Source organism: Zootoca vivipara, chromosome 4 (genome assembly GCF_963506605.1).
Source record: "Zootoca vivipara chromosome 4, rZooViv1.1, whole genome shotgun sequence".
Lineage (NCBI taxonomy): Eukaryota > Metazoa > Chordata > Lepidosauria > Squamata > Lacertidae > Zootoca > Zootoca vivipara.
In genome coordinates, this window is record NC_083279.1 from 62030920 (window position 1) to 62103008 (window position 72089).

Consider the following 72089-nt stretch of genomic DNA (forward strand, 5'->3'; position numbering starts at 1 on the left):
CAGCAACAACTTGTGGGCCACAGGTACCTCCCCCTTGGCCTAGAATTGGTTGCAATACCCTAGGCCTTTATGAGACTTGTACAGCTATTCCTTTTCAAAAATGGAAATGATGCAGAGGATATACATATCTCCACTCTGGGATGTGACTTGGAGATGACCTGGTACACAGAGGTGGAGCCAATCCAGTACACCCAATAGGGCGACCACACCACTCTGAACTCGCCACTGCCTTTCCCTCCACTCGTTAAGCAGCACTGATGCACAACACTGGGAAGCAAGGTGAGCCCCGACACCTCAACTGCTGTGCTGACCATTCTGCTTCACATGAAGAATTCAAGGACAGACACTGACATTTGGGAGCTGGTACTCCCAGCACTGTAACTCCTTCCAGAGAGGCTCTGCCCAGTGTCCAGTCCAACTTCAGATTATTCCAGACGGTTGGCTAGGGATGGAAGGCTCTGTAAATGTTGGTTCTCTCAGTTTCTCACATTTCTCATTATTTCTGCACCAGTTTGTGGGTTTCCGTTTTTAAAATCCTCTTCAAAATTCTTCAAATCCTTAGTGCACATATTTTTCCCCCCCTAATAATCACATTTTTGTATGCAGTTTTGACCGGTGCACTCCTTTTTGCAAGCATTTTCTCATGATGGAATGCATTTTTGTATGTTATTTTTACAAAGATGTTCATTTTAGGCACAATTTGACCCAATATAAAGCATATTTTAAAACATTAGTTGGTTGGAGAACTGCATTGCAAAATTCAGATAAGTGTGACTTTTGAAGAATGGCTCTGTTTCAGTTCTCATATTATTTCAAAAAGCAAAGCAAAATTCAAACCCAATCCATTGCTACCGGGCTGCATTCTCTTCATTTAAGGTGGCAGCAGAGAGATCTATGAGATCTGAGGGAAGGGGGGAATCCAGGGTTCGTGTTCACTCTCGCAGAGCGAAAGAAAGAACTGGACCTTCTTTCTGCTTCCCTACTTCCAGCCACTTACTGAAGCCTGGATAAGGAACCTACATAATAATATTACTGGGGAAAGCGCATAGCATGGCTTTGTTTTTGATGGAGAATGAAGATTTGTTTGTGGGGCCACCTTAAACCTTCTTAAATCTTTTATTAGAAGCAACTTGGAATTGGCTGTTTGATTTGTGGGCTGAACTGGGGGTCCTGCCCATGTGTTGACCTACTTTGCCATGGATTTTCCTATGCTCCTTCTAATGTGGAATGCCACCCCACTCTGAACTATTTTGTAGCACTGATTCTAAAGCTGTCTGATGATCAGCTGTTGAGACCCAAATGCCATTGCTGAGCCTGAGCTACGCAAGTACGGAATTCAGAATTGAAGCCAAGAGCTTCAAAGAGAAACAGAAACGATTCGAGAAGAGGAGGGGGGGATGCACACTCATCACAAACCCATGAAATCAATGGTAACTACACAGGTACAAAGGTTCTCTGTAATTCCTTCAAATAGCCTAGCATTTCTCTGCATCAAATGAAATACTATGTGGGAGAGAAATAATTTGAACTCCCCATGTATTTTTCTTTCTACAAAAGTAGCTACAGAAATGTGTTAGTGAATTTGGATCTGGGGGAGCCATGACAGTTCTATAATAATAATAATAATAATAATAATAATAATAATAATAATAATACCTTTATTGTCAATGTACAACCTGTGTACAATGAAATTAACCGAGCCTCTCCCCCCCAAAACACTCAATCTCATTGCACTCTGTGTGCTTGTCGCACAACATACCAACCCCTATAGTTGCACTATATTATTTTTCCATTCAGCAGCCTAACAGCCCACGGATAGAAACTGTTTTTTAGCCTGTTGGTAAGACTGATTGATAACCTAAATCCACACTCTCCCCTGCAGAAAACAACCACCACTGCACTTGGCACTGCACTTTGTTACAGTGGTACCTCTACTTACAAATAACTCTACTTATGAATTTTTCCACTTACAAATGGAGCTCCGTCCGCCATCTTGGATGCGGTTTAGATAGGATTTTTTCTACTTACGAATTTTTAGATAGGGTTGCTTTGACTTACGAATTTTTTCTCCCAATGCATTCCTATGGGATTCGACTTACAATTTTTTTCGACTTACACATGTGTGTTCGGAACGCATTAAATTCGTAAGTAGAGGTACCACTGTACTTGAAAACAGTTTCCCTGGTTCTGTGGTTTATTCAAAATGTGGTTGCTCCTCACCTGGTTAGCGAACAAGGTGTTGTAGAGGTGAATTCTTACCACACATCTATTCAAAGTCCCCGTTAGCTGACACTCATCTCCTTCCAGACCCTCAAAGCCATTGTTTACATTCAAAATTTCCTACATCTCTGTGGAAAGATCTATGAAACAGACGAGTACTTTGCGGTAGAAGAACCTCCAGGGCTGTGCAAACTGGCCATGCTAAATTAGTACATACATTTGAATGATACCATACCAGATATCAGCAGTGTCGGAGGAAGGGGGCGGTCCTCCCTGGGTGTGTCATCCCTGAGTGGGTGACATCGCCCCCCGCCCCCTGGGACACTCACCGCTCGCTGCGGGCTGCTAGCCCCACCCCCTGGTGCGCAGCATGTGTGCCGCTCCGCGTGCCGGAGCAGCTAGCTCCACCTCTGGGTATCAGTGGTTTGTTTTCTCTGTAATTTAGATTGGAATCTTATAAGAACGCAGGAGATGCTCTGCTGCATCAGGTCAAAGGCCCTTCTAGTCCAACATCCTGTTCTCACAGTGGTCAATGAGATGCCTATGGGACACCTGCCATCAGAACCTGAGCACCACAACACTTTCCACACCACCAGTTCCCAGCAAGTGGTGTTCAGAAGTGCACTGCCTCTGACAGTGAGACATCAGCAGTCATGGCTAGTAGCTGTGGATAGTCTTATGAATTTGTCTAATCCTCTTCTAAAGCCATCTTATCTGGTGGTTGTCACTGCCCCTTGTGGAAATGAACTCCATAGTTCAACTGTGTGATTTAGTTCAAATTTGTATAAGTACCTGGAAAGTACTGAATAGAGGAAAGAAATTGATTAGAACTGAAGAAGGTGGGTTGGACTGGGGAGAGAAAGGGGGGAAAGGGGACCTTCTGGAACTCAGAAGATGGACATTTAAAGGTCGCCTTCCTGTGGGGGGGGGATTGGGGGCACCCCCTTCTTTGTGCCACTTCTTCCTGAAGAAGGAAGACGTCTGTCTCTCTGAGGCAGAGACACCTTCAGGAAAATTAAGCTTATAATACTTTCTACTGCTAGTTCTGGGGTGGTTGCCTAACCAAGCATTTACCTCCCTCCTGACCAGGGCACTTCCAGCGTTACCTAAGAACAGGGTCATTTTGGCACAATTTGTTTCACCATTTGAGGCAAAATGGGAAGTGCCACCTTGCCCTGCTGCTGCCACCGCCTGCATCACTGATTTCCAGTAAGATCTCGCCAATGTTAGTGCCACTTCTCCACCCCATGGAGGGCAAGAGTGTCTTGGGACTTCTGCCGCCTGAGGCATGGGCGTCACCTCACCTAATGGCTGGGTCGGCCCTGCCCAAGAACATTGTCAGGAGGGAGACCAACCTGCTGCCAGTGTGGTGTAGTGGTTAAGAGTGGTAGACTTGTAATCTGGGGAACCGGGTTCGCGTCTCCACTCCTTTACATGCAGCTGCTGGGTGACCTTGGGCTAGTCACACTTCTTTGAAGTCTCTCAGCCCCACTCACCTCACAGAGTGTTTGTTGTGGGGGAGGAAGGGAAAGGAGAATGTTAGCCGCTTTGAGTTGAGACTCCTTCGGGTAGTGCGGGTTCTCCTTCATGGAGAGCATGTGTTGCGGTGGGGGCCTAGCAAAACTACCCCAGAGTTGCAGGGGAGGGGCTATGAGTTGGCCACCGTTCTGATTGGACCCAGGCTGTTGTTGGGGGGGGAAGCATGTTTCAATTTCAGAAGGACAGCCAGGGGTATAAAAGGCAGGCACGTGGTTTATTCCTCCTCTTTGGCAGCGTACTTTGGATCACCCGCCCTCCCTCCCTATGTTTAGGCCTCTGTGTTGAGCTTGCTGTGCCTATCATGGGGTCATCTGCTTGGCCAGGGGCCCGGTAGGAATTTTTCCATTTGGCTTATTGGCTGGTGCCATGTGGTTTTTGCCTACTGCATAGCAAATGGTCACAACTTGTAAGATTGGCGGTTAGGCATTGGTTATTTGGTTTGCTGTATGAGGGTATATGTTGACTGTGTTAGCCCCTCAAGTTAATGCCTGTGTGTAGGGAAAATTCCGTTCAGGAATACAGGGGCTCAATATGCAATGTCCGTAACCCCCGGTCGGGGGCCAGGGCCGCGTGAGAGCCCCTGGGAGCCTGAAGGGAGAGGGGAGGGCTAGCACACCTGGCTCCCTGTCTCTCCCTGTAGGGTTTCCCCTTGCTGACTTAAGGTTAGTTCTGTCCTTAGGGGACAGTTGGTGAACCAATGCCTACGCAACCACTCACATATTTTGTATTTTAAGAAAGTTGTGGCCAAATTTGTGCCAAAAACCCAAAACAAAAATTCTGTCTTTGGTGTGAATTATTTGAGGGGTGGTTTGGGGACCTCGACACGCAATGATAAAATGGGATATCAAATCCAAACTACTACTACTACTACTACTCTTCTTCTTCTTCTTCTTCTTCTTCTTCTTCTTCTTCTTCTTCTTCTTCTGCCAATCGCAGTCTGCTTGGCAGAAAAACACAGTTGACTTTGTCTGATGATCATGTATTGTAAAGGTGATGACATCCAAAAATTCAACAATTCCTGATAACTTCAGAAAAACCCATTTCAAGCCTAACTGATAACCCTCAGTGGGCAGGAACACAGCAAGAGAAAGAGAGACAGAGAGAGGGAAAGAAGTTAAGAGGGTATTTGTGAGCTACAAATAGAACGAGAAGTTATAAACCTTTCCAAAAAAAGGAGATTTATAATGGAAACTTTGACAAACATAACTATTCTGGCTGTCTTGGCCAGGCACTGTTGTAATCTGCAGCATCTTTCAAATCAGTTGGAGCCACATCTGCTAAAAATATGTTCAGAAGTGGGGAAATAGATATTGTTAAGAGAGAGACAGGTGCTGTTGGGAAACAAAACTCAAAATGGGTCACACCCTTGGTTTAATTTAAGGCATTACCATGGCCATTCATAAATCCAGTGTATTCCTACAGCCCTTTGGAAGGAACCTATGCATTCCAGTGGTGATCTGCACTGCAATCCTATACCTGTCTATATTCGGAAATCTCACTGAGTTGAATGGGGCATTCTCCCAGGAAAGTATTATAGGATTGCAACCTCTTTTTTCTTCTTTAGTATCTTGCCTTCAAAAAGTCATGCCTACTCTTACCCAATCTTTTGCTCTTTTCTTCAAGATTCTGCTAGGCTGCAAATTGATATAATCTCTTTGAAATGCTCTTGCCTTAGGAACTCCCAGAGCCTCTGCACCTCAGCTACCCGGCATATTCACACAATTCCACCCATGACCCCCCAGGGATTACTGAGCTTCTGAAAATAACACACATGCAACAGCTGGGAAGACCAGCAATGTCTTGAATGTGCATACCATGATCCCTAAGACAAGGCTAAAGCCCTCTTTATACATTGCTGGATCCCCACCCATGTCCAGTACTGGGGTGGCAATGGAAACAGAAAGCAGTTCAGAAGGGGATGAGAAACATGGTCCACATAGGAGTACTAAACTTTATTGACATCAATTGCTTGTTGGGTGTATCAGCAGTGGGAATCTACTACCTTTCAAGCCTTTAAAATGACTGAAGGCTTTTCAACACCATTACACATTGGAACAAACATATGACAGCAAATAAATGCTTAAGATTGAACATACAGGCATGGAGGTTACATTCCTGGGTACCGGGCGTATATGTGAAATTGCATATACTGTAGTGGGGAACACCACAGAAAAAGCCTGTAAAAGCTCTGGAAACCCTTGAAACCCCCTTTTAAAAACCAGCAGCACTCACCAGACTATCATGAATGGTGGCTCTCAGTCTTCCTCGTCACTGAAGGACAATGTGCAAACAAGAAGAAATGGGGTAGATCGGCACCTCAAAGTTCCTGGCTGTGATTCAGAAGTAGACAAGTAGACTGGTACTCCAAAGTGTTTTGGATTACTAGATGTTTTCCCACACTTTTCAAGCCATTTCCCCACATTCCTCATCTTTTTGCAGTTTAAATTGATTTAATTATTTCCCAATGCCCACATGTATGCGGTGTCATAGAATCATAGAGTTGGGAGAGACCACAAGTCATGCGCAAGTCACACGAGTGTAAGTGGAGAGACGCCTATTTTGTTATACAAACTTCCCCAGCTACCTGAGAAATGGATGAGAAACAATGGGATTTTGTAATAGTCTTTGTAATAGTTCCTTCACGTACAAATTTCCCAGGTCTGAAGGTACATGAGGCCAACATTCTTGCTGAAGCTAAGCAGGCTCTGGCTCTGGTGAGTGTCTGGATGGGTGACCATTGAAGAACTACCAAGGGCCCCTTCCGGACATCCTTTTTATTGTGCGTTCATGATTATTTGTGATCCCACTTTCAATACTGTCTGAACCTGCCAAAGTTTTAGGGTGGTCACATTGCTAAGTTTCTGATCAGTCCATATTCATTAACTTCCTGCTGAAAGCCCATAGGTTTTAATATCACAACTACCCCATTTCATTTTTGTCTCACTTTTGTTGCGCTATATCCCCTCCAGGTAGAAATAATGTGGCAGCATTGGGGAAGCATTGTAGAACAACCTAAAGCAGAATAAGTCCACCACTAATACAGTCTTATTGTGTCAAGAGCATGTTGCGGAAACATCTGTGATAAAAGACCAGTCTGGAGGGCTCCCCAGTTTCTTTCCCTTTGGCATAATACCTCTGGCAGCCACCTGAAGGCAACTGCCTAAATAACAGCTTCTTAATGGAGCAGAGCAGGTGGAAATGCTCAGCCTTTACTGAAGTCACAATAAAACAGTTCACAATTAAAATGTCATAGGGCTTCAAAACATTTTTTTATCAATTATACCGACCCATTCAAGGCAATATTTATGAAAATGCACCTCTTCCGATTAAATGCTGGATCTTCTCCATATACACACAATATTTGAGAAACTTGCCTAGTTCAGAATGTGCGCACACACTCTCTGCACTGCTTTCCCATCATCAACCAGATCAATTTCTCTGTCTGTCTGTCTGTCTGTCTGTCTGTCTCTCTCTCTCTCTCTCTCTCACACACACACACACATATGCACACATTTCATACGTGGCCCCCATATGCACCTCTGACTGCTTATAGGTCTATTGCCACTACAATGTGCCAAATTATTAGCACCCTCCTACTGCGTGGTAGCTATCTACCATCACTCATTTTCCCTCATTCTCATGTGCAGGTTTTGAAAGGAACCTGGGGGTGGAGCTGCTCTGCATTGATAAAATATTATTTACAAGGAACTGTCAGCTGCTAAATGTTTTTTTATGATTGCCTGTTGACACGAAGGAAGATTACTTTCCTTATCTAGTTCTTTCCCCGTGACACCCTCTCCCCCCAGCCCTCTGGGTGCAGAGACTGTCTCTGGGACATTCGGTTTAAACCCAGGAACATTTTGTTACACTGCAGAGTTTGCCTACTGCTTAAATGCATAGACCATGAATTATCCAGCTTGGTTGGATGAGAAATCTTGCTTTGTTTTCTGCCACTTAAAAGGAGAAGGAACTGTTTTCCAATCTTGGTTTCTACCCAACAGAAGAGTTTTTATTGAGCAGTGCAATCCATTTCCAAATCCCACTATTGCTCTCTAGTGGACAAAAAGATTTTGAACACTTTATGCAAACCCACATTATGATTTCATATTAGATCAGGCATCCCCAAACTGCGGCCCTCCAGATGTTTTGGCCTACAACTCCCATGATCCCTAGCTAACAGGACCAGTGGTCAGGGATGATGGGAATTGTAGTCCAAAACATCTGGAGAGCCGAAGTTTGGGGATGCCTGTATTAGATACTGCTTCTCTTACCTCCTCCTTTCCTTGACACCAGCAGCAGGGCTTTGGGGAAAAGGTGAGAGAATGGACAAAGACATAGAATGCATGAAGTGAAAATACATCCGTCCCCAGAAGCCTCTGGTTTGTGGGGAATGTCCTCGGCACAGTGACAGGACCAGCTAAGTTAAAAGCTAAGTTAAAAGATGCCTATGGGAAGCCCACAAGCAGTATCTCAGCACAGCAGCTCTCTCACCTCCCTGTGGTTTCCAGCAATTCAGAAGTATACTGTATTTGCCAGGTGTGTGTGCCTATGCCAGTATAATCAAATGAGATGCCAGCATTGTTCCTTTATGGGTGAAATTGATGGGCATGCATGTATATTGCAGAAACTCTTGCTTCTGGTGATCCCAGCATCTGGAATAGGTCTTGCGACTCACCACCCTCTCAGTGGCATCCCATACAGGTTGACCCATACATCTCAGTTGGAGCCACTGAGAATAAGTCAGTTCTGATCTGCGCAAGAACTTTAAGAATGGAAAGCAGGGACTTTGGAAGTTGCTCATCAACAGTTAGCACCTGGACAGCTGGTTGATCATAGTCTTCCACACTGTGGTGAAATGTCCTGTTTTCCTATTTAAAGAAATACTTTCTAAATCTACATTTATAGTATAAATGTATAGTATAAATACAAAGCACATACAAATGTTTTGCGAATCCATTATGCATTCCCCCCACTCCCCCCCATGGGAAAAGAGTTTATGCAAGTAAATTCCACTGAACAAATTTGGACTTGCATACATGGGATGCGACTGAAAGTGTTCAGAACTTCCCAGAGGCAAGGAATGGCAGCTAACTGGGCAAAGCAGAATAAAGTGTCCTACGCATTCACTAATAATTTGAAAACTGGACACACTGCAAAACCCAGCAAGATGGGAGAGCATAAATAAGACGAATAAAACAAGATCGCCCGTATGAGTTCAAGTGAACGGTCCTGGGGAGAGATGCGAGACATCTCACAGATCACACTGCCACTCATGTTTGCTGCAGAGAGACCAACCAGAGGGCGGATTAAGCCCGAAGGCAAAGATGTCCTTCCCCCTTCGCCGGCTGCAACATGCTTACAAGCCTGGCCGTGGGAACGCCCACGTCATACACGTGACCGGCTGGGGAAAAGCGCCCCGACGCCCGCTGGGAGATGTAGTCTTCTGGTGGCTCCTGGCCGGGGCAGGCGCCCTGCTGAAGAAACCGCATTTCCCAGGGTCCTCCTGGGGGTGGCGCCGAGTCTCCTGCCCACGAGCGTCTGTGCACGCGGGCGGCGTTGCTGAACTGGGGGAGGAGGGAGGAGGTCTCTGTTCCGCGAGCCTCGGCGTTTCCTCGCGCCAGCCCTGGAAGAGGAAGGCGGGCTTCCCGTGAGGCAACAGTAGCAACAGCAACTTTTGCTTTCGCAACTCTGCCGGCAGCTGCGCAAGCGGCGAGCTGCCTAACTCCGCTCCCCGCCCTCGGACTCGGTCAGCATGAGTTTCTGGGCTCGCGTGGGCATCTTAGGCACCCTGGCGTACTGCGTAGCGAGCAAGAGGAGAGCCCTGGCCGAGCCCAGGAGGAGCAAAGCGCCGCGCGGCGGCGACGACCCGCTGGAGCTGAAGCTGGTGCAGGTTCTTTTCCGGCACGGCGCCCGCACTCCGCTGAGACCCATCCCCGATGTGGAGCAGGTGAGGGGGCCCCGGGGCTGCGGGGAAAGGGACGGAGCTGGCAGAGCAGGGCTCGCCGTCCGCACTCGGCCACCACCCGGTCACCTTGGGCCAGGCAGTGCCTGCCGTCCAGCCCAACCTGCCTCCCAGGGTCGTCGTCGGGATGAAATAGGGAGAGGGGAAACCATCTGTGCCGCCTTGAACCCCATGCAGAAATAATGCACTCAATACATACATGCCTCTTCCCTTTCCCTCTGGCCCTTCCCAAAAACAAGGGCCATGGGGGGCATTCAGCAATATACCCCTCCCTGGGTTGACTCGACCCCTCTTGGCTTCTTGCCCCTGCCATAGGTGCCAACTCCTAGGTCCCCCCAATAAAATATTATTTGCTCCCAATAAAATATTTGACGTGGCTGTCCCCCAAGTTGATGGGCATTGTGATTCAAATAGTGTGTGTGTCTGCAGTGCCTTGTGATCAATTATATGGGGGTGGGGTCACCTGCCTCCCATATTTTATTTGTCAGCACCCCAGCACACACACACTTCCGCTGCCTATTCACTTGCGCACACGCACAAACATGCACCCATCCACACAACCACCCATGTGAGAAGCACAAGGTGGGGACCCCTTTTGCTCTCCTCGCCGTTTGCTGGCTAGGAAGATCTACAGACCACTGATCTGTTGTCTACACTGGAGCTTCAGGCAGGAGCTTTCCCCAGTCCTACCTGAGAACGCCCAAGGTTGACCTTGGGACTTCCTGCATGCACAGCTGATGCTTTGCAACTTTCCTGTTCCTAAGAGCGCAGGTAGGCAATGACAAAAGGAGGGCCAGGAGGCTGTGCAAGTGTGCAAGTGAGTGGAGCCCCCTGGTACCTCCCCCTCTGATGCTGCCCCTGGATCTGGGCAACACAGGCAAGCCTCACACTGGTGGGAAACAGCTAGTTGGGGATGCCTGGTTGTGATAGTAGTAAAAGGAGGGGGGATTAAAGGAACATGGTATCCTTGAGTGTTCAAACCATCTCTGCTACATTGTCTCACTGATCTTTGTAACAACCCTGCTAGGTATGTTTTTTAAAAATGTATTACCAGTGCTGTAAATGGGCATGAAATGCAGCAGCTTGCCAAATAATTATCAGGCATGTTCATGCAGAAATTCTAGTGGAGCAGAAGATGCCCTGGGCTTGGAAATTCCTGGTGCTAACAGCAATCAATTCCTATCAGCTGAGCTAAAAAGCCATTTGGCACGTTAGGAGCAGGTTGGAGGAAGCAGAAGTGGTCCGAGGAGCAGCAGAGGTTGCTGAGCTTACTAGCTCAGGGCTGTCAGTGTGGGTATATTCACGAGGCAGCAGGTGAAGCATAGGTGGGAAATTTGGCTTTGTTCAGTGCCAGTAGCCACCAAGCGGAACACAGGCCAAAGTACAGAAGGTACAGCAATAATACACCTTTATACCGCCAACCCACAATGTGATAAAGTGGCTATTTGCCCCAGAATGCCTTGGCATTCTCTAAAATTTAGGGAACATGGAAACAAACGTGGGAATTATGTTAAAATGTGGGCTGCTGCAGAGCTAAGGGAATGAGTTCCATGTGAGGTCAACTCTATTGTGGTCACTTGCTTAATACCTGCCATTCATACTGGTGGGGTGTGCTAACTTGGGCTGCTCTGCACCCTATCAACAACGAGATGCTTCCTTCATTACCAGCTGGGTGTTACAGCCTCAAATTGTGAGTGCTGGAAGGTGTAAATGCAACTGTATGCCAGAGATGGGGAGTATGCAGTCCTCCAGACATTGCTGGACAACAATTCCCATCATCATCCCTGACCACTGGCCGTGCTGAAGGAAGTTGGAATACAACCCCTGCAATATTCAAAATTGTATGTTATGTGCCTATTGATTAGTGAGAATAGAGACTCATTTATAGTGCTACTTCTCTATAGCCTTGTTTTGTGCATCTCCTCCTATCTTGAATGTTACCAACCCATAGGCTAACTATCCAAGTACTATAAATAATTTGATTGGGGTGCTTGCCTCTTGCCCTTTTAACTTCAGGAGATGCATGCATAAACATGCATTTGCATTAGTGCAGGATAGCAGTGAACATCAATCAGCCTGTATAGTCAGATTTGGAAATTTTTCACTCTGCTTCAACCAGATCAAAGTTTGTCTGTGTCACTTTCTTGCATAAACAGACAAGGCATTGCAACTTCTACTTACCCACTTTGTGAACCACTTACCCAACATCTGCATTTCCTCTTGATTTTGTAGTTGGAATAGAATTAACGGTTGTGTTTATTTTTCCTTATGCGCCATGTTCCTCTCTTGGCTCTACCTGGCAACTTGTGATAACTTCTGGTGATGAACAGATTTGACAGATTTACTACCTAGATCAGTAGGAAGTGCAGTTGTGAAGAAATTGAGATTGCTCTTTTTTAAGTTCCTAAACTCATACACTTTAAAGTGGAATTTCCGGGGAAGTGGCCAAGAACTATTGATGGCAGATATGCTTCTTAGGATGAATACAGAGAAACCCTGATATTTAAAACATTCCAGATATGTGCAAACCTCATTTGTATTTTCTGTGTTGCAGTGTTTCCAAAGGCAAGTGCTTGGAATAAGGCAGGGATTGGGAGCCCCCCATCCAGCCTACCAGTTTCTCCTCTAAGGACCAGCTGTTTAATAACTTAAGAGCCCTGCTGGATGAAGCCCATCTAGTCTAGCACTCTGTTCTCACAGTGGCCAGCCAGATGCCCATGGGAGTCCCATAAGCAGAACCTGAGTGCAACAGTGCTCTAACCACAAATAACTGGTCTTCAGAGGTATTTTGTTTCGGACAGTGGAGATAGAACATAGCCTCCATAGCTGGTGGCCATTGATAGCCTTATCCTCCACAAATCAGGTGAGCAGGGTGGGAACACCTGCCATAGGTGATGCTATAATTGAGGCATTGAGCAAAGACCATGACTTGGTTCTCTGTATTTGTAACCCTGGCTAGAAGAATTGCAAGCAATCCTCTGTTGACTTTTTAACCAACAAAAGAGCGGAATAGAGTATTTTAGCCCTGGCAGTTCTGCAGAGATCCATTTTCGCAAGACTTCCTTATGTTGGCGTCCGTAAGGCATGTGCAGCACATTTCATTAGGGCTTACCCAGTAAATTAACTTGAAACACAGTTCTTATGAAGGGAGAGCAAGCACAAGGCAGGAGAACAATAGACAAAGACACACAAAATGGGAGGGGATAAAAAGAAGGGATGGCGACACAGGTGAGCACACGGAGACTCCAGTCCACATGCCCACCCCCCACATCCCATAGTCAATGCATTGCATTATGGCTTCTGAGCATTCCAAAGCAAACCCCAAACTCCCCACAGGCTGACCCCACTCCTGCTCCTCCACAAAGTCAAAATTTGAGAATGACACACAAGAACAAGCTATTTGCTGCTGCTGCTGCTGCTCCTCCTCCTCTTGTCACACACACAAAAAGGGGCCAGCCAAGAAGGCCTTGCCATGCTCTGACTGCTTCTCCAAACACAGGAGTAGGAGCCCTCCCTACTGCTATTGTAAAAACATTGCTGAGGCTGCAGCCACTTTTTCAAGACATTAGAGCAGGCATCCCCAAACTTCGGCCCTCCAGATGTTTTGGACTACAATTCCCATCTTCCCGACCACTGGTCCTGTTAGCTAGGGATCATGGGAGTTGTAGGCCAAAACATCTGGAGGGCCGCAGTTTGGGGATGCCTGCATTAGAGCATGCATGGGCACACTCAGAAAGTATGCCTACATTGATGTTTTTGTACGTTTCAAAATCCTGGAGTAAGAAGATTGTGAAATGTGTCACTGCCTGCTCCTTTTGCAGCAGCACAGCCTGAGCGTTGAATGAGATGTTTTAGCAGCAAGCTTGCTGAGTTTGTCGTGTGTCTAAGCCCACTGAAATGAATTTGATTTTCCACAGTAGTGGGTTGTCAGCCTCTTCTAGCTACTTGAAGGTCCCAGTTGCCTACTCAAATGCTTTTTCTTTTCCTTCATCCTTGTTTTTGGAACAGGTGGCATGGGACCCTGCTCTTTTGGAGACCCCTGCCGAAACAAAGTTTGACTACACAGTAACAAATCTCGCTGGTGGGCCAAGGCCTTATTCTCCTTTCGAAGAAAGCTACAAAAAAACAGTGCTGAAGGTGACTCAACATGTATTCCTTTGGAAATGTTGCATCTCCATTTATTTTTTCAGCCATTCAACAGAGCTTTTCTCTTCCCAGGGCGGAGTGAATGCAGGCCAGCTGACGAAAGTAGGAATGCAGCAGATGTTTGCGCTGGGAAAACGGCTAAGGAGACGTTACATTGAGGAGACCCATTTCCTCTCGCCAGCATTCAAACCTTCTGAGGTCTTGTGAGTCTCCGAACACTCCAATTTCCTTCCTAACAGCTTTCTTGCTCCTTCCTGCTGATTGTTCTGCTCCCTCCCAGCCACATGGCATATAAGCCTTAGCAAAGTTTCATCCAAAGTCCTCGCTTGCTTTCTCCCACACAGCACTGTGTTCAGTTTGATGCAAAGAATCTCCAGCTAGAGCAGATTAGCAGGCATCAAGTAACATAGCAGCACTTGGTACTGCCATATTGGTGGCCGACAGAGTGCTGAAACCCCTCAAGTCCCACCCCGTGTCAGTTTGTACAGGGAGCAGCCCACTGTGCCCCTATTTCATTGGCTGCCTTCTGTCTTTCAGTGTCCGTTCCACTAACATTGTTCGGAATCTGGAGTCCACGCGGTGTTTGCTAGCTGGGCTGTTTCAACAGCAGAAAGAAGGTCAGCAATGAAGGGGAGCTCCTTGCTCCTCTGTTCGCAGTCCTGCCTTGGAGTCTCTCTCCTAACAGAGATCCTTGCCCTTTACACCACTGTTCTCTTTCTAGGTCTTCTGTTTATCACTGTCTATTATACCATACCCTAGTGCAGTGTTTCTTAAACATGGGTCCCCAGCTGTTGGACTACAACTCCCATCATCCCTATCTAGCAGGACTGATGGCCAGAGATGATGGGAGTTGTAGTCTAACAGCTGGGGACCTGAGCTTGAGAAACACTGCCCTAGTGGATTCTGATAGGCTACACTTGCACTCTAAATGAGGAATTTCACGTTTAGAAGGAACTGGTGACTACTCAGAAAAGGAGTGCTATGTTGGCTCCCTTGCTGCAACTCCCAGGGTAGAGGATGTAGTTTGCAAGGTTCGTGGTGTTGGTGGGCTTTTATCTGTACAGTCATGCAACTGGGTGCAGCTGTTTGGAACGTTTTCAGTAGGTGAGCTCACCGTGGCACCTGCATCTGGCCCAGGAGCTAGTAGCATATTGCAGAGCTGGCCTCAGAAGGGCCCAGACCCTTGGTGCTCCCACAACACTGCCCTAAGGCAAGTAGACCTCTTGCTGCATGCCTGCTTCACAAGCCTTTGTGAATGCATGCAGGTATCATCTACATGCCTCCCTTTACCCAGGCAGGGCAAATATCAGTCATGAGTTTCTGATACAGCAGAGATCTTGACCCCCCCATAGTCAGCACACCTTGCATCACGCCCATTGCACCATGGACACCCTACTACCCTTGAGAACTAAAGGAGATGGAAAATTCAGCAGCCAGGTTGCTCACCGGAGCAAGATGGTCTGAGCATATTACACTGAGCCTGGTCTGACTGCACTGGCTACCAATTAGTTTCCAGGCCCAATACAAAGTGCTGGTTTTGACCTATAAAGCCTTAAAACAGCTCAGGATCACAATACCTCAAGGACCGCCTCTTTCCATATGAACCTACCCAGTCCCTCCTTCTGAGGCCCTCCTTTGTGTGCCTCCTCGAGAGGTCCAGAGGGTGGCAACACAAGAACAGGCCTTCTCTGCAGTGGCTCCCCATCTGTGGAATGCTCTCCCCAGGGAATTTCACCTGGCGCCTTCATTATACACCTTTAGGCACCAGGCAAAAATGTTTCCTTTTTAACCAGGCCTTTGATTGACATTCTATGCCCTTTTAAAATGTTTTATTTGGGGGGGTATTGGGTTGTTGTTTTTTATTTTGATTATGTATTTTGTGGTTTTGTATTTTGACTTTATTCTGTGAACCACCCTGAGACCTCCGGATATAGGGCGGAATATAAATAATAAATAAATGCAAAATTTACAGAACAAATAAAGAGACAAAGCAGGCAGAAAGAATGAGAAGGAAAGTGGGGGGGGGCAGAGAGGGAAATTGGCTACTTCCATCTTCCTCCCAACTCCCATGATCGGAGTTGTGGTTCAAAACATATAGGGGGACCAGATTGGGGAAGGCTGACCCAGCTATAGGCAACTGGACAGCCATTGTGGACTAGATGGGCCCTTGGCTAATCCAGCTGGCTCTTTTCATGTTCCTAAGGAGAAGGTTCGGAATGATGCTACTGTACTAACTGGCAGCCAGAACAAAACCAAATGGGAAGGCAAAGGCCATACTGCCTGTGGCATGCACCTTGAGGGTTGAGCCTCTATTCAAAACCTTTAGTTGCCCAGCTTTAGAGAAAGAACTTGGGTCCTCTTGATGTTGCTGGACTAACACTCCCACCATTACTAGCCATTGCCCTTACTGGCTGGCGCGGGTGGGAGCTAGAATTCCCAAGCACATCCAGAGGGCCACAGATAACCGACCCTGCTCTCAAAGATTCTATATGCTGCTCTGAGCAGGCACCATACTTATATGTGGAGCTGCACAGAGACCAGGAAGAAGAATCGAACAAACAAGTTAAATCTCAAAAGGTTTAATACTAGGATTAAGTAAATTGCAATGTTCTGCTACCAAAACATTTGTGCATAAACCACTGTTTCTTGCAGAAACTCTGATTGTGTTAAACCTGATTATTGGGAAATGATTAGGAAGGGAAGAATGCTGCACTTACTTGTGGTTTTGTAAACCCCAATGTTTATAACGGTGGCTGTTACAAACTGTTTTGATTAAGATAATGGCATGCTGTGGTGCAAATTAATTTACAAGTAAGAGAATCATGTGGTGTAAGTCGTTCTGTGTAAGAGCAGAATATATCACCAACAAGTATCTGAAGGCATGTGTTAATAAGTGTGCTTTGCTGAGCATTTAGCACAGTGGGCTCTTGCCTTATTAGTTTGCAGGCATGATTTAATGTTTGCTTGAAGCACAAATGTAATTGGGAGCATAGACTTGTATGCTCCCAAGTGCAGGGGAAGTTCCCTAACGAGCTTTGCACAAACGAGGGTCGAGATGGGTAGGCGGTTGTCCTAGGATTATAAATGATTTTAAATCAGTACAAGATGTGTTTGAATTAATTCTCAACAACCCAAAAGTTTAAACCATGAATTGCAAGTGGATTCAATGTTTTTTGTCTTGTACAGGACCCATTACCATAGTTACAGATGAAGCAGACTCTGAAATCCTTTATCCCAACCCAGTGAACTGCCATGGACTGAAACTCCTGAACAGGTAACCTGCCACAAACTCTCTGTCTGGTTCCAGTGTGCAGACAGAAAGTGCAGTAGTTATTGCAGCAAGGCCTTGACCTAAATTATATGCACGAGATCAGTTGATTGCCAAAAGCAATGTGCTCCCCTAAACCCTGTGAACGGTTCTGTACCTGTTCCAAGTATTTAAAAGAATATGTGAGAAGTGTTCAAACTGGGCAGAGGGGCATAGCCTAGCCACCCCTGCTCCTCCTCTTGCAAGGAGGATTGAGCTGCATTCAGAATCATCTTTATCAGGAACTTGTGCAAAGGTTTGCTGGGCTGGGGAGCTGCACATTTTCACATGCTCCAGTTTGAGCCTTCATACACGCTTGAACCTGAAAGACACCTGACTTCCTGGGGGCGGTTGGCTTGTTGCATCCCTCACAGAACAGTTCCAGCGTTCATCTGTGAAGCAAGCCCAGGCTTGCCATTCTTACTTTGCCTCTTTCCCCGCACCTTTTATGCCATTGGAAAAGTCTCCTTAGGGAATGATTGTGTCAGATCATGCCATAGCCTAAAAGCTGCTGACGTGGAAGACTGCGAGACGAGGACAAAATAGCCAAAGCAAATCATGCTCTTATTGTATGTTAGAGTAGTTGTATGTTGTGAATAACTATTTTCAAACAATTTAAATTAAAAAAAAGCAGTTGGAATGAAAACTTATGAAGTAGCCTACCATACTTCTGCGTCTTACAGCTTGACTATTTAAACGACTCAGATGATAGCATTTGTTTCCCCAAACTTATACTGTAGCAACCGGTTGCATTTTGTGGAACGGCTAATGTGCTTGCTGTAGGCTCCTCTGGGATTATGATGGGAAACAGCTCTCCAATGTGCTGCTTGACAATTCTGGTGATTCGGTGAACTGCGTAACTGGTGCCCAGTCAGCTCAAATAAAAGCAAGTGTGATCACGCTTGTGTCAAAAGCCCATGGGACAGAGAGTGAACGCCAATTCCCTAACTCCTGGCAGAGCCAATACGATGCTATTATCATCACTATATTATAAAACAACCCCATATGCAATTCTGCTTCTCCTTTAAGAACTGCATCCGTAACGGTTTCCTTTTCAGGGAAAGCTGTGGCAAAATTAGGTATTTTCAAAGGTGGCTGTAGGCAAGCATGCCATCTTGTCCCTGCAACTGAAGGGCCTGGGGCCGTGCAACATTAGCGTGGCGTGCACACATGATGCAAGCATGCCCCGTGGCCTTGGTCCCCCGCGCCCCCCCCCAACGTGGTGCCCCTGGCAATAGGCTACTCTCATACAATGGTGCAGCTAACCTGTGGTCCCTTCCAGATGTTGCTGGCCTCCTGGCCATGCTGGCTGTTAGGAGGTGGCGTCCAGCAACATCTGGGGCGCCATTGGTCATTAACATCTGCCTTAGTGAGGCAAGAGCTATTTAGTTATTTGCCCTGAAAAAGATCTGAGTCAACCAAGGAAAAATTGCTTTCACATGCTTAAGACCTCTTGCTTTTTTGTAACTGCCATATATACTAGAGTATAAGCCGACCCGAATATAAGCCAAGGCACCTAATTTTACCACAAAAAACTGGGAAGCCTTATTGACTCGAGAGTATAAGCTGGTTCACCACACCACAAACTGGCAGAAGAAGGAAGGGTATAAGCCGGGGGGGGGGGCTTTTTCAGCATAAAAAATGTGCTGAAAAAGTCAGTTTATACACGAGTATATACAGTAATTCTGATGCATTTAGTTGTCTATTGCTCGAGCAATCATTTCAAGCCAAACAGCCCTGCACTTTCCCCCTTCTAACAAGCAGGGGGATCCAAGGACAGTAGCTTGTGCAGATTACCATTTATGCATTATTCTGAATCTTTTGTTTTTCTTTGATAGAGAGGGGCTGGCCAATATGCTTCTTGTGCATCCAGGAATTGCAGAGGATCTGAAGACCATTAAAGAGAAGATGGGCCTTGACAGCAAGAATGGGGCGAACTTCTTTCTCCTTTTTGACAACATTTTTGCAGAACAGGTACGCTGTGCCTTCATAGGAAGAAGCCTGTTTTCTTTAGCCATCCAAGTGATTCATGCAAGTCTGTGGGAGAAGCTGTGGTGAAGGCAGTAGAGCAGTGTGACCACCCAGGTGCTGATGGGCTCCAGCTCCCATTAGCCCAAGCCAGAATACCCCATGCCCAGGGATGATGGGAGTTGTAGTCGAGCAACATATGGAGTGCCACGTGTTCACCATTTCTGTGCTAGCAACTATTCAGCAGAGTAGCTCTTGTTGCAAATAGGAAAATGGCCAAGACAGCTCTGGCAAGAGAGGTAACCATGTATCTTCCTTCAACTCCCTCTTCAAACGTCACATTTTTTGTCTTTTGTCTTAATTGTCTGAATTTTAACACTTCCTTTTTATCTTTCTCTCCATCCAAAAAAAAAAAGTGTTGCCTTTTACACTGGCAAAATATATAAGCTCTTTCTTGCTGTCCTTGCTTATGAAAATCTCCAAAGTAGCTTGTATCCACTGAATTTCTCTTAATAGATATTACCTAGGACCCGATGACACAGAAGTAGGTTACATGAAGCAGTTAGCATATCAGAGGTTGGGCCCAATTCTGTAATTCCCTCCTTAGGGTGTATCTGTGCTTTCCCCAATATTAGAGTGATCCCCAGTGCATCATATGAACAGATAACACATCCCAAGTTGGACCTAACCAGACTCTTAAGTGGTCCAAGGTGGGATATTGGCAAAGGCCTGCTACTCCACTTTATCTTGGGTTTGGCACTAAAGATTAAATTGGATGTGGGAAAAGCTTGCGTACCGAGACATTTTAAGGGGTTACATCAGTTACAGTAGAGGGCATACTGAATACTGTATGCTGAACATGACTGTTACGGATGCTTAGGCTTTTAAGTGGCCAAGGATTGTTTTGTTGTTATATCTTATCCTGAGATCAATACATATAGAGTAGGCTAGAAATGTTGTAATGGGAAAAATAATGCTCTAGCTGGGTAAACCAGTATAATTATCAATCAGTAAAAGCAAAGCATTTAACAGCAATAAAGATGTGTGCTTTCAACATTCAGGGCTCCCTTTCTTTGTGGATTCGTCTGAAGAAGCTGTGCACCGTCATTACAGAGCTTCTTTCTCCGAGATGCTTCTAACCACCCCAGGGTTTCCTGCAGCCGAGTTTGAAAGCCATTTTTGTACAACCATACGCCTCACTGAACTGAATACTTAAAACTTGTAGGAAATGAAATGAAATCAAACCCAGGTTCCTCGTTGTAAACTTTCCCTATCCTGCTATTGTCCTTCTGATCCAGTCTCATAGAATTGTATGGTTGGAAGGGGTTCCCAGGGGTCATCTAGTCCAACCCCCTGCAACACAGGAATCCTGCCCACCGCTGTCCCAGGGTGGGCTCGAACCACCAACGTTCTGGTTAACAGCCAGATGCACTGACCCATTATGCAATTGTTTTAAAATTACTGGTTTTATATTTTATTTTTTAAATGTAACTTGCTGTTTGTTTTTATATTGCTTTTGTAAACTGCTTGGGTTTTTCTTTTTGAAGTAAGCAGTAATTTGTTAAATAAACAAAATGAATATTGATACCCTTCAGGTAATCACGTTGCCTGACTGTGGCAGCCAGCATTGTAGTAGCTAACATAAGACATAGGAGGAAATGGTAATCGGAACCATTCATACTGTATGTCTTGAACTGAAATCTGTCCACTTCATGAAGATGTTTTCAGCTTGTCCAAGTTAAAACTAAAGGCTTGTTGTTGTTGTTTTTAAAGGGAATCACTCACTTGCTTATTGTAACAGTAATACAGTATAACTATTCATATATCTATGTGTTCACATTGTTCTTCGTCTTTAGACTTAACAAGGAACTAGGCCAGTCCTCTAACACAACTTGTTCCAAGTGCATGTCCATGTTATGATATCTAACCATAAGCACATGCGTGTCCATGCCTGATCTAAAGTAGTGGTGCCATTTGTCACTGCAGCCTTAGAGTTATTATTTTAATTAACACTATGCTGTCTTTCAGGCACACGATCTGCCTAGTTGCCCTATTCTGAAGAGTTTCATGCAACTGATTGAGCAGAGGGCTATAGACTCACTCCTTTATGTCATAAAATCCAATTTAAGGTGAGCAGTCCCAGGGATGGTATGGGTGGTAAGCCGGGCATACTGCAAGACAAAACACAGGATCACTGTTCCTTTTTTAAAACATGGACTTCTTGTACAGACTAGTTGTGTGTGTCTCTGCTAGCCAGGAACCTTTACTTTTAAACCTGCTCCTGTTCCTACTAAGTTCCGCCAGTTATCTAGAACTGTTAAAAGATGTTGCAACTCTTTAGAAACATTATCTAGAACTGTTAAAAGATGTTGCAACTCTTTAGAAAGATGTTGTAACTCTTGTTAGAAACATTTTTTAATGGATTTCTGTTTTATTTCTGACTAGAGAGACCCTCAAGATGTCAGTTGGTCCTCTACTCAATATGATAGAGAAGAACATTAAGGTGGCAATGGATCCTTCCTCTCCTGAAATCAAGGCCAGGTATGTAGATTATTGGTATTTATGGTATTGGCAGAACATCTCATTGAGCAGCATCTACAAGCTAAAACCATTAAAAGGGGAAATGGGACAGACAAAGGGGAGCAGGAGTTGATGGAACAGTGACAATTGTACCATTTAAGATTTATGTATTTATTTTTAACTGGGTAAAGGTGACTTGTAAATATCCTAATTTTAACCGGGAGTTGTGTAGAACTTGGCTCACAAAAGCAGTTTCATATGAACGAATACAAACTAGGTGCTCATCATATGTGGAAGACAAGAGAACAAAATGAGAGGATGGAATGCTATTACCCTGATAATTCTCAATTTAGCTTATTACATCTACCAACTGACTTGAGATTCAGTGTAAATGCAGCTGCAATACACAATGTGTATATGTCATCAGTAAGACTGAATTTGTGTCACTTGTGCTCTTATTTTAGAAAGCTTGCTCTGTACGCTGTTCATGATGTTACCCTCTTCCCACTGTTATTGGCTCTGGGGGTTTTTGATTTCAAGTGGCCTCCATACGCAGCAGACATGACACTAGAACTTTACCAGCGTTCCAAGGACTGGTTTATACGGCTGCTCTACAATGGAGAGGTAGGAGGCTCCATGCTGGTGATGTTACACATATAAATGGGACCTCAAGTGAGATTTGGGCAGGAGGCAAATCCCATACTTTAGCTTCCACTACATCTAAATACAAAGGCTGTTAACAGATAAATTACTGAATCTGGAATGTGGGGATCTTATACCTGTTTCAAGCTAACTTTTGGTAACTTTAAAGCAACTCTCTTCTCCTTGAAAGGCTGGCAGTACTGATGCTAGTTACAGTACTGATGCTGTATGTCAGGATAGGCCCTGTAGTTGTTACTAGACTACAAATCCCATCATCTCTGACCACTGACTGGTACTATTAGGAGTCTAATAGCATCTGGAGAGGACCACAAAGTATAAGTTTTGGTTTTTTGGGGTTTTTTTGCCCAAGGGCCTCTTGTAATGGCAGTTTTTTTTGGTGACGTAAATGTTGATTTGTCTTGTCTTTCCACAGGAGCTGGTTCCAAGAGGATGCAGGGCTGGTCTCTGTCCGCTGGAGGATTTTCTAAATGCCCTTTCAACTTACAGTGCTAATCCAGAGGAATATAAAATGCTTTGCTCTCAGTGAGAAGAGATGTAGAACAGATAAATGATTAGTAATACTAAAACATTATTCACAACATTGTCTTTTCAAACGCCATAAAGAAAAGTGTCATTCGCTTGTGGTTTAACTCTGCTAACGGGACAGTTCAAGTAATATAAAGTATAACAGGGATGGATGCTGCTGCTACATTTTGGAAATTGGGTCCCTGGCTCTGGTAAGAGTTGGTGGTGGCTTAATATCCAAAAAGTTGTTACTGTAACCCAGTTTTTTAAATTAAGGGAATCTTGCAGGTGATGGCTGTCTGCTGACAGAAGGCATATACCAGTGAAAAGGGGAGACAAGGCAATTTTAAATAACCCCTGACCCTAGCCAAAGCTGCTCCAAAAGACCCCAACCCAGAAACGGAGGGGGTTCCTGAAAATTGCCCATCAGTAAGAGAACATTAATTGGACACCAACCACTCTGCACCTACTACTACATTTGCTTTTGAGCTCCACTAAGACATTCAATGTGCTGAAGCTAGTGCCACTCTTTGTTTTAAGTTCCCTGTGGTCCTTTAGCAGCTAAACTGAACCACTAAACTAGTCTTTCAAAATCATCAATTAAGGCATTTTACTGGAGCTTAACTTTCATTCCAGGACACCTATATATGGCCTTGCTGCTGTCAGAAGCTACAGCCATTAGCAGGGCAAAGTCTCTTTCCTTGGAACCTTCAACCAGCTGCTTTATTATAATTATTGCCATATTCATTTTTAACTGAAGTGTTGCTTGATACGGCTAGGTAGGCCAGAGGTGAACTGTTGTGGAAATGCTACAGTTAGCTAAAATGCAAAAACATGGAAGCGAGCTGATAGAAGCCTGGAAAGATGTAATTGGATACAAGCACTTTGTCAGACTGAATGCTAAAAGCAGGCAGCAATGTTAATATAACCAACCCAAAGACAAGACAGGTGTATAGTCACTGGGTATTCAAAATGGCTGTTACTTGTAACAGAAGCATGTTGAATCAGATTGGTGTTGTGCCCTGTGGGTTATAGGGAATACAAATTGACGACCCAAATCAGTGTGACTGCTACAGCAACCTCTGTACCTAAAACATAGGGTTAGTAATAGTTTGCTCCCTGTGCTAAAAGGGAAATGCAACCTGGAAGAACCTGTTTTGTGTAGCTGGAGAAAACCTGACACATCACAAATATACCGTAGATCTTCCAAAGGAATACTGGGGTAGATGAGGTTAGTTGTTGAAACAGACTTGAAAACAAAGAGGTAATAAGTATCAAGGGTTTTTATATACAACGGTGCTAGCTCCTTTTCACTGGCCCTTTCTTAATGAATGTAAACAGATACCAAACTCATGGCTGTTCAAATATTCAGTTGATACTGTGATTGTATTACAACTGATTCCAAAGAAATTGGAGTTCATACTTACAGCTTGATCAGTACTCAGGCTTTGGAGTTGGAGATCTTCATCTGAAACTTATTTTGGATTACTGAAGGTAAACATTTTACAACTTCATTCATTTTCTAGTTGCCTGACTAGAGTGGATATCTCTGTTCCTGAGCAGCTGCTCACTGCTAGATCTTCACTTGTGCACCCGTGTTAAGGCTAACCTGCCCCCATGACAAAGGTGAGACCAGTAACACAGCCATGCCCTTCTACACCAAGATAGAGGGTGAAAGGGGGTTTAAGAAGCAGCCTATCTGGTGTGCAACATAAAAACCTTATCAGAAGGATGTGATCTGAAACGCACATACAGTATACGCAAGCACTTTAAACTCGATACAAACAGGCATATTTAGAAGCAAGCTAGACTGTAGCAAAGGAGAAAAGAAATAGATTTTTGTAAGAAACAATATATTTTATTTTTCTGACACCACAGCCCTGGCAAGTGGTTTTGTACCAAATTTAATGGAGGTTACACAGAGAACGTTTTACGCTGGGGAACAAAAAAAAAAGATAGCCACAAAAAAAAGGTCAGGATAACTTTTAGTGTCTGTTCCACTCCCACATTAATAAAGTCGGGGGGGGGGGGGTCCTAAGAAAAGGAGAACGAACAGTAAGACTACTGTAGAATGTAACAGTGTCAAAGTCCAGCCTCTTCCTGAAAGTAGCAACACTCTCAGAATGAGAAGGGGCTCTCCTACATATACTCCCCAAAAATAATACAATGTATTGCAGCTGCCAGAGGAGGAGACAGTAAAGGGAGGGGGGCAAGATGCCTTTTTTTTTTAAGAGTGGGAGGGAGAGACAAAGGTGCTCGACAGCACTCCATAATTTGAAAAATATGTCCTTAACTTATTTTTTTTTAAAGATTCCCCCTCACTGAACTTAAGTTCCTTTTGTGCTTTTCATTAATACTCTGCTCTGAGGTCGTAGTTTGGTTTTTCTATACATTGGAGTTGAAGGAAAATAGTCCAAAGTTCTGAAGATGGATTTTCCACCTAAAAGTAAACAGCCTCTCACCCCAAAGACTAAAGTCTCTGCTAAAATCCCTTTTACAATATAGTACAGTACACAAAAATAACCCCCCCCCCAAAATAACCGAGAGTCCTGGGAGAAGCCAGTCCAAAGGACGTAAACATACAGAGAGAATGGTGCAACTTGTGACAAATGGCAATTCTCAAAATACAGCTACAGATTCTCAAAGCAGGTGCCATCACAGGATATCCAAGTACACAAAAATAATTTTTAAAAAATAAATTTTAAAAAAACAACCTGTTAAAATGAATTCATTTGTTTTCAGGTAATTCCATACATTCGAGATTTCCCAAAGCATCCTCTGGTCTGTTTTTTTTTTTTACCTATTGCATGGCCAAACTGTGCTCCTGGAGCTCTCAGGCAGCCCTCAGGACCTGGAATCTCATCTCAACAAGGATCGAACCATCCAGTCTTATGTAGCAGCTTAAAACATCATGTTCCCTGGATTTCCAGGGCCTTGGCTAAATCCTCCCATTCCTACATCAGCAGCCATTCCCCGGGGTCTCATCTGTGGAGGAATCATGATGTTCTGTTGGGGTCCTATCATGCCCTGCATTGACATCATCATACCAGGTGAACCCACAGGTCCTGGGTGGCTGTAGAGCCCAGTAGGAGCGCGGTCCTTGCCTGGAATCATGCCTACTGGGTTGCTCATTAGAGTGGGCTGGCCAGGCATGGTTGGTTGTGCTGGTGACATCATCCGATGGTGAGGTCCCATCATGCCTTGTTGCAGGAAGGCAGGAGGTCTCATTGGGTTGTGACCTGGCATGGATGACGGTGCTCCAAGAGAAATATCAGGTGCTCCCATGCCAGCTAATGCCAGCCCCATTCTCGGATTCTGTTCTGCCATCATTCCCTGCATGTGAGAAAACCCAGGCCCAACACCCTGTGGCTGCTTGCGGCCCGGTACTTCCCCACGAGGGAAATACTGTAGTGTCTGGCTAGGCTTCTCTGATGGAATAATCCTGGACAGGTCGAATTCTGGTATTCCAGTAGCTCCAGGGCGAATCACTTCCTGCAGCTCCGGATCGGTAAAAACTGAAGGCATGTTGTTTCCTAGGACAGTGAAAGAATCGGGTCCCCCAGGACCTCCAGACTTGCAAAGTGCGGGATCCGTTGAACTTTGGGGCATGCTGGTGGGACGTCCCAGAGGTCCCTCACCGTGGAAGCTCATTCCAGTTGGGAAGTTGCCTTGTCCTCCACTCGGTCCATTATGTGGAAATGGCACCTGCTGGGGAGGGGACTGTACTGGAGGAAACCCCTGTGGGAAACCCAGGCGTCCTTGAGGTACCATTGGTGGATCCTGGGAACCATGACCCATCATTGGATTGTGTGACATCAGGCCAGGGACCCCATGAGGAGGTATACTGGGTCCCATAGCATTTGGAGAGGGCATCTGGTTACTGTGAGTTAGAGGCTGCGTCATTCCCATTGGGCTAAGAGTTGGCATCGGGCCCACCTGGTTGGGACCTGAATTGCGAGGATTCTGGGGGTTAATGCCCATTCCTAGAGAGAATGGGAGGGGGGAAAGTTAAGATTAGAGCAAGTAGGTGATAATACAAAAAGCTTTCAGGAATGGCAAGTACTGCATACGTGACTTCTAACATGGAAATGAGAAATCTATGGATAGCTAAATATCTCATTGCTATACTACAGCCTCACATAAAATAAGGATTATGTCAAAAACACACCAACACAAAGAGGTTGTCCCAAATGCTGGCATATTTTCCATCAGAGACAGTTTCACATACTGGAATCTCTCAATACAAAGACAAATGTCAAGGGGGAGGTTTCACGCTGGTGAAGGTGTAACAACAACTGCTGAAATGAGGGAACCCTTTCCATTGCTGACTTCTCTGCCAAGGCAACCCGGTCACACTGTAATAAGGCATGATCAAGGGTTCACAGAGGACAAGGGCAAGCCCCAAGTATGCCCTAGAAAACATCCACCATTTTCACCAGGGTGAATCAGAAGAATTGCTCAAGCTTAAAAAGAATGGGGGTAACAATTTGGTCTTTTCCTTGAAGTATTCCATAGGTGATTGCTGCAACAGCAGAACATTGGAAATTAACCCTGTTCTAGAAGGGAAAACGATGCAAGTTTACTCCAAATCCTTCTGCAAGAAGCCACTAAAGGAGAAGGCAGTTATAGGAAAGGTATCCAGGAATAACATTGCCTATAAAAAGAGACAGTCCAGAACAGAGGCAGAGTGTGTCATTCTGGAGTTGCTTGGCACAGCTAAGCTCCAAATCTTCCACAACCATCTCACTACATTTTACTGTTGTAGGTTCAAGTCACTTGAACCCATTTATCTCACTATTTACATCAGGTTGGTTAAAAGAGAAAAGGTGTGCCTTTTCAAAATAGAAGTACTACCATCTAAAGTCTAACCATCCTGGAACCTGAATCAAGAACTTGCACACACTTTTAATCTAAGCCTCAACACCTTACTGTGAAGAAGAGAAGTTATCACTCTTCTAAATCAGCTTGACACAAACTCAACAACTTTTAAAACTCTTGATCTAATTGGTGTCAAAATCTGACATCATTTCTCACTTCCTTGGGTAGAACTTGTTTCTGGGTTCTAAGAAAGACCCAATTGAAGCAGCCACAAGCAAGTCACAGAACACACTACATCAATATACGAATGATTCTTAGACTGGGAAGTGGCTCTCATGTAAGCTATGATAAAACGTGATCACTTGAGACACACAGAGACATAATCCCTAGTCTTTTTTCACAAATTACACTTGGCGTAATAGTTTGCGCTATACTTGCAAGTCACAATGCTCCATTTTCAATATGGATAATTACTGTTGGAAAGTTAAAACTGAAGAGGGAGAAGGGTATGATAATTTATGTAACTGCCTACATCAGCAGCCTCCTGCTGAACACTTGGGTTAAGTTACAGGCTGTTTGCTGCCCCCACCTTAAGCCCAAGCCATGTCCATCCTAGGTGAGTAATTCTTGACAACTCAATTTCAGTGAGGCTATTTCAGTGCAGCTATTTCAGTGTGCCACTGTTTTGCCACATGCAAGTTCCAATTTCATTAGCTTCTCCCTATGATATTCTCCAAACCACATGCTACCAGCCACAGCACACCTATACAGCATTTGTTTCTTACCCGAAAGATTGTTCATAGGTGGCAGGTTTGGGGAACGTGCTGGAGGAGAGTCATCATCTGAGGAAGCTACAGTCTTGATAGCATCATGGTAGAGCGGAGTAGAACTGGGCATTGCAAACTTGGACATCCGGGACATCATGATGGAGAGAGGATTTTGAGACAGAGTAGGCTCTGGGGGCATTGTGTATGGACTGCTAGAAGGAAGATTTCCAGGAAGAGTCACAGGAGCAGCCTGGCTAACCGTTGAAGGGGGCGCACCACCTAAATAAATAAATAAATACAAGTTAGCCTTTAACAACTAGTTACCTTGCCTAGAATACTCTGGAAGTTTCACTCAACAGCTTCCTGTGGGGTCTGGGTTAAATGCCAGTTTGACTATATGAAACTTATTTATATCAAATAATATCACTGATTAATCCGGCCCTATATTACTGTCTACTCTGATTGGCAGCAGCTTTCCTCAGGCAGAGAGCTTTTCCCCAGCCCTGAAAAAGGGAACTCTGCCCTCCTTCCCTCCCTTACCCATCTCTCATGCATACTACAGAACATGAATATACTGCAAGGCAACTGCTCCATAATCAGGCTGTCTGCAGTTTATTTAGTACTGTATTTCATTCTCTATGACACAAACATTACCCTACACCAGGCATCCCCAAACTGCGGCCCTCCAGATGTTTTGGCCTACAACTCCCATGATCCCTAGCTAACAGGACCAGTGGTCAGGGAAGATGGGAATTGTAGTCCAAAACATTTGGCGAACCGAAGTTTGGGGATGCCTGCCCTACACTATATGCAACAGGAAGTTCATTTTCAGCCACACACAACGACAACCTTGTCCAGGTATCTGAGGACAACCAAGCCGTCAAGATGCTGTGACATTCTTACATTGGACAAAGAGGGTTCTGACTTAAGAGGCATCATAATCCCACAAGTTCACCCCCACTGGCTTCTCTGCCAATATACCAAATGCTCAGAGAAAAGCACATGTCCCTAGAAGTAGTGGACTCTGCTCCCCTCTTGAATCCACTAAGACAACCGTATTGCAAAGAAGTTGTTGTGAGCTGTCCCGTGTGGTACACAGGCACTAAAAGCGTAGGATATAAAATTTTAAATAAATACATCTCTGGGACACGAGCCATAACAGCAATAGCAACTACGCAGCCCTGTCCATCAATGGTCTTTCTGCATAAATGAAGCTTGAGTGTGTGTACATCAGAGACCAGATCTGCTTTCTCCTGGTAACACTAGTCCCATAAGTACTTACAAGGATGGTACTATAATCTGCAGTTATGCACGAAATACATACTGTATTACCATAAACTGAATTTCAGATCTTGTTACAAAATAATTGTATGAATCAGGGTATTCAGATAAATCAACCAAGAGGAAGAACTAATAAAATAACTGCAGGAAAAGGAAGAGGAGAGGATGTTTTCATACTGGATCCTTCAAGCCATTTGCTTTTTGAGAGCCCAGGTGTCAGAATCTCAACAAAATGCTACTTTCCCTGCTAAATCCCAGTTTCTCAGCAATCTGGACAGTTCATTATCATCACAACTGCTAGAAAAACTATTTCACACCCAACAAATGCAACTACTATGCCTGGTTTTTTGTGTGCAGAACACCAGAATCTCTCAAGACTAGAATGACCGGCACTAACTGGATAATGCCCCTTGACATCCCTACCAGCCATAGTAGCGCCAAACATCCATGCAGGCTTCATGCCATTCAGCAATGCCTGCTGCTGAGACAAAGGTGGGAGGACCTGGCTCAAAGACCAGGAAGAGAGCAAGTTTCATAAATACAGTGGATGCTCGGGTTGCGAACGTGATCTGTGTGGGAGGCACGTTCGCAACCCACAACGCCGTGCCCGCGCACGTGCAGGTCATGATTCAGTGCTTCTGCACATGCACAAAGCATGATTTAGTGCTTTTGCGCATGCGTGAACACCGAAACCCAGAAGTAACCCTTTCCTGAACCTGAAGTGTCTGTAACCCGAGGTATGACTGTACAACAAATACAGTGGTAACTCGGGTTAAGAACTTAATTCGTTCTGGAGGTCCGTTCTTAACCTGAAACAGTTCTTAACCTGAGGTACCACTTTAGCTAATGGGGCCTCCCGCTGCCGCTGCACGATTTCTGTTCTCATCCTGAAGCAAAGTTCTTAACTCAAGGTACTATTTCTGGGTTAGTGGAGTCTGTAACCTGAAGCGTCTGTAACCTGAGGTAGCACTGTAGTAGAGAGAACAAACTTGCCTGCGCAAAAATGTACACCCTCCAGCTACCTAATGGTTGGAATCCCAACCAACAGAACAGTTACCCTTTGATGCATATATGAAGCAAAGCTGAACAGCTTGGGAGAGTTCATAAGTTTAAACGCTATTATTAAATGTGCTGTTTCACATAAGAGCACTAACCAGCTTACTAAAAGTTCCATTTCTTATTCAACAATGCACCATGAGCTATCACTGCATATTTTTAACACATGTCAGACAAGGTCAATGTTTTCCACTGTCAACCCAAGTCTCTCAAGCAATATTTCATTCCAACTGTGATGGAATGAAATCAGGAGTGTCTGCAGACAGAAGAAATGGCAGTGACTATGCATTGGCTGCAAATCCAGCTACCATCAACCAAAGCATCAAGAGGGGAGACACAGAGAAACTTGTTCCAAATCTAGTGTTTTTCAATGCGGTCTCAGATGCTATTCTATAGTTTCAGAGTTATTTCTAACTCTTGCTGAGTTTTATCAAAATGTAACAGATAATGTGTACTATTTGTCCAGAATAAAGTGTATGTAGGTCCTAATAAACCTAAAAATGTTTTATCACAGTAAAACCCATTGGAGAGCTGGGCCTCAGAGCTATAGGAGAACTCCAAAAAAGAGGGGTGGGGGCAAGCATGCCATTGCAGTGATTACTCTGCAACAGTAGAGGGCAATGCAGTCAAAGTGTTGTCTTGGTTGCCTTCCTAATTCCTGGAATAATGTGATTTCACAGACTGAAGAGCTCCCAAGGCTGGCTCCATCAAACAACTGCATGTGAACACTGCACACCTGGGGACTTCCTTTATTAGAACCTTGCAGGATGAGAACAGCCAGTTGACTTTAAGCTATAAATCTGAAAGATTCAATGAGACTTGCAATTCTGTAGGGCAAACAGGACCATGTGAACCAAGAGAGGGGCTTATATTTTGTGTAAAGGCAAAAATCATTGCAGAAATCAACTGGCATCTGCCTAAAAACCATTCACAGCCAAATCTGTGATCTAATGTTAAACCAACTTCCTCCCAGGAGGGATCTGTGAAGCCAAGCAAGACACAAAAGTTTTCCAAATGCGGTTTACCATCTGAATTGTTCGGTGAGAACAACCCTTCACAAAATGTCATTGTTTCAGGAATTTATACGCAGTAATCCTTACAGTACAAAAATACTGCAGGAACCAGCTTGTGATATGCAAGAGAGCTGGTTCTAAGTTTCAATGGGAGGAACTCTCAAATCTGCAGCAAATTTGCTTCAGAACAAGGCAAAGGAGTTTACTCCCCCCCCCCTTCTCACATCTATCCCACTTTGGCATACGAGGTTGGATCCAGACATGCATGCCCTTCTGAGAAACATCTCAGATCCAGCAGAGGCTCCTGCTGGAGGAAAGGAGAGCAATTTTTGAAGTTACCCCCCTGAGGCCTCCAACAACACTTCCCATGGTGTTCCAGAAGGTCCCTCAACTCCCTAATAGCTACAGAAGGAACTGCCTCTAGCAGAGTGTTCTGCAAATAGAACTCAATTTACCCAACACATGATACACTAGTAATCACTCCAAGTCTACCCTGTTTCAACCTAGCCTGTATACAAAAGACTATGTTTCTAAGCTAGTGAGAGCAATCAGTTTGTGCATCCATCTCTTCACAGTTCAATTATGTCTATACATCAACTAGTACTATGACAATATATTTACAGGCCCTGCTCTTGTGCCCAACACAAAGCAGTTTATGAGTGGAAAGGCAACAAGCTAGCCTGCCAAGTCTGGTGCATCAGGTTGTCATTAAAAGGAATCAGAGCAGAGTTTGTTTAAAGGAAAGGTAGCACCTTACTGACTATAAAGATAGTGAAGAAAAAGGGTGGTAGAGAAAGTGAGCACAACTGACCTGATTCAACATTTCCCATCATGGCTGGTGAAGACATGGCAAGAGACGCTTTGTGGTTGGGGGGTATTCCAGGACTCTGCAGTGGGGGCTTTGGAGATGAAGTCCATCCAGGAGAAGGTGCAGGGAGGGACGGAGACTTGAGATGGACAGGAGAAGCGGCAGCAGAGCCCATAACAGGAGGAGATTTGATTGAAGCAGCAGCTGCTGCAGTTGGCCCTGCGAGTATCCCTGCCAGCTGGGATGGAGTCTGGGGGGACTTGAGGTTCCCGGAGGGCGAACCCAGCATGGGAGACTGTACCTGGCACATGGTGGGGGACTTCAGTGGATTTATGCCTGGAGAATGAACCTGGCTGGCACCGACGGAAACATCCAAGGGCTTGCGTCCGAGGTTGCGTTGAACAGGAGGAGCTGTGTTGAGGCTGTTTGGGTTGCTGGAGGGATTCAGAGGTAGTGGTGGCATGTGGCTAAGCCGGTTGTTAGTCCTTTGGTCGGGCCCCATTTGTTCTCTGTGATTCCGGAGACCAACACCTGGGCCCTGAGACATAGGATGGAAAGGTCTCGGGCCCATTCCATAGTCCTGCTGGGGATGCTCACCAAATGGCATGGGCACCATTTTCTGCTGCGAGGGGAGCATCTCCGAGACACCTTGGCGCATTTTCATCATTTCCTCCGGGCCCACTCCAGCTTCCCTCATCTTCTGAGGTATCATTGGTGGATTGGAACTCATGTTGACATTCAGATTCACATCCCCCTTCATGCTACCAGGGCCCATCCCAAATTCCAAGTCCCTACCAGCTGCCATCTGAGGTGGCATCCCTTTGGGAAAGTCTCCCCTGGAGGGGCTCATGGACCCTTCAACCGGCATACGTGGGAAGATGGGGTTATTGCCGGGCTCCATGTGTCTTTGAGGGGGAATCATCCGGTTCATTTCCATGCCAGGCCTGATGCCTTCAATGCTCATGCCAGGGGGAAGTCCTAACTGTTTTTCTGCCAGCTGTTGTTGAAAGATCTCGTCAGGCAGGCCCTGGGGATTGGGGAACCTTTCCCCTCGCCCAGGCCCACTGAACACACCTTGCCCAGGAGGGAAGTTTCGGCCATCTGGCATTTTTGGCACATCTTCCGGCCAAGGGACACCTGAAAGCCCGGGTCTAGAAGTGGCATTTGGGACATTGGGACCCTCCATGTCAGGGTTTATCATTCCAGCAAACCCAGGCAGCCGCATCTGACCACCAGGCACATTGGGATGGGGGGCCATGCCCCTTGGGGGCAGTGAATGGGACATAGTCATACTTTCAGGAAAGGGCTCTGGGCCCCCAGGACCCCAGCCCTCACCTGGGGTCATCTGGTATGGAGGTGGGGGGCCTCTGACCAAACCTCGAGGTCCATGCTGGTGAACCATCATGTCTTGTAAAGAACACTGCTGTACAACCTGCTCCTGCTTCCTCCTCTTTTCTTCGTAGAACTCCTGTTGCAACTTCAGCCAGGCCACCTGCTCGGGGGTCATGTGATCCAGGTGCTCTGGTCCTATAGGACCAGATTGGGAGTTTAAGGATGGTGGCCCAACTTCATCTGGTGAGAAGGGCATGTCTCGGTGCCCTGGAGGGCCAAAGGGAGCCCCTCCTTCTGTCCGGGGTCCTGGCCCTTTACCTAAACTTTGGGACTGAGCCATCAAGGCCTGTATTGGCCCTTCAGGCTTCTTTTGGGGACCATCCAGCACTCCAGAATTGGGCGGGGGAGCCCCAGCTTGGCCTCCAGTGAACTCCTTCTCATCTGGGAAAAGCATACGCTGAATATCTCGCAGAGTCTGCAGGGAACGTTCTCTATGCTCCAGCTGCTCCTGGGACAGTCCATCTGGATTTTCACCCATATTTGGTGGGTCCCCACCAGATACCTGCTGGTTGGGACCTTTAGGGTCCGCAGTGGAACTGTTACTTCCTTGGGAAACTGGACTAACGGTTCTATTACTGGGGGTTGAAGTTTGCCCAAATCCTTCAGTTTGCAGAGGGGTGGAGTTTGCAGGACTTCCTGCTGACATCACTTTACTTTCTAATCCAGGATTGTCCTGTTCAATAGGACACGGGGGGCCAGTAGGTTTGGGTGCTGGTGCCGGCACTGGAATGGGTGGAGTCTGCTGCATTTTGGCATTCTGGGGAGGAGTCTGCTCTTGAGAAGCAGGCAGCTGTGATGGAGCTTGGGGCTTTGTATCATTTCGAAGTGGTGGAATCTGAGTGTTCTGAAGAAAAAGGAAGACAAGTAAGTAATTTCACATGGCTCAATTGCAGCCTAGTTCTAGGGCAATAAGGAAGTCCAAGCTCTGAGTTCACCTTTCACCAATCATGCTTTAACCATTCAGTCAAGCCATTGGCAGCCTGACCCCTCCTGCCCACATGGTCTTCTCCATCTGTTAAGTTACTTACCAAAGGTGCAGTGTTTCGTTCCACCTTGTTAGAGATGTTCTGAATGTGAAAAGATACAATGGTTTCCACTTGTCCTTTCAGCACAGCTTCTGCAGCCCTGAAGAAAAACACAAGCAGCTGAAACATCACAGGGCATGTCAGTCCCAGTCAACAAAAGTCTGCACCCCTTACTGTCATTGGTAACATACGAACTGTCTTTTTACTTAATTGCTCTTCATAGAAAGATTCCAGGACAGTGTGCAAAACTAAGTGAAATTCACACAATGAAACCATATAAAATCTTAAGAACTAACATCAGGATAAAGTACAAAAGAGAATAATCTAAAATCTATAAAACCTTGGCAAATAGGAAGGTCCTCCCCTGGTGCAAAAAGGCATTAAAAATGGCATTCCAGAATCCATCGGTTACCACTCAGTGGGCCCTCTTTCTGTAAATGTAATATACCTCTACTAAAGAGGACAGCATCTATAGAAGATGTTATTTTATGATTTAATTGGTTTCTATAACACCCTCTATTTGAAGTCCTCAGGGTGCTTTACAAAACGCAAAATTAAGTGCCAAATTGTCCACAAGGCAAAACACGGTTTTTCATTTTCCTAGAAGGATTCTATTTCAACGTAGAACATACATTCATGCCCTTCCTTGTGTGATGTGGTGGAGATACAGGTACCTATTTAAGCAGATATGGTTGCAAGTGGAAGCCATGAATGGATATAGCTTGTCATCGTATATAAGCAGCAAACAGAACTAAACCAGAGGCTGTGGCTACTACATTCAATGTAAACTAAAGTGTCACTTACTTATTAGCCATCTCTGTTGAAAAGACATAGACCACTTTGGATGGAGTCTTCTGCATACTACCTGGCTCTGAAGGGGCCGCCTGACCATGGGAAGGCGTGGAAGATCTTGGGGCTGAGGCATTTGAAGGAGCCAAGGAGTGTGCAGTATGCTGGGACTCTTGCGATTTTGCATGGTCAGCAGAGCCAAGATCTGAAACGAAAGTAGTGGAGAGGTCTCAGTCTCAAAAAAGATATCAAAATTCCATTCCCATCCTTCAGTAGCTCCCTTAGTAGCACTTTCATTTTAGATACAGTATAATCACCCAACATGAGATCCATTTGTTCTGGCATTTATAAAAGACAATTATTTCTTACGAATGCCCATCCTCATATTGATAGCTGGCATTTACAACTTCAGGCTTTTTCTCCCATTTGCAACACAACTTCTACTATTACACTTTGTCTGATTTAAAATCCGGTCATTCATAGTATACTCTTATACATTTGTCAATTTCCACACATCCACAAGGAAAACTCTTAAGAGTATTTTGGCCTTAGGGCCACATTCATCTTTGGCCAATCCTCCAGGGTCTGCATGCCAGCAGCAGGTATGGCAAACCTATACACTTTTAATGAAAACTTTCGTATGTATGCACACACAAAGGATGTGGTTTCACCCCTACTCAGCTGATCCATGAAGATTCCCCCCCTCCGAAACAGGAAAGGAGTGATTCTCTATCCTCATCAGGGTACCCTGCTTCACCCACCAAAATATTGTGCATGGTTCCTCCCCCCTCTTCACCATTGATGCCAAAAGTCATTGGGATCTTGGGGGCAGAGCACAGAACAGCCACAGCTGTTGTAAAAAAATCTGACTGGTTTCAAATCAGGAGTGTGTGTGGAATCCTCCACCGGCAAAGCTACTGAACCTTCCACATTGTTCAGCTAGATAAAACACTTTCCCACAGTTTGTCTCAAACTGAGATGGCCTGCCCATAGTTGTGTAGATGTTTTAGTGTAAGACATACTATAAATTCTACCAAGGTAAGACTAACGTAGGACAATTGCTCCCACCTTGACACACCAACAATGACAACAGCACACAGGAGATTGTTCTTAGAAGCTTTACACCACTTCATTGTCTTTCCCAAGAAATACACTAGAGTCAAATCCTAGAGTCTATTCAAAATCAGTACAAAGCTGATGTGTAAGCAACATATGCATAGGCCAGAACATTTTGGCTGTATATATTTTCTCACCATATTTAGTGTAATATTTGTACATTTAAATGGCTTTTACCCAACACATGAGATATGGGGGTTGGTTCAGAGGCTAAGTGAGATTCAAATGATTTCCGGAACTTTAAGAAGTCCACACCACACAGTAATAAAGTAATAAAGTTTCAAGATCCACATACAGCAATACAAAACATTTTTTTTATTTTTTTGCAAAACACAATTAGCCAAGTAAAATGAGAAACAAGTCATGTGTTGAAAAAAGTGTCGATGCGACTAAAAAATGCCCTAATCCTCAGCTATGAACCCGTAATGATCAAAGCACCCCCAAACTTGAAAGTGCTGTGCAAAAATTAAATACACAACATAATCTCACCTGCAGACTTGCAATGAAATAAGAGAAGGGAAAGCAAAAAGTAAAATAAAAGAGAAGAAGGGGGATGGGGGGCCAAATATAATTGCATGCTTTAGCTCGCTTGAATTCAGCTAGTGGCCCCTGTGAATATCTTGAGCCCAGCAGCCTACTGAGTAGAATTCAAGCAGAGCTTGACACATTTGTGCTTATGTGGAGAACACTGGCCACCATCACACAAATTATGTAAGCCACTGAAGACAGTCCCAAGCACATATGATTTACATAAACAGCACTTCCACAAGTGCAACAACACTTGTAAGACTAACATGAACAGTTCTTATGATTCCAAACAGAACAGGACTTCTGAGATTGACAGATTAGAGCTGTATTCCTGTAGTCTAAGACACCATACAGTAACAACAGAAATACTTTGCCTACCCCAATCAAAGCTGTATTTCAAGTGGGTGGAAATGATGGCCATCAATTATAAGCTGTGAAAATATCTGACTGCTCAGAGACCAGCCTTACTGAGCTGGGATATACAGAAACAAGCAGTACTCTAGAGCAAAAATTCCTCTCTGGGGGCTAAGATCCTCTTACTGCTCCCATCATATCCTGAAGTGGGCAAGGATGCACAGCATAAACCTAGTTCTTCTCAACCTATGAAACACAGTCTATACATTACCTGTCCTACCCCAATTTTAGTTTCACAAGCTATTCCTTTCCTTATAGGCCTTCTGCAAGGGGACTAATGTTCCTCTAATGAGGTTTTTAACCCTCTTTATCCCAAGAGGGTCTCAGTGGATTAACATATCCATGAAGTTAACGTGTCAACACAATGAGAACAAAAATACCCACTTAAATATACTGCACACAAACAACAGATTGTGTCATTTTTGAGAAGCAAAGCTAAACCCATTCTTTTAACACTTACAAAAATGCAGGCTCAGATTTTGATGGCTGCTCCTTATGCAACATTACATAATTCACTAGAGATACCCAAGCACAGAATACACTCAGATCATGTCAATTACGAATAGCGCTTGGGCCTTTTTATAGTGTGGTGTTTGCATTTAAACCTATGGAAAGGAACCCTCTTCCTGAGAGAATTAGCCCTTTGCCTGCAGCGGAAGAAAGGTCCACCACTAGGCACATATCAAAACTGACCACAGCATGCTGTGGGGTTCGTGGGACCTCCCTTCTTACCAAGCATATCAAACAAAACACTCTTGGAAAGACAAATTGTTTGCCTCTTTTTACACTTGAGGAACTATTAGTTTAAAATGGGGGTCACTGTGACAAGTTTCAGAACATGTGCTTTGGCAGGGAGCTGCTTTTTCCAAGTCTTCCAATCCAATGTCAAAAATCTTCCTTCATGCCAATATACAGAACTGACTCATTTTGGCTGGTACAATTTCTAGGGTTCACAGCAAGTTAAAAAAAATCACAGAGGCTCTCAGTAAAAGCTGACACCCACTCATATTTCTGCCCCTTCACATGCAGACATACCTTTGATTTCAGATTCATCACTGGGAGTCCCAGCATCTCTTTGTTCAAATGAGTCCGCTGAAATGCTCCTCTCTCTCTTTCCTTTCCCTTTTGAACCATTGCCAGCCCCGTTCTTCAACCCCATGTTTCCTCCTTGTCCTGGGAGCACTTTTGGTGTGTGGCTCCCACTCTTGGGGTCACAGGGAGAGGGCTGGGATTGGCCAGTTGAGCCCCCCTGTTTACCCTGGTTGGAGAATTTAGAGTCCAGCTGGGGGTTGCCAGATGGGGACATCACTGTAGGGGGTCGGACCATCACCTCCTGCTTTGATTTGGGACTACTGGAAAAGAAAGGTGGGGAAGAAGAGTAATTTGTAATAAAAGATATAAGAATGCCAATTTACGCAGCAGTAGCCACCAGCCGAAGAATTGATGCTTTTGAATTATGGTGCTGGAGGAGACTCTTGAGAGTCCCATGGACTGCAAGAAGATCAAACCTATCCATTCTGAAGGAAATCAGCCCTGAATGCTCACTGGAAGGACAGATCGTGAAGCTGAGGCTCCAATGCTTTGGCCACCTCATGAGAAGAGAAGACTCCCTGGGAAAGACCCTGATGTTGGGAAAGATTGAGGGCACTAGGAGAAGGGGACGACAGAGGACGAGATGGTTGGACAGTGTTCTTGAAGCTACGAACATGAGTTTGACCAAATTGCGGGAGGCAGTGCAAGACAGGAGTGCCTGGTGTGCTATGGTCCATGGGGTCACGAAGAGTCGGACATGACTAAACAACTAAACAACAACAACAGCCACCAGCTCTCACATGACCCGGAAGCTGTCTGTGGACAAACGCCGGCTCCCTCGGCCTATAGAGCGAGATGAGCGCCACAACCCCAGAGTCGGACACGACTGGACGTGATGGTCAGGGGCCCCTTTACCTTTAGCCACCAGCTCAGCTTATTTTACAGAGTGTGGCTGGCAACAGTAAGTTAAATTCATCCACATGCATATTGTCCAGCAGCTATCTTAAAAAAATGCCTTATTATCCAGCTTGAGGTGTTACTACTTACAGGTGAAACTCAAAAAATTAGAACATCATTGAAAAGTTCATTTATTTCAGTAATTCAACTTAAAAGGTGAAACCAATATAGGAGATAGACTCATGACATGCAAAGCGATATATGTCAAGCCTTTATTTGTTGTAATTGTGATTATTATGGCATACAGCTGAAGAAAACCCCAGATTCACAATCTCAGAAAATTAGATTAAATGAAATCAATAAAACAAGGATTGCAAATAGAACAATATTGGACCTCTGAAAAGTAGAAGCATGCATATGCACTCAGTACCTGGTTTGGGCCCCTTCTGCAGCAATTACTGCCTCAATGCGGCGTGGCATGGATGCTATCAGCCTGTGGCACTGCTGAGGTGTTATGGAAGACCAGGATGCGTCAATAGTGGCATTGTGTGCCTCTCCATTCTTCCTCCTGACTCTGGGTCCTTGGTTTCCAAATGAGATGCAAAAGTTGCTCTCATCAGAAAAGAGGACTTGGGACACTGAGCAACAGACCAGTTCTTTTTTCTTTAGCCCAAGTAAGACGCTTCTGATGTTGTTTCTTGTTCAGGAGCAGCTTGACAAGAGGAATATGACATTTCAAGCCCATCTCCAGGATCCGTCTGTGTGTGGTTCCTCTTGCTGCACTAACTCCAGCCTCAGTCCAGTCCTTGTGAAAGTCCCCAACATGTTTGAATGGTCTTTTCCTGACAATCCTCTGCAGGCTGCGGTCATCCCTGCTCCTTGTGCACCTTTTTCTTCCACAATTTTCCCTTCCACATAACTTTCCATTAATGTGCTTTGATACAGCACTTTGGGAACATCCAACGTCTTCTGCGATTACCTTTTGAGACTTTCCCTCTTTATGGAGGGTCTCAATGATGGCTTTCTGCACAACTGTCAGGTCAGCAGCCTTTCCCATGATTGTGATTCCTACTGAAGCAGACTGAGAGACCATTTAAAGGCTCGGGAAACCTTTGCTGGATTGAGAAGCTAAACACTATTATAATTTTCTGAGATTGTGAATTTGGGGTTTTCTTCAGCTGTATGCCATAATAATCACAATTACAACAAATAAAGGCTTGACATATCTCACTTTGCATGTCATGAGTCTATCTCCTATATTGGTTTCACCTTTTAAGTTGAATTACTGAAATAAATGAACTTTTCGACAATATTCTATTTTTTTGAGTTTCACCTATAAGCAAACAGAGAAAGGCAGCAACTACCCAGATCCTAGGAACCAGTCAGTCACATGGGGATGTACCTCTGTCACTTCTGTCAATAAAGACAATGGTTTCTATGTACAAAGACATGCCTCACACTAAGACCAGCCACAAAGCAAATAAGCAGGGCACCATAAAGTTCACAATGCCACCCATCTGGATTCAAACAACACAGCTCAACTGTCGTGGGGGGGGGGGATGTTTTTCCATGAAAGTTCAACTGAGTTTATACACAACTCTGAATTCCCATCCAGTACCTGCTAGCGGAATGTAAGTTTAAAAAATGCTCACTTCAGTTATCTTTCAACTGATGTTAAGAGACAAAAATTGCATCTTTCTGAAAACAAGTGCAAAATAATATTGTAAAATAGCACTGAACTAGATTTCATCAGTTCTGTAGATGTGGGGAAAATTTATTGAATAAAAAGAGCTGAATCTCAGAACTGATCCATAATTATAGTCAGCAGCCACAATGTATATGTAGCCAACTTGCATGAAGAGGAACACACCAGACCAGGGGCAGACCTCCCTGATAATGGAAGCTGGTCTGTAAGATACTCAATTTCTCTGAGTCACAGATTACTTGAAAGAGCTGTAAGATGTATGTGAGTGGCAGAAGATATTAATCAGCTCCCAGATACAATGTAATAAAAAAACAGCAATAAAGACGAGAAGGAACCCACCTACCCCTTCCCCAATCCAATAATATACATACACTGGGTACAAATTTGCTTCTGGGCACAATTCTTTTGAAATTGATTAGGTCCAGGATACTTCAAGGATTCCCTCCACTCATACAATTCCTAAGATCATGAGAGACCCTTCTCTGTGTCCCATCAAAGGTAGAAGTGTGGCTGGACGAGATATGAGAGAGGACTTGCTCCATGTAAACTACCAGATTACCAAATTCATTTGCCCCACGGCTGGCCACTTCCTACACAGCTTTTTTTGCCAGTTACTGAATAACTGTCGTTCCCCCCCCCCCCCCCGGGAAGGCTTTTATAATATGAGGCAGATAATGATGATTTTTTAAAACTGCTAACTCTGCCTCTTTTGCAATTGTTTTCTACCATTTTCATGAAACTGAGGGGTTTTTATGTTTTAAGTTGTCCTAAGTGGCATGACGTTTGGGGTATTAATGCTCTGATAAACCAATAACAATAATAATTAAGAGATCTGGTTACCTCAGGCAAAATAACTACAATTTCCATTCAGATTTTGTGTTCTAAGGATTTTGTGTTCTTTGCACTTCTACTTATTTTTTTGGGGGGGGGGGAAATGTTTTTGTTCCATCTATATGAGGAATATGCTTCCCCCCTCAACACCAAGACAGAAGTGACATGGGAACACTTCCTCTATGTGCCAATATTTACCTTCCCCGTAAAATGGAAGTGGAAGCACTGTGTGTTGTCAAGCGGAGTGGTCAAAACTGTCACCCTCTCAAAGGCTGTTTTGTCAAATTAGAGGATTGTGCCAGAGATGCTCAATGGGGGCAAAAAACGACAAGAAAACACAAGCGACTACAAAATCATGAACCTCAAAAGAGATTGCAAAAACTTGTAATTTCTTATGAAATATCATGTAAAGGCAGAGAGAACCAGCACATGAAGAGAATTCTCTGTATCAGAATAAACTTGAATAGCACTCAGCAGAAGAAACTCACATGGCAGGGGGTTCCAATTAAAGTACAGCAAGCAAATAGCCACCCACGTCATATTGCCACCAGAGAGACACAGAGAGAGGGAGAATATATATATATATATATATATATATATATATATATATATATATATATACACACACACACACACACACACACACACACACACACACACACATAAATGTATGCTATTTACCTCTGGGCATTTCCTGATGGGGAATTTCTCACTTTGGGGTTACTGGAATGCATTGACAGAAATCCTAAGCACACAGCCGCACACACTGAGGGGGGCTTCTTGTCAAGTTCCTCTGTTGCTGCTGGCAGTTCTGAAGCACTTTCTGTCCCTTGCTTTCCTCAGTGCCGTTGGTCTGCTTGTCTTTTTCCTTTTTGCTTCTCTCTGTTGTTGCACTGGGCCTTTCCCTCTCGCAGCTCCAGCATTCTCCAAATGTGTGACTCCTGCTGTTGTGAGGAAGTCTCGCATCTCCAGGGCAAACTGAACCAAACCCAGTCAAAGAACAAAAAAAGACTATTAAAAAGGGGAGGAATCTAGAACTAAATGAGATCAGTATATGGCCTTTTTTCTCCACCTTTTTAACTGGAAGGGCAAGATGAGAAAGCTCAACCAGATGGAAGCTGAATGTACATTCCGATTATAAAATAAATGCTTTTCCGGTATTAGCTACGTAAGCAACAGCCAGGTGCGCTAGATCTAACAGATGAGAGGGAGGAAGTTTCTCTGTACTCCAATCCAAGATCATGTACAAACACATTTATGCGTAGAGAAGCAATCAGTCCAAGCTTTCTAAAAAATACTACGCAGGGATATGGCAACATTTTTAGAAGATCACACAATTATTAGCACATCTTAAAAACAGGTAACAATTACCCTAGTGAAACACAAGATGGTAATGGGAGGAGGGATCTTTTTCATGACTTCTGAATAATCAATATCCACCATCAAAATTATTGCATCGGAGTGCTAAGTATCCTATGCCAAAGTTGCTAGGCCCAATTTTCTAGACTACTGTCCATAAATACTATGTCTCAATCTACATTTAAATGAAAAGTTAGAAACATTGAACATTATGGTGTTTGAGCAGATTTTAACACAAGGCTTTTTCATCACTAATATTACTAAAGGAATCTAAAATGTTTTTGTTCTTCATGCTGAAGAGTTTTGGAACAATTTTACATCAGATTCAATTTATTATCACAGTTTACATATCAGTTTTTATATCAAAATTAATTACCAACCTCTAACACTGGATGATATTCAAATTAAGTATTTTTTCATAATAAGTTTATAAGCTATGAAGAAAGTAAAAATATAAGAAAGTAGTAGCAGTATATTTTGAAAGCAAAAAAAACCCCTTTGTGCTGCTGAAACATACTGCAAGCTTTTTCATATGACAATAAGTCATAATACTGAATTTTGTCACTCTATGACACAGCATCAACATATTTTAATATCAGAAGATAGTATCAGGACATTTAAGTTCTTTTCCTCCTTCTACCATTCCTTCCTCAAATGCTTCCAAGTTTGAAGGAAGGAAGTCCTACAAATTTGGCAAAGAATCCCCATACTGGGTGTATGTAAGGCAACAGAGATTTTTTTAAAAAAGATTTATTATTTTTGCTCATTGCGAGAGGAATGTGCCAATTAAATTTCAGATAAGGTCATAGGACAGCTATTACTAATGCTGATGCTTAAGAACCTACTAGAAATACAATCCAATCTGCATTATAGGACTGTATTTTGCATAAGCCATATACAGAGTTATTGTGAGATCTTGTTCTCACAAGCACAGGACTCATTCTGCCTGAGAGCATATGCTAATGCCCACAAATTAGACTTGGTGGTTTTGAGAAACTGAGACTTCTAGAAGCAATTTTAGTAGAAGTGGACAGGCGTGCTTATTTAAACATTTTGGATGTGCCACATCTGAATCTGCTGTAAGCCAGGCTGTATTTCTACCCCTTCAACCGTAAAACACTCAAACACAAGATGGTAGGCATGCTTTCACTGAGGACAAAAGACCATAGCAGACTACACAGAATATGAAGCAGGAGATGAATTCAAACACTCCTGTCTACTACAAATCATCCCAATATAATGGACTCTAATTTCACTTATCAATCCCAAAAGGCTAATTTTATTATTATTTTCTACGTTAATGAAGCTAAAATGCAAGTCATCTTTTGGGACATGCTGGACAGGGCACACATCTTACAGAAAAGCAAGCTTTGCCAGCCTCATTTCTGTTAATGCCACTGTCTCAGAAGAAACAATCCACAAAAGTTACTTTCAACCCAAAGTGCAGAGTTCAGTGCAATCAGGACATCAATGGTCCATTCGTTCTTTTTGTAATATACTTATTATACAGGAATATAACAACGTAGCCATTTGACTTCATCCCTGGAGGCACACTCCATTGTCTCTCGAGACAGACGGATGCCAACAATATTATGCTGTCAAATGTTACAGCCAAGCAGACCATTATTAAAAGCAATTTCAGTAGCTCATTCTTCAATATAATGTAGGGAACCCTGTATTTCTGCAAGCCTTTTGGCCTGTTACCTTTGCTTCTAAAGGCAGCTTACCAGAACTCCAGTGTCACGACATTGTACTGATCATCCTGAAAATGGGTTCAGAAGCCCTTTGTAGACAAAAAGATCACCTGAAATAAGACAAAAGCTTCATCAAGCAAAATCCACAGCAAAATGAGTCTTTTGCCCAAAGCAAAAGAAGATACAAGAATTACACCCACCCAGCTTTGGAAATACAGGGCCAAATTAACCTAACCAGTTCCACTACTGGAAGCCTGAACAAAGTCTCATGTAGCACAACAGGGGGCCCCCACCACACCCCTCAATGGCTTGAGGTGTGTGTGTCAGGAGACCCCCTCCCACAACAGCGCACAAGGGGAAGAGAGGGGAGATTGTTCCATCATGCAAGCAGAAATGCTTGCACTGACAAAACATTGTTAACAGTATGACATTGTGTTCCTCCCACCGCATCTGGAGGCATACAGTACTTGACAGCTTATCTGCCCTGATGTTTAAGGATTGGTAGACAAGGTGTATTACAAAAGACCTGCTAAGGAGGCAATTGCTCAACAAGTTGGACTGAAACAGAAGAATTGTCTCATCCAAATGATGGAGAGATGGATGGAAAGAGGGACACAATCCTCATCTCAAAATGTAGTGGTTAAGTAAAATAAAAAAATTCCTTCAGTAGCACCTTAAAGACCAACTAAGTTTATATTTTGGTATGAGCTTTCGTGTGCATGCACACTTCTTCAGATACACCAGTAAAGAATGCTTGAGGGGCACAGAAGTCTACTGCCTTGAACAGAATACTTGTTCTAGCAAGTATTTTAGCCATTTAATATCTATTCTGCCCAACAGTTAATGGGAACAACATTCAACTCTGAATTATGTTCTTTTCATAGATTCATTGAAATCCAAACTAGACACTCTGAGCCAGATCTGAGGTACAAAACACACAGAAAAAAACAGGATAGATCCTTCATGCTGCTGCTATTGAAAGGGCGATCACAAATGTGTCATCCCTGGGATCTGTAGCTGATTAAGCAAAAATATTACAGCCTACTGCACCAGCCAAATTTCAGTGACTGATATGTAATTTCTGAAGAGATCTAAAACTTGTTTATGACCTAGACCTCCTGTTCTGGCATTTGCCAACAGGGGTACAATTCTGGAGAAAGGTTAGTTCAATATTATTTTTAAACATTACATGTACAGTATTTTCAGCATTTTTGTATTATGTTCCAATTCCATCACTATCTTTTCCACCTACTATAAGATACAGAGAGTTGCTGTTATCTATAAGATATGCTATTGAAATAATTCTATAGTGCTACAAGGTAACTCATAGCCAAGCTATTGAACAATAGCTGGAGTACCCTTTGAAACCAAGAGGCGAAGAAAAATAGAGCTCAACTGATGCAAAAATCCAAATTCTTTCGCAAAGTATTGTTAGCTTTCTTGAGTCATGAAAACTGATGGCTCTGCTGCCTATCTTCCTTTTTGTCCTTCCTCTCTCATTTTGTTCCTTTATCTTGTTCTCTTTTGTGCGGTGACTGTGTGCATTGGAGTGTGTCTGTCCAAAAGAAAACTTTATCAAAACAGATCCTAGACAGAGGAGGAGTCTAGAGATGGCACACTGATGAATCTAAGATGGAAATGCATAGAGTTCACACCTTATAAGAGGCACTTCCACATTCCAAATAAGAATGCAGTGCATCTGCACAAATACGACAACCCACTTCTATTTCAGCACCAATACCCCAACAGATTGTAGAGCAGCTCATGCTGAAGCTGGAACCCTTACTGGAATCAAACCAGAATGCAACCCAACAGTATATTCAGTCCCAGCAATAAACCATCACACACAATTCAAGTAAGCAGGATCTACATGGCAAAGTGCAGTATCTACTGAGGGCTCCAAGAAAAGACCATTAGTAGCAGTAGTGGTAGTAGTTAGAGGATTCTGATTTAGAAAATACAAACTGGAAACCTGTGAGCAGTTGTGGATAGAGGAGTAAGCTGAAAAGCACAAAATGGTTAAACTAGACCTAAACCTCAACAAACTAGTAATTGCTAGATTGGGATTAGGCTCATCTAACCCTGAACCTAAACAGGATATGTACTTACCTCTCCCACCCTGCTCTGTGGAGAATTGGAGTCAGGGTAAATGTGCGGACACACATGTAAAAGCATCCCGCCAAGTATACAAGGAATAAAAGAAGTGACTAAACTGAGGTCCAGTTCAAGCACAGCAAACTGCAGAAGTTGCCCACCAACTCCTTTGACCTTAGCACTGGAGTGATGAGTGGCTGGGGAAACCCAGCCAGATGGGCGGGCTATGAATAATAAATTATTATTATATTATTATGAGAGCAGAGGTAGTCAGATAAAGGACTCTGCCTGCTGTTTAAGAGACTGATCTTTGTAGCACTTTATCTCCCCCTCTCAGTGCCTTGGAAGTAGGGGAAAGGGCTGTGTGCACACTAGCATGTCTGAGTGTGTGCTCGGTGCCTGTATGTTGGGTGAGCGTGCGCACATGCACATTAAGTATGCACAGGGCATTCCCACAGCTGGCATGTGGCCCTCAGACGGGTGGCTAACCAACAATGCAGCCCTCAGGTGAAAAATATATTAGCCACTGGATGTGCTATTTTCATTCAAAATCTTGGAGAAGATGCAGCTATATTAAGCCACTCCCTCTTATGAATCAAAACCCCTGGTTCACGACAGGTAAAAATTACATCATGCAAACTTTGGAAGTTGCAGATTTCCTTTATGGCAGACAAAGAATAAAGGCTCCATGGGACACAAAGAGAAGAAACATTCTCTCCCACTCGGTGGCGAACCCTAAGATGATCTTGTACCTCTTTTCTCAAGATGATTAATAGAGGTTGAGCTGGGCAGGAGCAACTGTTAAGAATACTGGATGATGAATGGCCAAGGGTTGATATCTCTGACATACAATGTCCTATGATAAAGATCTATAAGCAGAGACTTCTGTCAATAGTTCAATAAAAAATACATTATGACAGACACACACACACCCTGGTCTGCAAATGCTCAAAGTCCATGTTACACAGTTCCCATACGGTTCTTCAGCATCCACAAAATATACCAATGAGGCACGTAGACTTGGAAGTGTAGTCTATATGATCTGTGCTTTCCATGTATGTGGCAGTTTAATTGCTTCTGCAACACAGCCTCCTTCAGAGGACATTAATAGACATCTCCAATGGAGACCTTCCATGGCATGTCTATCTAATACTGACTTTTCAAGAATAAAGGGCTTTTAGAAGACCTATAAAAGAAAAATGACAGCGGAGGAGTGTTTTTAATCTCACTTCAGCATGTAAAGGTGGCAGCAGACAGGGAAGAATGCAACAGGTTTCTCTCCATCTCGGAAGCTCACCAAGTTTCAATGCAGAAGGTGCACACAACAGGTACTTTAAATCTAAAGCTGTAATTTTGTCTGCTCCCACAAGACAGATAATACTACATGCCAGCAAAAGGTGATTCCATTTAAAAAAAGAATATGCAAGTTTTCAAGTTACAGAATTTGTCGCACCATGTAAACATAGCTTGTATGCAGTAGAGCTGTTAGCTTGATGAAAAATTCAAGTAATGTAGAGATCTGTGCGTTTCTTAATCGTGCAACTGTGTGTTCCAGTTGTGCCTGGTTGGCAGGAAGGTGCGGAGAGGAGAAAGCTGGAACCTTAGGATCCTAATGGCACAATGAAACCAAGTCTACACAAAAGTAAGTCTGACTGAATCCAGTGGGGCTTATTCCCAGTTAAGTAGGACTAGGATTGCAGCCTAAATCCCCTATGCTGAGAGATACTGAAGAAATCTGCATATCAGGAATGCTTTGATTTCATTTCCTTGCGGTTCCCCCACCAAAAACCAGTCTCTCCCAAGGTTCAGGAATTGTAGGTGGGGGTCCTGAGGAAGGAAGGAAAATCCCTGAAAATCAAGAGGAGGCACCTTCTCCAAAGTAGAAACATACCTCCACTCTTATTTTGGGGCATCCCTTCCTCCTCAGCCTCCTCATCCCACATCTTATTGCATTCAGCAGGGTAGGAAAGCCTGTTTCCTCTAAACGTGTTCTACAGGCTTTTCTCTGGATCCATCCCACCACCCCTTTTCAATTTCCGTGCATTAACCTCAATGCTCCCCTTTAACTGGGAAACTGGAACGAACATCAGATGTGATGTAAGCAATGGCCATTAAGGGACAAGAATCAAGACTACTAGCTTGCACTGCTGTAGCTAGCATGTGATCTGATGCCCGAGAGTTAGACTAGAGATAAATGAAGACCATGGCCAGGATTAAAATCATGGAGAAGATTCATTCATTTATTTTAGAAAATTTTACGGTAATCTCATGCCAATTACCGTAACTTAAGCCTTTTGTTAACACTTGGCAACGATCTCAACATTGCTCCGATACTTTGCACATATTTTCTTTGTGATTTAATTAAAATTTATAGAATTGATTTGTGAATCACAATTGTCTGTATGTTTATGCAATGTAATTTTAAAAATTGAACAGTAAACAATATGCACAGGCAATTCCATCATTCACATTAAAAAAATCACTAAAAATAATTAAAGAGTACCTTGAGCTTAAAAAAAATAATTCAAGCAAAGATGTTTTTGCTTGGTGAAGGATAAATCCAAACAGGTTTTCAAAGCTAGTGGTTAGAACACCAATATGAATAAAATCAGTTGCCTGAACAGGTGGATAACTCTGACGGTTTCAGCCATGGTCTGCTTCAAACTGCCTGCCCTAGAGATAGATAAAATTTTGATTCTTTGACATACTTGAGGCACTAGCCAACACTTACTGTCCAATAGACTGAGAATAGATGGGTAGATTCAACACCACCTATAAAAGGCAGTCCTTGGACATTCAACTAATCCCTGTGACTGCAGTATTTAAAATGATTGCAATATCAAAAGAGGTAAATTATCTAATTAACAGCTGCAGCCTCTTGCCCTAGCTTTAAACATCAGCAGTTTCTTCGAAGTTTCAAGCTGATGGTGAACAGTCCCCCACCCCACTGTTTTCACAGTTGTTTCTGCTGCCTGGATAGCCAGTCACTTATCTTACTGTAATGTACAGATGCTATGGTTGTGTTCAACAGCTTCCCACAACTGCTACTGATTTAGTGCTAAAGATAAACAAAGGATACAAATTTTCAAGTTGGCTTCTGCAAGCATCCTGGGGGACTCTGTGGTTTGGACTTTACTACCTCTGCCAACCCCACCAATTTCCCTTCCTGCCATTTGAACTGACAGGGATCTGCAGTTCCTTCTGTGATTTGTGGGATCTGGGTGCAATGAACCACCCAAAAACCCTCCAACTGGAAGGGAGCCAACTTTTAGCCTGAGGGGTGTGTGATAGTCCACACCAGTTGTACCTTGTATCATTGTTCTGCTTGTACACGGTTTAGAGCACCCATGAAAGATGGTGAAAACAAAAGAGCCAAACAAATCTTATTGTGCACATTGTAGGACTATCAGTCTGAATTCTCATCTACTTCCATATTCAGATGGTACAGTCAATGACCAGATTAAGATAATTCTTTTAGTCCAGATGGATAATTTGCTATAAGGCACTTTAACATGGATATTTAAGCAAATAAATTTGTGTGATAAAGGTTCAGAGGCCCCAAACCTCAAAATAACCAAGGAGTTCCTTATGCAAGGATCTTTGACTTTCCTAAGAAGATATGGATATGAGACCCATACCAAAGATTAAGCCATATGGTAAGGACATGTACCCTCAAGGTAAATATTAACTAGCCTAACATCTGCCAAAGAAAATACTGTCTTGAGAGCTACTGCTGAAGTTCATCAAATCTTAAAACTCAATTATAAAATATTTTCAAATAACTAGCAGAATAAGCTGTGTTAAGACAACATTTGCACTGTTCCCTTTGTCAAAGTGTTTCTTCAGTAAGGAAACCTAACAGCAGAATGTTATCTTTGCAACCAGTAAGTGGACTACAGCTTCTTTAAATGCCATCCTACCCTCAAAACAATATATTTGGGGGAAAGAGGACTCAATATCCATCCCTTGCTTATTAATGCTTTAAATGTTCATATGATGGTGGGGGAGAAGAGGCGATGATCCCCCCCAGCTTAGAGTGGCTTATTGAAAGATCCTACAAGGTATTTTGAATAAACACTCTGAATTATACATTAATGAAGAGGTACAAAATTTAGCTGAAGTTCAGTGAAATCACATTCTCCAGAGACTGAAAAATTGTCCATCTACAGTCAACTTCCTAAAATTCTGTATCAAAAGTGTGCTGTGATAACTATTACTCATTATGTTGAAGTCTTCTGACTGCTATAGCTGGAAGATGTTGCACTCAAATTCTTGGCCAAGAATAAGCAATTCCAATCCATACAAAACAGACGTGACAATAGTTCCAACTTGGTAACAAAACATATAAATACCTTGTGTGCCTGTTTAAATTACAGGTGAACAGCAGTAAAAGGGCAGTGTAAGAATGTCTGAAAATCCAGAAGTAGAATTTGAAATCGGAAAGTTCACAATATGCTTCCTTCATGTGAGCTTCTATAAATTCACACAGTCCCAGTACACCATAGTTTGGCTTACCGGATTGTGCATACCAGGCCACTGTCTCACATAAGAACATACAAAGCTGCTTTATATCAATTCAGACTACTGGTTCACTAGGCAGTGCCATCTATTACAACTGACAGACACACTAGATCCTCAAGGAGAAGGTCTTTCCCTGGTTGTTTTAAATCTGGAGATGCTACAGACAGAACCTGGGGTCTTCTACATGTACCACCGGGTTCAATGCAAGCTTTGGTAACAGAAAAATGTGCATTCCCCCATTTGTGGTACTAACTCCACAGGCACTAGCAAGCGACACATTAGAGCACACCAAGTTTCTCAGCAAATATCAATGTTATCCTAAAACATAGTAACCTGAAGACAAAACACAGTGCATTTCCAACAGATTAACATGCAAATGAAGGTTCTTTGGAAACAGAGAACTACAAGTCAAGATATAAAATTCTACAAGGAAGAAAAAAGTGATCTTACCATGATCGGAATATTAAACAAAGTACAGCATCAGTTCTGGGTATCTTTGAGCAGTTCGTCTCACGGACACGTCCAGCATTTAGTTGTCTAGGAGAAAAAGATACAGGAATGTAGTAGGTATCTCTACTGAACATAAAAGCTATGGATCACTACAGATGTTTAGAGCTGTATAAACAGTGCACTCAAAAGTTTCTTTTCACAGCAGCTGAAGTATCAATATTCTGCTTATGGTTCTGTGGTTAAGAAAACCGATTTCTTAACTAGGACTAACTTGTGCAGATTAACCAACGAAGCCTAGGTTAACTTTGTCGTACTCATGTAGGAAAGATCAAGAACATAGACTTTTACTTTTATTTTTTGTTAAGGAATTTAAGGAAAGTGATTTCAGATTTCTAGACAACAGCGCTAAGTTTCAGCTGCCAAGCGCTGGGCTACACTGTTTAAAAAGCCCCACCTTCAGCTACTAGATGTTCTGCCATTATCATCTCCCATTTCTAAGCTTTTTGTAAGACATCCCTTTCATCTTTGTGCAATAAGTTTTATTCACAACCACAGGAAAGCTTGCTTTGGCTAAAATAAAATGCAAGCACTCTCACTGTAAAGGGAAGCAATGTAATCTAAGCAACATTTCATGCTGTAAAGCAACATTTCATGCTGCAATCTTGGCCACACGGGTTTCTAAGCGTCACATATGGCCTGGTTCTGACAGCATGACTAAACCATGGTTTGGCTCTTAGGGCTCTGCCCTGGGTTCGCAGACTCTCCTCTCTCTGGGGCTCCAATGATCTCCTCCACTTTCCAGTTTGTGGAAACCACAAAAGAATAATAATGCTCAAAGTGGGGAGAGGAGAAAACACCCATGTGCAACCTGAAGTCTAGAAATCTTAGCTGGTCTTGCTAGCCAACTTAAACTTCCTCTTCTCTATGCAAGGTCAAGAAAAATGACCTGCTCCTCAGACCTGCAAAAATAAATGTAGCTCAGGTGTGGGGCTGTTCCTGCACTTTGGCCTTCAGCCCCAGCCCAGATTTGCAGAAATCAGAGATGATTCCTACAGTTGTAGAAGCCCAAGGTGCACACAGCACCATCAGTAGTCCGGCCTAACCTCTAGAATGATCCCACTTCCCCGATTGCCACTGTGGAGAAGTTGTTTGATTCAGAGAAGGATTGCGACTCTGTTCAACAACCCACCTCAATCAGCCAGTATCTGTTTCTCCACTTAACTATATCTGCGAAACCATGTAGGGTTAGGGAATAAAGTGGGATATAAATACAGAATAGTTATCTAGAGCTTGTTCGTACACTAAGAGCACTTAGGAAGCCAAGGGACAAAGAGACAAACCCAAATAATCCTTTCTGGATATAGAGAAGGGTGCAATAATGTTCCCTTTTCCTTACTCTGCTCCATGTAATTATAAAGTCCAACATAACTGTGAAGATATATCCATGTTCCACCAGTAGGGCGAAGAGATTTATCATCCTCCGCAGAGGATGATGGACCATTCAACATGAGCAGTGATATTATGGCCCCCTATAGGGCAGTTTCTTTCAAGAGATCTCAAGATAGTTTCAATCAGATCCAGCAATTGAGATCTCTCCAACACCACCCCACAAAAAACCCATAAAGACTGGTAACTTCTGCTAGGAAAAAAATAATTCAGCTCCTATAAAGAAGCTTTCTCAAAACATTTTCACAAAAGGAACATGCCTTCAAAGGGAGTGATCCTGGAGCTATCATAGAAAAGGACCTCCCCACTAGTCTCTTAAAGGAGGGCCTGTTCAACAAGTCAACTATCACCCAGAAAACCTTAAACTACAGTACCACAAAATAATTATGAAGGAGGCTTCAACTGTACTTCCCTCACCCAAACAAGCCAACACTCCTCTACATCTTCCAATCCTCTTCACTGAAAGGAATATTTATTTTATTTTATTTAACTTAACTTATAGACTGCTTAATAAAAAAATACCTAAGAGGTCCACACATCAGAAATTCAACTCCTTTCATGAGGGACGCACATGTAAATGAAAGGGAAACTGGTCTCTCTCACTGACTATCCCTTTAAAATAGATAAAATAATATAAAATAATACCCTTTACTTTTCAAAATCCTGACAGCTTCCTACAATCCCATATCAAAAAAATCATGGGTAGACCCACTCTGAGCACCATCACCTCCCGCAAACATCAACTCTCACCAAAAGGTCTCTTACACAGACCAGAAAACAAACCCCTTCTCTTCCAACACACAGGTAAGATTGGCACATTACTTAACTAGTCAACAGTCAATTGACTGTGTATTATTTGACCATGGTCAAATATTTTCAATATTCCACAAAACAATGATGCTTGAAAATTTGGTCAGCTGCTTATTTAGCACAGCTGTCTTTTTTTAAATAATTGCTACTATATGGTTTTATTTCTGTCGTCGTCGTCTTCTTTTTTTGAAGTACTGCAACTGCAGGTTGGCTATTTCAGCATAAAGGCCCAAGAGAACTTTTCCGTGAGTTGCACGCAATTGTAGAAATGTTGCCTAATACCATTAAGTTATACTTTACATGAACAGGTCCTTACTAAAGCTGGCATAAAAAGTGGCAGCCAAGATCCATTTCACACAGTATACCAGAATGATACATATTCCCACACCAACCTGCCAGTGCCTTGAGAATTTTGCTGAAGCCCTTCTCCAGGTGCCCCCATCAGTGGTGAAGGCATGTTAGGGGTCAGTGGGAAAGGGACTGAAAAGAAAGCTGCCAATACTGTGATGCCTTTCTAGAAATCTATGGTGTGACCACATTTGGCAAACTCTGAACTCTAGTCGCTGCATCTCAAGGAAGATATTGTAGAGTTGGGCAAGGTGAAGAAAAGAGCCACAAAAATTACCAAAGCACTACAGCAAGACACCTGCAAGGAAAAGCTACAACATTTGAACCCAATTGGTAGTGGGGTGGTGGAAGAGTAAGGCAGGCATGATAAAAGTGTAATAAAATTAAGTACCAAGTAGAGGAAGTGAATAGAGAGAAGTTTTTCCTTCTTCTAAATGCAAGGATCATCCAATGAAGCTGAGCACTGGGAGATTCAGGACAGACCAAAAAAAAAGGACTTCTTCACAAAGCACATAGTTAAACATTGGAATTCACTGCAACAAGATGTATTAATGACTACCAGTTTAGAGTTTTTGAACTGCAAGGTGGGCAGGAGCTGGGACCAAACAATGGGAGCTCACCCCGTTGCGGGGATTCGAACTGCTCACCTTCCGATCAGCAAGCCCTAGGCTCTGTGGTTTAGACCACAGCACCACTCACACCCCAGCTCCTGCCCACCTAGCAGTTCAAAAGCACATCAAGTGCAAGTAGATAAAAAGGTACCGCTCCAGTGGGAAGGTAAACGGCGTTTCCGTGTGCTGCTCTGGTTCGCCAAAAGCAGCTTAGTCATGCTGGCCACATGATCCAGAAGCTGTCTGCGGACAAACGCCAGCTCCCTCGGCCTATAGAGCGAGATAAGCGACCAACCCCAGTCGTCCACGACTGTACCTAATAGCCAGGGGTACCTTTACCTTTTTTAATTTAGAGTTTTAATTACAGTGGTGCCTCGCAAGATGAAAGTAATTCATTCCACAAGTTGCTTCGTCTTGCAATAATTTCGTCTTGCGAAAACAAACACCACCGAAAACCTCGCCTTGCGAAGCACAGCCATAGAAAACTTCATCTTGCGAGTCACCAAAAACATTCGCAAAACGCTTTCGTCTTGCAAGTTTTTCGTTGCGCGAGGCATTCGTCTTGCGAGGTACCACTGTAGTTTTATCTGCCATGAATTTGTCTCCCAAGGGTTGCTAATCATGATGGCTACTTACGAGCTCCAGGATCAGAGGCAGCAAGCCACTGAATACCAGTATCAGAAGAGTGGTGAGTGCTTTTCTGTTCATACCCTACTTGTGGGACTCTGGGAGGCATCAAGTTGGCCACTGTGAGAAATCAGATGCTGGATTAGACAGGCCTTTGAACTGATGCTACAGGGCTCTTATTCTGTTCATACTCAATCAAAAAGAACTTTGCTTTTTCAGCATTGGCACCCCATTTATGGAATGTCATCCCTAAAGTGGTTTGGCCTGGCACCTATGCTGCACTCTTTTCAGCACCAGGCAAAAGTTTTACTCATGCAGACATGTAAATTGGCTTTATTTCTAGTTCTGCTTTTAGGGGTTCTATTTGATATCATCTTCTAGTTGTTTCTCATACTACAATATTTTATACACTGCCTTAATATCCAACCAGGATAAAGGATGGTAATGTGTGCGTACTTCTCTTGTATACTTCTCTTAAATAATTAGATTAATATTCAGTTATGTATTATCAGCATGCTTGTCCTATAGTTCAGACTGGAATATTATGGTCTCTTAGAGGGCATCTGAGGGGCCTTAGGATAGATCAGATCTACCTCTCCAACATGAGAATTAGAGATCCAATTGTGAGAGCCTTCTTATTTAACTGCAATGAGTCTTCTGGAATTCTGGCCCAACCAACATCCAACACTGGATTGTCCAAGAAGGAATACGGAGGGAAGCAGCTGGGATCCTGAGTCCTCCCAGTCTCCTGTCACACACCCAAATCAGGTTTATTTATTTATTTATTTATTTAAGTAACACTTCTGAACATGTTTAGATCTCTTCTTCCACTCCCTCTAGCAAAAAATGGAAAGGGAAATGTCAAAACAGAAAACCACAGCAGGAAATGGACGGAAGAACCCAAAGGCCTTCCACCACTCTCACTTTCATCCTGCTAGCTCAACTCGCAGGATTTTCAATTAAGGCAGTTGAATCTCCTTTGGATTTTGCTCCTCCCCTAACATTAGGATTGCAGTCTTAATCACTAAAGCAAATCAATGTATCTTCGGGATACAGCAAGTTAAAGGATTCTTCTCTATGTAAATGAAGAAATGATTTGCTCATTTATCAGATATGAAAACTTGCACGAAACACAAGCTTATGTTCACCTGATGAAAATAAGTTTCCCTTGTCTGTCCAGTTACTATCAAATTGTTTTTAGGAGGGTGGAGCTAGCCCAAGGCAGAATGAAACAGAAAGGAGCAATACTGGGAAAAAGAAAAGAAAAAAATGCCCAGTGTACAGATTCCCACACTTAGGCTGCAATCCTAGACTCACCTGCTGGGGAGTAAATGCCTTTGAACGCAATGGGATTTACTTCTGAGTAGATATTACAAAACTGCACTGTCTTGTGCAAGACTCAAACTGTCTTGGGAGTTAGTTGTAAGACACAACCTATATTGAATGGTCTCTGTATAGATAAAAAAACCTAAAGCATGCAAAATTTACACAATGTGACAAAGTCAATGAAAGGAGGCCTGGTTGTAATAATGAACCACTGTAGATAATATTCTAGTTCTAAATCAACAAGGTATACTCATCAGATTTAGGAAATATATGCAGTTGTATAGGCCTTGTTCCTTGCTGATTTAAATCAATTCACTCTGCTACTATGTCAGGAAATTAACTGGAAGCTATTGTAGCTCACATGGCTTCCAATTAGTAACCTGGCACAATTTAAGGTTGTTAGTAACCTGGCACAATTACCTACGAAGCTCAAAATAGTTTGCAGCCAGGTTATTTAATGGAACGCATCCACCCACACAAGTCTTCCCAACATTTAGGATAATCATCAGATCCCCTGCTCCATGTCCTTTCCATTCAGAGCCATGGATGGTAGGATGATTTGTGGGGATAGGACAGGGCCTTTTCAGAAGTGGTGTCAAGGCTATATAATTACCTTCCCCAGGAAACCTAGTTGGCTCACACTCTCATAACCTTTAGATGATCAATATCTTATTTTAACCTGGTTTTTGGTATCTTTTAACTTTGCATCCTGCTGCTACAAATGATTTATTGCTGGGTTTTATTACTATTTTATTACAATACTTTATGTTTTTAATATATTGTAAGCTCCTCGGGGGGGGCTCTTTTAACCCAAAACATGATATATAAATATCCAAAAATAAACAACTTGCACACAAAAATCAAATGCAAAGAACACAAATCCAATTCTCAAGCTTGGAGCTTATGAAGAAGTGGGAGATTTGTCTCAGCAGCTGCACAGTGTTTTGGAGATGTTCTCAGGCCCCTTTCACAAATCCTTAAGGCCTCTCCTTAGCTCTAAGCAAGGGACCCCATCACTTTAGCAAGGGCATGGTGATAATGTTTGGAAGCCACCACTTTTTGATTGGCCACACAAAATCCTTATGCCCCTGAGAAACTGAACTCCTTTGTTTTTGAAATTAGAAGCCTCAAACTTGTTGGTTACTGAAGTATCTTTTTTGTTCTAAATAGATTAATACTTACACATACTTGTCAACTACCGTGTTTCTCATATTATAAGACATGTCTTATATTTATTTTTTCCCTCAAAAAAACACACTATGGCTTATTATCAAGGGATGTCTTATTTTTTTCCTCCTCCTCTTGCTGCGGCCGGCATTGCTGCTGCGCCTATCACTATGTCTTATTTTCGGGGTATGGCTTATATTCCTTGAATGCTTAAAAATCCTGCTATGGCTTATTTTATGGGTATGTCTTAAAATATGAGAAACAGGGTATTTAACCAATCTCTTTTTAAAGGTCAAGGGCACAACTATAATAATGAAATAGCCCACAGAATGCTGTCAGATGAAAGCACAGTAGGCTGTGGTAAAGGTACCAGTATAGAGACCCCTGACCGTTAGGTCCAGTCACGGACGACTCTGGGGTTGCGGTGCTCATATCGTTTTACTGGCCAAGGGAGCCGGCGTACAGCTTACGGGTCATGTGGCCAGCATGACTAAGCCACTTCTGGCGAACCAGAGCAGCACACGGAAACGCCATTTACCTTCCCACCAGAGCAGTACCTATTTATCTACTTGCACTTCATGCTTTTGAACTGCTAGGCTGTGGAGCACCTATCAAAGGTAACACCATGCCTCAATTCAACTGCTCACTGTTACATGGAGGGATTGGGAAGTGCAGAAGCAAAAAAAGTTTTTACTTCCTCTAGTCAAAATGAGATGCTACTGCTTAGCTAAGAAAGCAACATGACTAGTATTAGTTTGGCAACTCCTTATCAGCAACCATTTCACTTCACCCCACCCCCCAGATGAGGTCCCAGGTCTCTCTTATTTGGCTTAAAACCATAAGTGAGAACAACAAAAATCCTGAGCATCATTATTTAAAAGTGCAATATCTTCCAAGTTCAATAAAGATAGCCCATGTTCACCATATTTTAATACACATGACTCATAAATGCAACATCTAACTTGACATCAAAATAATATGTCAAGTGACACGCTTTAGATAAATGTAAATCAGTATAAATTAGCTGCTCTTCTGCTGGATTCCCCCCCCCCCCCGCACACGTTGACCAGGTTGCTGAGCCCTACCTCAAGCTAAGCAAGATGAAGTAGATCAAGAGGAAATAAATGTACACTATGCTGAATTAGTTTTACATTCCAAATTTGGTTTATGGACCAAAAATTTACCAGGTAGTGGAATATCACACTATTCCAACCAACTGGCTAAATTTCATTTCATCTGTAAACTGAATGGAAGAGCCATAATAATAAGAACATACATGTCATTTAAAAGCATTTCTTAACACACCACATTCAACAGTATTCAAAGTGATATAAAAATGAAGTTCTTGGTTTCATTTGTAGAAATGCCCTCAGTTCCCCTCAGATAGAAAGTACAGTACTGAGGAACTACCCCTCCAGGAATTGCAGCAATGACTACAGACTGGGCACACTTGAATATATGAATTAAAAATAAAGCTGAATGGAAGCAAGTAATTTTTGTGGATGATATGATGTGCCCACGCTGCTATACTCCAATATGCTTTTCTTTTAACTACTTTTACACAAATGTTTTCTACCTTGCCACCATTTTGCAACACATTAAAATAACTCAAGTTTCAGTGCGAACCAAAATAGACATTTTTTCCTCTCATCTTAACACAAGTTGATGGACTGCATTTCAGTCAGCCTACTCTGTTGTTTATTTAAATGGAGCATTAGTTTAGTAAGGAAAAAATAGCAAACAGGGAGGTAGAATAAACTGAATGGAAGAACTGCCAAACTGAAGTTAAGATAGCACACCAGAGTATTTAGCATTTCAGAGAAAAAGCAAGTTCTCTTTGTATACTACCCCTTCAATGCTACATCGACATTCAAGTGACCTAAAGACCAGACTCAAGAAAGGCTAGGAGAAAAAGGCCCTACTGAATTGTGTGGCCTCTCCTACCTAATTCAGCTTTGAAACTACTAACTCTACATATCACAGGTCAAAACTTAGGAGCAAGTCTGTCTCCCCATTAACAAAAAAAGGGTTTTGGAATGTAAGAGCAATTAGTCTACTACTTGAAGACCAATGCATAGTATGATCTAATCTCTATGTGGTTCTAACTACAGAACTAAAAAATGACTGAATGTGTAAATTTCCAGGGTGGAGATAACCTCAACAGATTTGCACCATCTACCTACGCATGCAATTAAGCAAACATGGACTGACCAATATTCACAGCACTTCAGGAGAAATTATCAAGCCTCTGATTTTTATCCCCCCCCCAAAAGATCTACAGCTCCCTTTAACTAGCGATGTGGAATAGTACTCCTTGCAGACTGGGCATCTAATTCACAATCCCTCTGACCAGCATTGTTGGGGGGGGGGAAGAAGCACTATGCTCTCTGGTCATATACAGAAAGACCTCTTAAACAGTTCTGCATACCTATGGCCACCCCATTTCCACGCACTGGATCCATAAACTGTTTCTTACCCCCTTGCACTTTTATTCTTCTGTCCTGCCCCCTAAGGCCCATGGCGACTGCCTAGGCAGCCCAGAAGACACAACCACACACTCCGTCCCTCTCCCCCCACCACCTCAAAGCCTAAAGCAGCTCCTCACCTCCAGAAGCATCTGCAAAATCCTCCCCGCTTTCAGTGGCGACCCACAATGGCAAATCCCCTTATTTAACTGGAACCGGGAGAAGAAAAACGGGGGTGGGGGAGTGTGAAGCGTTCTTTACCCCCAAATTCCCAGGCTCACTCCGTTTCTTCCACCCTGTTTTCCTAACCCAGGCTTCCTTCCTCCGTTACCCACAGAGACGCACGAGCCCCCCGCCCCAAAAGGGCTGGCATCTCCTGCCCAGACACCCGCCTTGCCAAAACACGCACACCATCTCTACACACACCCAAGCACATCCACATACTACTCCGTGTACACAGATAGCCCACCCGCCCCCCTTTTCCCAGACTCAAGGTTTCTCCAACCCCCCCCCCCCCGCAGGCCGTTTGTTCTTCCCCTCATGCGATGGACACGCCTCCTCCCTCCGGCCTCCTCCACGGCTCTCCTTCCAACCCGCCCCCCCGCCCGCCTCGGGCGACTAGTCAGAGCCGCCCCCGCCTCGCTTTGCCAAGCGCCGACCCCTCCCGCCTCTTTCCCGCCCGCCCGCGCCCCCACCTCACGCTCCCCGCGCCCGCCCGCGCCAGGTTTTCCGACCAACCCCCAAACTCCGAAACTTTCCCCCGAACAGGCAGGCGGTTACCCGGCGGCCCCTCGTCCTCTGGTCGCGTCGCCCCCCACCCTACCAGCACCACCTCAACACACACGCGCGCACAGCCCGCCTCCCCACGGCCCGCAGTTTCCACGGGTGCCGCTGGCACCATGCGGAGGATCCTCCTGCCCGCCTCCCTCCGCACGCTCACCGCTTTTCCCCACCAAAGGCGGAGGGGCCTGGCCCGGCCGGGGGGGCACCTCTCAGCCCCGGGCAGGAGGCGGCGGCGGCGCAGCGTCTCCCCCCGGCGACGGCGAACTCGCTCCCTTCCCGCAAACACACACAGGCTCCATTGTCCGCCAGCCAGCCAGCCTCCCCCCTCCTTCTCCTCCTCCCCCTCTCCCACATGGTACCGCCCATCGCCCCTCTGCCTCCCTCCTTCTCTGCTCGTCCCCCCCCCCCCGTCCGCTCCCCGCGAATGAAGCAGCCTATCGCGCGCGCGCTTCCCCCAACCCCCCCGGCCCACCCAATCAATGGAACGTCCCCTCCTCACTCACGGGCAGACTTTGACTTCTCCAAGCCATCGGGGCCGCCTCGCCTCCCCAGCAACGGGAATGGTAGTGTCCCAATGGAGAGGAGAGGGGGGGCTAGATCCCCCCTTTCCTCTCTCTCGGAATGGTATCAACTGATTCCTTAAAGAGACAGGCCTTGAATGCATGCGTCCTTCCTCCCCTGTAAAGCAGCACCGCCCTCACCTCCCTCCATTCATCCTGGCACCGCCCCCGCAATTAGCATAGGCCAGCCCCATACCTCAAGGTAGTTTTCTTTCCACAGCCTCTTCCCTCTTAAAGACGCAGCTACCCAATGGCACTTCTTAAAGCGACATGCTGCCCTTTAAAAAATATTCTTTCTCCCACCACCACACACACACACCCATCTCCACCAGGAACTCCTCGGAGCCACCCTGGAATCTCGGCACGTTTATTTCAAGGCATCAGAAGGCATAGAAGTGTCTCTGTGGCAATGCGAGGGGGAGGCACACGTCCCAAGCCTAAACCACACCCAGGCAGGGCGCGCGCACACAAAACACACACACGGACGCTCTGCACACTTCCCACACCTCAGGGCCCCTCGTCTCCCAGGTACGGCACACTGCAAAAGCACACACGACACCTCGCCGCGCTGAGATGCGTAAGCCTGAAGCAGGCTCTTACCAAAATCAAGAGACAGGGCGAGTGAGGCAGGGAGTCGGGCTGCAGCGCAAGCACAGTGCGAACACACATTCTCCTCCCGCCTCCACTTGCCCCCCCCCCAAATAGCAGACACTGATTTAAAGAGCATGTCTGCACCATCCATCTCAATTGCAGGCGCACAAATTGGATTTTGCAGAATTAAAAGCCGAGCTCTCTGGCCGGGAGGTCGGGGTCGTTGTATTAATTCAGGAGAATGCATTCCATCTCGGCGACCGGGCGGCCCCCGAATCTGCTCGGCTCCCAGATTTATTCTCTCCTTCCAATCTCACACACCCGCTCCCCCGTCTTGTGTGCCCTATTACATAAACCTTGCGGGCTATCAACCAAACCAAACGCATCTCACGCTTTTATTTTGCTAGGTATACTCCAGATCCATTAAAATCTATGGAATTGCGGTCATTGGTTTCGATAGGTATGTGGATTACACCCGTATGACACTTCGTTGGCAAAACAGACACAAAAAAGCCAAAAGGCGGCGGGGGAACCATGTTCATATTGATTTAATACAGCTCCTCTTGGCCTGTGGATTGTGGCTAGCTAGAGATATCCACAAACCACAGTGGTTAAAATGAATTTGCAGGGATTAGCTTCCAGCATTTTTAATTTCCACACGTCTTTACAATTAAACGGCAATGAGATGAAATGAAAATTTGTGCCTCCGTTTCTTGTCTCTAGGAGGCAGGAGACTTAACCCTCTCCACCATATACTCTTACTAAAGTTCAATTCTCAAATCTAACCCCTAACGTATTTCCTCCTGTTTCCTTTCCTCACCCTCACCTTAGAGTGGGAATTTTACCCATACCCACTCAACCCCCCCCCCCAATAACAAAGAGCTGAAAACAGAATTTGCACAAACGTTTGTGAATATAGCTTCCCATTTTGAGCTAGAATACATGAGGCAAATCCACATTCTCCCCTTCGTTGTATTTTGAACTGGAGGCACCAACCAATAGTAACAGAAACAGCCAGTTCTTCAGCTCCCTTTGTAGCTGAAATTTGCTGGGGCTATCATGAGCACCACAGTGGAGGGTGGGGAAAGATGTGTCTGTAAGTCATGTTTCTGAAGTACACAACAAGCACTGAATGTGAACATGGAAAGTGGTAATTTAGCTTCCTAAGAACTTTGGCTTCCACTTAAAACACACACACACACACACACACACACACACACAAAACAAGTTACTAGCCCTTATGGTTACAGAAATGAATACATAGTGCCTGACACACACATCCAAGAAAAAGGAAGCATGTGGGACATGGGTGAGAGGGAGAGGTAGCTCTGAACTGCTTTTAATGGCTATAGTGCGTGAGGATATGTATTTAATATGTATATGATTCTTTCACATACTTTAAAAAAAACAGCAAAAAGGGTGTTCTCATTGTGAGCACTCTATCACGTACACATAGAAATCAAGCCAAAACATGCAAATCTGTTGCACCAATAAGATTTGGGGGGCAGTTTCAACTTTCCACAGTACAATTTTAAGCCCTTTGAAAACTTCCCAAACCAGTTTGTCCATAGACCATGGTGTATGTGTTTACCACAGGCTATGCCAGCTCTACAGTGCCCATTTCCAAGCCTCTGAGAAGTTATCACTTGTACGCATTTTATATTTCATAAGGTCTCATAGAAGGTTTTTGGGGTTTTTTTAAGTAACTTGCATGCTGAGCAAATAGAGCTCATCTGCCCATGACCCACCCACTCACCCAAGAACTTGTGCCCATTGGTGGAGAAGGAAATAAATGCACAAATAGGCTGAGTAAATGATCCTTTCATAAACGGATAAAGAGAACAAAGTGATATGCATTAGGACCAAGACTAAAATATGTCATAACAAAATACACATCTTTATGGAAGCGCTGATAGGTGTTTTTCTAAATATGTTTCGTAAACATCTGAAAGGCCCTGCAAATATTATTGCGCAGGACGTAAATGGGAGGCTGTCCTTCAGAAAGCACAGGTTAAGAATATGTTGCAATAATGATAATATTTAGTACTTATGTTGCACTTTACAGTGTTCCAAGCACTTCATGTATATTGTGATTCTTGTTACACTCCTCGAAAATAGGTCAGCATTATTACACTCATATTGCAGATACAATTTCCATATCAGTTGCCTATATCCACCCACTGAGAGTTTGCAACTGGGGCAACCTCTGAACCATAGACTCTGCACAGCTCACACTCAAAGACACTATTGAATAGCAGATCTCCTAAAATAATTTTATTATTATTAATTTTTATTTTTATTTAGTTTGTTAGTTGCCTGACACAGACAGCCTGGAGGCAACATACAGTACTAGAAATCTGAAACAAAAAAGTTTTTTTTAAAAAACACACAGACACACATAAAGAATTAAGATTATAATGTTTAAAAGCATATCAACTTCATTTATTTAAAATGGGATTAGATATTTTCATGGGAGGCAGGTCCTTGAACAAGCACTAGCCACAATTACTGAACGAAGCTTCCCAATTCAGAGATGGCATTCCTTTCCGTTCTTGGAGGGCAGGCAAACAACAAGAGAACTTTTGCCTGAATGCCCTGACATGGGCTTCTCAGAACTGTCTGGTTGACTACAGATGGAAAAAGAATGATGTACTAGAAAGACCCTTGTGTCTTTCCAGCAGGGCTCCTACATTCTTAAAACCAGCGCAACAAGCAAGGTATATATGCTAGTTTTTAAAGAAGCACTTTTTAAAAATGGTGTTCTCTATCCTCAGGCTAAAGAGGTGCAGTGCTTTCTGTCATGTGTAGGGCTTTTTCAGTGCTGGCACCCCATCTCTGGAGTTCACATGATCTCAGAGAGGTTTGCCAGATTCAAGCACTGCACTTCTTAGTGCCAGATGAAGGCCTTTTTATCTGCCCAGGCTTTTTAGACGTTTATAATTGCTGTTTGATCTAACAGTTTTAAATCCTTTTTGCCTCTGGTTAATTTTGGTTTTATTGTTCTGCCCTTTATAGTTATTCAGTGGCTTTATACTATTATTCTATTTCCATCTGGTGGCAATGTAATCACTAATTTACCATTAGATATTCAGCCAAACTTATACACGCATGACCATAATGCCACAAACCAGTTCCTTGTTAGTTCACAACTGTCTTTTCATTTTCAAAAGTGATTTCAGTGTGGTACTGTTCAATTAGCCGATTTGTCTTTACAAACAATAACAGTGAGAGGTTTTTGTTATTGCAGTTTTGGCACATGTTCAGGTTTCTGATGATGCAAAAGCTAACTTCACAAGAGAGTTCACTCTATGCAGAGTAGTTTGCTGACATTGGCACCAAAGTTGTTTTTGAAGTCTAAGTATTCACTGAAGCTACTATTTATCTCTGGGTTCATGGCAGCATCTTTAAATGCCCAAAGACATATCCTTCCAGTTCAACCCCAAATCGAAGCTGGATTGAACCTCCAATTCAGAAACTGTCAGGACTTTTGTGGCATTCTAGAGAGGCCACATATAGTTCCGCAGTGCAGAAATGGACAAAATAACCCACCAAATAACTTGCTCTCATATAAAATCTTTCTACCTGTCATTGTAACCTGAGCTCTTCTTAAAACCGTACCTAACAGAGCATTCATTTTATGCCAGGGCCAGATACACCTCTGCTGCATGGCCAGGAGAAAAAGGAAACATACATATGAAAAAATATTTTAAAATGCATTAGCATGATAGACACTCCCACAGTGTCCCAAGAAACACCACCACAGTCTAATAATAATAATAATAATAATAATATAATAATAATAATTTATTATTTATACCCCGCCCATCTGGCTGAGTCTCCCTAACCACTCTGGGCGGCTCCCAATTGAATATTAAAACAATACAGCATTAAATATTAAAAGCTTCCCTAAACAGGGCTGCCTTCAGATGTCTTTTAAAGTTATTAGGATAACTGCTTATTTCCTTGACCTCTGATAGGAGGGCATTCCACAGGGTGGGTGCCACTACCGAGAAGGCCCTTTGCCTGGTTCCCTGTAACTTGGCTTCTCGCAATGAGGGAACCACCAGAAGGCCCTCGGCACTGGATCTCAGTGTCTGGGCTGAATGGTGGGGGTGGAGACGCTCCTTCAGGTATACAGGTTAATAATAATAATGATAATGATAATGATAATGATAATTTATTTATACCCCAGCCACTCTGGGCCACAATTGGGGACTGTACTGCCACCAGTGCCAACATGACCCCCCCATACAAGGAGCTAATGGCAATGTAGAAATCCCACCCCACCCCCAGCACACACTCTTACATCACCACGTGAACACGACACACAAAAAAGCCCACAGCATGTAATCCTGTTACAGGCAGTCCCAAGGCAACCCCAGTCTGGGGTTCAAATCCCCTTATACAATTCACACACACTGTTTTAGCTGCAAAGCACAGAGAAAGGGAAGGAGAAAGCACACCCACACATCTCCCTGGGCAGAATGACTGCAGAGAAAACACACAAACACACACACACACACAGAGAGAGAGAGAGAGAGAGCTCCTGAATCAAAGATTTTGAGACCTACCCAGAGAAAGGAAAAACTTTTTTGCCAAGTTGCTAAGGGGTGGAACCAGGACATGCAGCCAAGGCAGCCCAAGACACACATGGATAGCAGCAGCCTCCACTGGCTCACTGTGCAGCACTGAACATAGTCCAACTCCCTGCAATGCAGGGATGTTTTGCCCATCGTGGGGCTTGACCCTGAGATCAACATTCCAGAGGGAAGGCAGGAATAATATAGCCCCCTTCACCATTTATATGACAGCAAGGAGGGCAGACAGTCATCTCAGGAGTAAAAGAGAGGGAGCTGCAAACTCTGCAGGGCAGCTCCCTAACCAGTTGGTTACAGCAGAGCTCAGTCATTGCATGAGGTCTTTGTCCCGTCCCCTGCCTCCCCCCCCCCAATAGATATTACAAGCACAGGGGATGCAAGAGGAACTATCTGCACAGAATGGCTCGTGTTTTGCATGGTGAAGGACCATGCTTCAAATTAAGACCCACCCACCCTCATGCTATAAAATAGGAGGGATGTTGGGTCTCCATACAACCAGGAGCAGCACTGCATGAACCAATAGCCTTGTCCCTGAATAGAGCAATTGCCCTTTGGCTGACTCTCTCCCCTGATGTGACCAATGTTGCCTCATATGCCAACTCTGTCAGGTAGCATCCTAGAAGGCTTAAATGCCCTTCCTGATCTCTTCGGCATTATACACACCCTTCACTTACCTAATCCAGTAACTGCAAAACACACCTCAGCACCAATCCCACTTGTGCGATCTGACAGACCCCAGGGAAATGGGGTGATCAGAGGGAGGGAGAGAGGGGGGGACCCATAGCCACCACCTTCAGCAAAGTAGCAACACATGTGGCAAAACTGAAATCCTTTATGGAACAGTATCCAGGAGGCAGGAGATTCTGAAAGAGAAGTCAAATGTGTGGGATGCCAGCCAGTCACTCTAGTAAGGCTCTTGTGCCTTGGACAGTGGCAGGACAGGAAGTTATGGCACCAGCTCCATGGTAGAAACAACTCCACCTGTTGCATAACTCTCTGTTGTGCAGTTTTCCAGGATACAGGAGCCTGCCTAGCACAAATATGTTAACAGCCCCATGAAAGAACAGTCAACAACATCTGGGTCATTGCTGCTGATCACCATAGCTGCCAAGTTATCCCTTTTTTAAAGGGATTTTCCCTTATGCTGAATAGGCTTCCTCGTGAGAAAAGGGAAAACTTGGCAGCTATGCTGATCACCAGGATGGGCTTGTCGGGGTGTGGGGTGGACCTCTCTACCTGTGGGACAGTGGCCTGCAGAGAGCCCGGGAAGACAGAAAGAGGACAATGAGCAATGGCCAGCAGCCGGAGCATGTAGTCCTTGAATTTAGATGCACAGCAGGTGTTTATGAAGCAGAGAGAATGAGTGGTGCTATCTAAGTGCAGACCTGAGAAAAACAATACAGGTATATAGCTCCCCCTTGCAGATTGTAGTGCAACACTGTGTGCACAAGGGCTGTTTGTTCTGCTCCGTGCATCTGGGCTGTGATCTTGCAAGGCAAAAGAACTCATGAGCCTCTGGCCAGTGATGATAATGGTGTTTGCCAACAGTGGGAGTGAATCTTTATCCTTTGTGATTACTGCTCCCCCCAGTTAAGGGAGAAGAGTGCTAGAGCAAAGACAGTTTGTGCAAGACACAGTATTCACTCATGGCAAAGTAGCTGGGCGAGACAAGGGAAACAGCTGTAGCAGTTATACATGATGACAGGTGTTCCCCTTTCCCTTGCTTACTTGTGTGATGCTCTGTTTTGGCACCCCCAGTTTTGGGAATGGAGTCTCGAGTGTTTGTGTCTGGAGTCCTATGCTGAGGAATCTGTAAAGGTTCTCTGCAGAGAAGTGCTATGCTATCAATGAGCTCAAGGCGTAAATCTGCCTTGTGGAGACAGACTGTTCTGCTCAAGGTACTCTCTTTGTGTGCAAAGCGCCCTTTCCCCCATAATTAGCCATCACCAGAGATCTTCCTTGTGAGCCATAAGCAGGCACATCGTTGAAGCCAGGCAGCTGTAGCTATTTGCCCTCTCATCTGAGGGCTTGGATACACTTCTGCCTAGAAAGCACAGGTCCAAGCAGTATTGCCTTTGCCCCACCACTTCCCCCTAGAAAACTCACTCTTTAGTGATAAAATTGGAACAAACTGCAATCGGTGGAAAACCCAATTGCCGTTTGCTCCAATTCAGTGCTACACAATGGGTTTTCCCGGAGGAAAGCAGTGGGCTAAATGGAAGTCTGGATAAGCCCTCTGTTGTGGTCTCCCTCTGTGACAGTGGTGGCTAACCAGTGGGCTATAGTTGTGCCCACTCCCATAAGTTTTCTGTGGCTTCCCAAGAATATATATTTTAAAAAAATAATATTATATTAGTTTTAAAAACAAAACAAACTATGAGTCCCTCACTATGATGCCAAAAGGTTTTGTTGTCGCTGCACAAGGAGTCTCCAATTTTTGTCCATTTTAATTTTTTAAAAGGCATTTTAATTATTACCTTTAAAAGAAACCTCCCAGTTTTCATAGGTGCCCTGTTGCGATGCCCCAATTTGTCATAATTTTTATTTATTTATTTATTTTTAAAAAAGATTCCCTGGTGCCAAAATGTATTTTTGACCCCTATTTCTACTTAGAAAAGAAATAGTTGCACCCCTTTTAAAAACTTTGGCCATGTCCACTTTTGTACTTTCAACACTCCCACTCCGGCGTGTGAACCCCTCCGGAGGGTTGGCCATCAGTCAACTTAAACATATTTTTGTCATGGGGCATGTGCAAAAGTCGTTATCAAATATGTATCGGAGAGAGGAAACAATCACCCAGTCCAATCACTGCAGGAACACAAGAAGAACCTGCTAGACCAGGTTACAGGTAGGTAGCCGTGTTGGTCTGGATCGAAGTAAAATAAAAAAATTCCTTCAGTAGCACCTTAAAGACCAACTAAGTTTTTATTTTGGTATGAGCTTTCGTGTGCATGCACACTTCTTCAGATGCCAGGTATCTGAAGAAGTGTGCATGCACACGAAAGCTCATACCAAAATAAAAACTTAGTTGGTCTTTAAGGTGCTACTGAAGGAATTTTTTTATTTTACTGCTAGACCAGGTCAGTGACCCATCAAGTCTACCATCCTGTTCTCACTGTTGCCAACCACATGCCTATGGGAAGCCCATGCACAGGACCTGAGTGCAAAAGCACTCTTGTCCCCTGCAGTTCAGAATTCAGCTGGTATTCAGAAGCATACTGCCTCCAAAAGCAGATGTAATAGCCCCCTGGGGTTAATAGCCAGTGGTAGCCTTATCCTCCATGGGCTGTCTAATACTCTTTTAAAGCCATCCAAGTTGGTAGCCATACTTTAATTATACACTGTGTGGGAAAAGTACTTTTTTGTCTGTCCTGAATATTTCAACATTTAGCTTCATTGGATGTCCATAAGTTCTAGCGTTATGAAGGAGAGAGAGAAATTTCTCTAACTACTTTCTCCAATCTCCATGCCATGCATAATTTTATAAATTTCTATCATATCACCTCTTATTCGCCTTTTCTCTAAACAAAAATGTCCCCAAAAGCTGAAACCTTTCCTCATCCCCATTGATCATTTTGATTGCACTTTTCTGAACCTTTTCCAACTCTACAATATCCTTTTTCGGATGAGGTGACCAAAAGTGCACATGGAATTCCAAATGTGGTCCCACCATAAACTGGCATTATGATATCAGCTGGTTTATTTTCAATACCTTTCCTAATGATCCCTAGCATGTAATTTCCCTTTTTCACAGCTGCTACACACAAGGTTGACATCTTCATTGAGTTATCCGCTACAGCCCCAAGGTCTTCTTCCTGGTCAGTTGCCACCAGTTCAGACCCTCATGAGTGTACAGTAAGACTTTCAACCTCAAAGTGCATCATTCTACACTTGTTTACACTGAATTGCATTTGCCATTTTACTGCTCATTTACTCACTTTGGCTTTGTAAAGCCTTTCTGTTTATTAACCACCTTTTTAAAGCAGGGGTGGGCAACCTGCGGCCCTCAGGATGTTCTTGGTCTTCCATCAGCCCCAGCCAAAATGGACAATGGTTGTCAAGGACTGGTTGGATGCAGAGTGGGAGGAACCAGTTGGGGAACCAGCAAGGGAAGAAGGCTCAGAGCCCAGTAGTGGCAAGAGAACGATGAGTGGTCAGAGAGAGAAGACTGAGAAGAGGAGGTGTTGGAAGCTGGAGGGGTAACAGGGCTTAGTGAGTTGGGAGTCTGTTCTAGGGAGAAGTCAACAATCAGAAGCTGAAGCTGGCAAGTGAGAGGAAGAAGGTCAAGAGGCAGAGATGAGTCAGGCTGATGAAGAGTCATGGGGGTCTCCCTTTCCT

The 72089-nt window shown here is 44.0% G+C and overlaps 2 protein-coding genes across 2 annotated transcripts; one reads left to right on the top strand and one right to left on the bottom strand.

Annotated features, from left to right (window-relative positions):
* Positions 1 to 9246: 9246 nt before the first annotated feature.
* Positions 9247 to 22903, top strand: ACP6 (acid phosphatase 6, lysophosphatidic). Its single transcript, XM_035114594.2, has 10 exons — positions 9247 to 9706; positions 13730 to 13858; positions 13940 to 14070; positions 14405 to 14484; positions 17054 to 17141; positions 19013 to 19148; positions 21171 to 21271; positions 21588 to 21683; positions 22127 to 22286; positions 22738 to 22903. The coding sequence occupies exons 1-10, from the start codon at positions 9512 to 9514 to the stop codon at positions 22849 to 22851; spliced, it is 1230 nt and encodes a 409-aa protein (XP_034970485.1). The 5' UTR covers positions 9247 to 9511; the 3' UTR covers positions 22852 to 22903.
* A 2542-nt stretch (positions 22904 to 25445) lies between these two features.
* On the bottom strand, positions 25446 to 43170 carry BCL9 (BCL9 transcription coactivator). Its single transcript, XM_035114589.2, has 7 exons — positions 42983 to 43170; positions 38872 to 39188; positions 35794 to 35983; positions 34993 to 35089; positions 32576 to 34808; positions 28433 to 28693; positions 25446 to 26812 (listed from the first exon to the last, which is right to left on the bottom strand). The coding sequence occupies exons 1-7, from the start codon at positions 43033 to 43035 to the stop codon at positions 25731 to 25733; spliced, it is 4233 nt and encodes a 1410-aa protein (XP_034970480.1). The 5' UTR covers positions 43036 to 43170; the 3' UTR covers positions 25446 to 25730.
* Positions 43171 to 72089: the final 28919 nt, after the last annotated feature.

Coding starts and splice junctions, on each gene's coding strand:
- ACP6 (XM_035114594.2), top strand. CDS start 9,512: ATGAGTTTCTGGGCTCGCGTGGGCATCTTAGGCACCCTGGCGTACTGC. Junction 14,485..17,053: donor GTTTCAACAGCAGAAAGAAG/GTCAGCAATGAA, acceptor TGTCTTGTACAG/GACCCATTACCATAGTTACA. Junction 19,149..21,170: donor ACAACATTTTTGCAGAACAG/GTACGCTGTGCC, acceptor GCTGTCTTTCAG/GCACACGATCTGCCTAGTTG.
- BCL9 (XM_035114589.2), bottom strand. CDS start 43,035: ATGCATTCCAGTAACCCCAAAGTGAGAAATTCCCCATCAGGAAATGCC. Junction 35,984..38,871: donor TGATGAATCTGAAATCAAAG/GTATGTCTGCAT, acceptor CTTTCGTTTCAG/ATCTTGGCTCTGCTGACCAT. Junction 35,090..35,793: donor TCAACAGAGATGGCTAATAA/GTAAGTGACACT, acceptor GTTTTTCTTCAG/GGCTGCAGAAGCTGTGCTGA.